The sequence below is a fragment of the Trematomus bernacchii genome, unplaced genomic scaffold, assembly GCF_902827165.1.
Source record: "Trematomus bernacchii unplaced genomic scaffold, fTreBer1.1, whole genome shotgun sequence".
NCBI classification, from domain to species: domain Eukaryota; kingdom Metazoa; phylum Chordata; class Actinopteri; order Perciformes; family Nototheniidae; genus Trematomus; species Trematomus bernacchii.
In genome coordinates, this window is record NW_022988097.1 from 9,346,073 (window position 1) to 9,418,161 (window position 72,089).

Genomic DNA, 72,089 nt, shown 5'->3' on the forward strand with positions numbered 1-72,089 from the left:
TCGGGGGTTTCTCAACGAGAGTTTGTTGATGCTATGATAGTGTGGGATTATGGGAGTTGTCTTCTTCAACACCGTCCTCAATGGCTCAGCTGAGCGTTCATCGTTCAGGAGGTTTTTATCCACAGTTGTCTTCCCCTCCTGAAACAAATGGACACGGTAATACAAACAAATAAACAGATTAAAGCAGTTTTTGTGTTTTTCTGACATTGTTTGGCGGACACAGGAGGACTTGGTTCGCCTCCGTTAACTCAGCTTTTGTTTCTGACGTTTGATGAATAAAATACTTCATCAGGTTAAGGCCCCGCTCACACGGGAACGTTTGCGTTTATGCACAGTATGCGTATTCAAAAAAGTCTTCGGTTCACATGCATTTGTTTCATTTAACGTGTCTGTTCAAACGAGGCCGCTGGAAACGCTGTAGTACATATGCTGGGACTGTAAGTGGCGCTGTAACTTCCGCCAAAATACACCAAAAGCCGCGAAGAAGAGCAACCCGAGCAGCCCCGCTGCAATGTTGCCATGGCTACCCTTCTGTTTAAGCCCCGAAACTGAAACAGAAACTGAAAGAAACCGAATCTGTGGATATTGCATCCCGACCAAGAAGCACGTCTCCGTGGAGAGGACGGCTCAGAAAGAGAGAGATATTCTCTACAAACACCGGGTGAGATCCTCCTTTGTCAATATAATGGATCAATGCATGAAATCTGACTCTGTTTATTTTGTTTAAGGAGTATATTGGGCGTTAACAATTCTGGTTTGCCTTTTATAATATTATTTCATTCAAGAACCCCTTGTGCGTTTAATTAACACAGCTATTTTTGATAGTTGCTACAGCAGTGAGCAGGAGAGGTGGGGAGAGGTGGGGCTATCGCTATTTTTCCAGGAAATATTCGTATAGAGGTGATTACACGGACTCGGTTGACCCCCCAGAGCGTTTCGTTTGCAAATCTATCCACCTTGGGACCCGTTATTGTTTGTGGGGTCAGTTTCTATCGGCCTCGTGTAAATAATAGGGCTATACGCACGCTATGCAGATACAAGCAGTTTTCTCCTCGTGTAAACGGCGCCTAATATATAAAGTTAAAAACCATCAAGATGTAATTAGTTTATTGTAGAATGTGGCTTCAAACTGCATACAAAGTAAATGTAGGAGAGCTTCTGGTAGACAACCACAATGCTGACAGTTGGGCATAAGGGATGTGTCACCATTACAGACGAGCAGATGAAACAAGGCTTTCGAAACTTTGGGGAATTGGAAGGTAAGTATACCCAAGTAAAACAACTCCTGCATTTGAATGCAGACATGTTACATACAATTCATTCAAAACAACATAAAAATACTTCTTCTCCAAAATCAGACACAACACGATTTACAAACTTTAGAAACATACGAACAGCAGGAGTTAATACAGTAAACAAAGAGTATATCTCAGAAATATATAATCACAAAAAGCACAATTAATGCAACGTCCAAACGCCGGTCCATCACAGCTGGAAGCGTTACAGGCCTAAATCCTCTTTATAAATGTACGCCACAGATGTGGAGTAAGTTTATCGAACCTTTCACTATTCTGTGTATTAGTACTGGTAATGATTTAGCAGGATTACTATTGTGTATGAGTAATGAGTCATATGCTGTTGTTTTCTTTATTGTAACATTGTAATATTGAGTTCACATGTTCATAATAATGACAAAGTCAATCTAAGTATATTCCCCTGTCTTTACAGGGAAATAAATGTCAATACCTTCGATTAAATGTGTCATTATCTTAAGTCCTGTATCAATAACCAAAGATTCAAACAAAGGCTCAGCAGTACAGACTACTGTGTCAGTGTACTACTTTCTCAGAATACCCCAAATCAACATTGTTTAGTGACTTTGGTTGATTTATGTGCTTTTTATTATTATTCGATACAATGAAGAGCCATTCAGTTGAGTTTTAGTCAGTTGCAGTTATAGCTGCAGTAAGAAGAAAACGTGTTATGCTACAAAAGTACATCTGAACTTGCAATTCATAAAACATTGTTGAATAGAGTTGATGTCAAGGTGCTGTAAGGAACTGCACGGAATGGCCTGAGCACATGCTGACAGATCAAATGTTTTACACTATAAAATAAAGTGAGGTTTACCACACTGAGCAGCTGAAAGGGTAATCGGAACTGAATGTGAAAAACGGGCAGATTCTCAGCAACACAGTTTAAATAAATCTACAGGAGGTGACTGGCATTGAAGCTCATGGAAAATTAAAGGCTGCAAGGAGTTGAGAGCAGAATGTAAATGCGGAAATCTCAGGCTTTGATGCTCACCAGGTCTGACAGTCGGTGTGAAATCTCCAATAAGATTATGACAGTTGTAACCGGCATGCATCCATCTTTGTATTAGCAACACTGCGTCTGACCAAACGGTCTTGGGGCCATTTGGTGTAATTTGTCCGCTGTGTTTGAGATGGGGTGAGCTTGATTCAAAAAGGTTCACACTCATTCATGTGAATCGGGCTAAAAGTCTTAAAGACACATGAATGATAGGTCGAGACCAGAACAAACACAAGGTGGGAACTATTTGATCCAGTTTGATAGTTTTCTCCTCATACAATCATTTGTTGGATTTTTGTGGGACAATATAATGTACGCACCTGGCCAGTGGTGGAAAGTAGTAGCCTACATTTACTCAAGCCCTATAAAATATGTGGGTTACAGGCAGAGTCTTCATTTTGCTGTCTAAATATGTGGCAATTAAACAGTGATTTGATACAATTCAAATCCATTTCCGATCCGACAACTCAAGTTACTTTAGTGTGCTTCACAGATTTAGAATTTAATAATCAACTTTTAAACTATGAGATATTAGAATATATTAAACCACCTAGCAGTAGAATACATTAATCAAAAATAAGCTTCACCTTTACCAGCTGATAAATTAAAGTAAACACATTAAAGGTAGGGTAGGTAAGAATGGAGAAACCAGCTCGAGTGCGCTAGAATTTGAAAGTACGCAGCCGAAAAAAATCTGCCCCTTCCTTCAGACTTCCTTACAGAGCCCCTCCTCCAACACACACAAACGCGCACATGACCAATGAGGGCACGAGATAAGTTTGTGCACGAGATGGAAGGCTGACAGGCAGGTAGGCCATCCAGTTATTTTAGCCGGGCCGGCTAAAATAATTGGTCGTGCTTTTTACAGCGCCATGGCTTCCACAGATTAATTTTTAATGTATTTATTGTCAAAGCATTTAATGTATTCATTGCTATCGGGATGTTAAGAGCATTCCATGGAATATAACAAAAAGTGTTTCTGAAGAGAATTACCTACCCCACCTTTAATGCATCAATAAATATAACATAATAATTTAATATAATGTATTCTATTCTGAAATTAGCCATTCAGCATAATGTCTCCTTTACTTTCGGTAAGGATACTTTTGGCACATTTTAAATGCAGGAATTTTACATAGGAAATTAGTAATTCTAAACTGTTGTTTTACTAGCTTTCCTTAAAGGGACAGTGTAGGATTTAGCAGCATCTATTATTAGGGTTGCAGATTGTAGCCATCTGAAAAACCCTCCTTCCACCCTTCTCTTTACAAGATTACAGTAACGAGCCCCGAGTGCAAAACTGTGTTAATGCTGGTATCTTCAGGACATCCTCTCACTCAGAGGCCTTAACACTCATTTAGGAGCAACGAAACACAGTCTCAAGACATGGTGATGAAACATGGTGGAGTAAGTAGAAGAGTACCCACTCTTTAGATATGAAGGTCATTAAAGAGGACTAGTAAGTACTTTTTTTTTAATGTCAAAACAAGTTCTAGACATGATCTTTCTTTTGGGCTTTTAAAATCAATCACTTGGATAGAAAAACTCCAAAAGCAAAAGTTATTTGTCTCATAATTCGCTATAATTTGAGTGATTCTTCAGAAAGGTTGTAACAAAAGACAGGCAGTAGTGATAATGATGCCATCCAGGCACAGACCCTAGAGCTGCTGTTCAGACAGTGAATAATAGAACAACTCCTGTGGGACTCCTCGACAGCAGACACAGTCATTTTTACTGGGACATGGGGACATTTTCACAGCTAGCAGAGTTACCTTTGAATATGTTCACTGATTCAGTAACTTATTCAATGTCACCTCACCTATGCCATATAATGACATGTCCAATTCAGGTCAAACAATTGTGCAAGTGATAACAAGATGACCCATGATAGAGAACAGATATGCTGAGTGAGAGGAAGCAAGCCAAATTCTAGGTTTTCAGTTACTGATGGCAATGTTTTATAAATATTTTATTGAGTCAGTATTCACCGCATCGTTTTTTTTGCTAGCAAGCATCTGTCAACATCACCCAGAAAACTAGGAGTGACGAATGATGCAGCAAAGTTATTGGCACCCAGCAGCAAATCTGAAGTGCACAATACACCATTGTTAAATAAACCATTATAATCTGACTATATATCTGACCTTGAATTGAACATTTGAAACGTCTGCCCTCTGGTTTCCACCTCAGAGTTACATTCAAAACGTACAAATATAAACTGTCTTTCATACATTGGTAATTTACTGCCTACTTAAAGTGTGGGTTGAATCAGTATGTTCTCCTTTCTCTCTTTCTTTCTTCTTTTTGTCATTTTCAGTTATATGGTCACTTCTATACTTCTTGTGTTCACCTTTAACTCTTGTGTATTCCATCTTAGAAGATATTATTGTGACTTTGTTGTCCAAAATCAGAGGATAATAAAACTGTATGGTTGATATTATTTCAAAGGATTTTCTCTTTAGGTATTCCCTGTAGAGCCATACAGGTCTTAGCCTCAATCTCTTATGTGCTTGCATGTAACATCTCACGCAAAATACCAAATGTGTTAGGAAAGATGGCGCCTAGCACAGAGTACACATTTCTTCCAAATAAGTGGAGTCATAAAGTCTTATTAATATAAATGATTGCATAGCTACCTTCAAAGGAGAAAAGCATTTAACCTTGCATGATCCGAAGCTAAAAGGATTCACTTGTTTGTATTGCTCTGAAAAGAAAGAAGACCTTTTTGCCTGTAAGTGTAAACCAGATTTAAAATTCATAATAGATTCATAAATTCTGTATCTGCAGCAAGAATTATATTGCACATGTGTGGCCTGGCTTATCCAGGCAGTGCTCAGAGGTTGCATCATCAGCAGCCAATTGTTCATGTGCATGTTAATACCACTGTGTTTATTGACTTAAAAAGGATCAGCCGTGTGTGCGCAAGTGCACACATGTGTGAATATTCATTCTCATTTTGACCAGGAGCATTGATATAGTACGCAGGGATTACGCACATAAATTTACACTCCCACACAAAACGGTGGAAATAACTACATCTTCTCTGAGGCATCGATGCATATTTATCAAGGCGTATACTATACGCCCTTGGCCACATACTAGTTTCATTGTAGTGGGATGGGAGAGCTGACTGTCTGGTGCAGAGGGATGGCCCTAAGTCTCAGCCCGCTCTGCCTCTTATCATGATAAAAAAAAGCACGGCAGACTTCAGCAACAGGCCATGGAGGGGTCAGTGGGGATTTGACGTGTGTGGCTGAACCCCTCTTCTCACCTATGCACTCTGAACAGCTTCCATGGGACCACAGACGCAGCTCTTTTTCTTCTTTAGAAGATCTTCAAATTAAATCCATTATTGAATCACCATGCAAGATACTAAGATGTAGTCATGCATGGACAGAACTAGTGTGTGTTAAAAAGGAGATATCCTATCCGCATCAGCAACATCTTTGAAAATCTCCCCTTCAGTAGAAGGTTGTGGTTTGCATTAGAAGCTGAATCTCCTGCTGTGGTCCATATTTAGGACGTTATTAAAGGCCTTTGTGTGGCTGTCTTCCTTTGCGCCTACAGAATGCTGGTAAACAGGGAGATCGCGTCCTCATTACCTCCGAGGACATGCAGACAAACAGCTCACAACAGCACTAATCACATGCACGCCATACAGAACAATTAAGGGTCATTGGATGGAACACATTTAGTGGTGCAGTTTTTCAACATAAATAGCCAGGAAGAAAACACCCCCCTGTGTACGTCCATCTCGAATTGCTCAGTAACTTCAATACTTTTAATGTTATGTCCTTGACCGTATCAAACATACAAACACAAAGCTTTGCCTCAGCAAAGAAGAAAAGGAACAGAGAACATCCTGCTCTGTGTAATATCCGAGGCTCTGTCACAGAACCCGAGCATATCATAGTGTGTAATGTTTACTGAATAATGAGCAAATAACCTGGGAGGGGAAGCTGAACATTGTTGGGAGTCGCTAATGAATAGTCTCATAATCTCTTATAGGTTAGATTAGAAGGACGTCATTAACATCAACTCATCTGCCTGGACATCTGACGCATGAAAGGAAGCCCCATCCAACCAGTAATCGTCCAGTTGCTTTTAAGCAGAGCTCTATCAAAGTCTACTTTCATCTATAATGTGTGACTTCCTCCAGAGGTGGTGGAGGCGCATCAACGGCTAACGTCTATCACGTTATGTGAATGTTTTTGTTTTTGTCAGTTTCAATTATAATCTTGCTGAAAGGCAACATAGAAAGTGTTGTCTAATGCGTTTGGTCCCAGAGGATCCAGATCTGCAGGGCTTCTAGAGGGAAGGCACTCATTATGTCCACTCGACAATGAACAAAAGGAGAGAGACGAGAGATCACGTTGCATTCATAGATTTCATTACAACATTTTAAAATGGTGTGTCTTGGAAAGCAATATCGTTTCTAAACCTAAAATATGGGATTTACTTTCAGATAACTGATTTGTGAGTAAGAATAAATTGATGTATGGTATATGTATTTTTTTTAATACTGTATACATTTGCAATAAAATGTACATATATGGTGTATATGTAAACATACTCTCAGTCCAATATTGCATACATTTCCCCATAAAGTTTTTCCCAACCGTAGTCTTGTGACCCCTTTAAAAGAAAGCATCCATAACTCCTAGTCGAAGTTCAAATTCCCCTACACCGAAACATTTTTCTTCTAATGTTTATGACCCCTAAAATGTCTGAAGTGGATTATACTGGTGTGTATCGTGAAGAGCTGTCACTAGAAAGGTGTTTTCACATTACTCCAGACTTCCCTGAAATCTGACATTGAAAGTTATCCCTGTCAAACTACATTTAGTAAGTCAAGAATGTCATCATAGCCAAACAATGAATAATACACAAACACCAACCGGGATACAGTTTCAACACAACACAAACAAACAACAACCCTGAAACCCCTACTTGTCAGTATAGAGACAAAATGTTAGCATTATCAAAGGTCGAGTAGAAAACCAGATCCTGGAGCTTCCTCTATAAGCCATACAATCCCGCAAGATGTTATTATGTTTGAAGAACAGGAACACTGTCCGCTACTGCCATATACAAGCTACAGTAACAAGCTCAAAAGCTCAAAAGCTAACAAACAACACAAACAAATAATAGATTATAACTTCACTTACCTTTCTGATTCTTCTGCTAGTCCCAGGTTTTGCTGCACAATATATGTTAAACATGTTTGGCTCGATTTCTCCAATGTTTTTTATTGAAGAGAAACTAACTTAAACGCATTGTGGGCGGGGCATAGACAGTCTTCCCGCCTTTTATACCAGAAACACATGTTCAAATGTTTTAGATTAATTATAGCAGAGTAGCCTATTTTCAAAATCCTTTAAAACGTGCTTGAAGGAGGACTTTAACATGGCTGCTATGAACTTTACACAATTCAAGCAAATAATGATTTGATAAAAACATTTGTTTTGTTGTTCATCATTTGTATTTGAAGAAATTATATGGCTACTAAAAAAAATAATATCGTAAGATAAAATATGAATAAATAAAACGGATAAGGAAATAATGGGGGATAATTAGTTATGCTGTGAATTGTATACTGTACCTCACCTATTTTTACAATCATTTATCGAAGATATGAACTTGATTTCTATTGCTCATGTTTCTCATTTCCATCACATAGTCTGTTATTCACAAGATACTTACTGTACAAGCGTTTTTAATTCAAGGGAAATGCCAAAATAATTTGACAGTTCTCATATGGATTTTCTCAGAGGCAACCTATACACATTATTACATTACCAACAAATATAACTGTGGTCATCCATCTGCTCACAGCAATCTATTCAGCAACTTAAATGTATATTTGTTCGTTGAAATTAGGATGTCTTAAAGTGTCAAATTCCAAAGATAGTTTCTTTGAAAATGTTTGCAGTCCTGAATCAGGGTCAGAAATCCTTTATTAATCCCACCACACCTTTATTAACTTGTTTGTTTAATCCATAACCAAATTATTCCTTACACAAGTAAAAAGGAAAAATTAGATCTTTGTGTAGCAGACATTTTTATTTAATTCTTTCTCATTAATAATATTGTGACTCCTCTAGTTATAATCTCTTAGAGGGGTCCCAACCCAATCTCAAAAACACATACCAGACAAATAAATAGATGTACATCTTGTGCTATATATTCATCATGACAACAAAATGGAGACCTCGTTATTTAGACAAAAGTCAACATTTATTATCTTTATCCTTTCTGCAGTGTACACACAAAGTCAACATAGTCCAGAATGCTATGAAACAGGTTTCACATTGTGTGTTTAGTATAATAATCCTTTCATTCAGAGATATAAGATGCCAAGGTTCCAAACAAAATGTGTGTATCACTGCCAAACCCGCCCTCAGAAAATGAGGACATACTTTTACCTTCAGTTTTTAAATATTAAGATTTACATGTAACCTTCAGAAAGAAGTCTCCTTATTCTAGTGATACAATCCAAAAAGCTGTCTCAGCAGTTAAAACTCTTTGAATTACGCGTCATTACAAGAGGCCCGTCATACAAGTCTATATTTTATGACAGGGAACTGTTCCCAGAGGAACCTTTCAAGTTGTTTCCTCTTAATGTGTCTCCAATTGTGGTGAAAATTGTTCATGATTTATTATAGTTACTTCTTGTCATTCTTTGTGTTATACTTACATGAATGTGACAGTGTAATTTCACACTGGAGCAATTTTGCATGTTCCAAACATCAACATAATGTTGTTAGTCGAATCAAGAAGACCTGATTATCTGCCTAATTTAATATTTTGTGAACATGCATTCAAAAACATATTGGATAATGTGTGTTATGACCGAATCCAATAGAAATACCTATTACAAACCAACACATATTGTAAAACAATCCTTCGGTCAGTTTTTTTAAACCCCAAATAACCTGTATTACATGCAGATCCTTAATATAAAAAAAATACATCTAAAACTGTAATCAATACAAATGTTGTGTCAATATCAAGGCATATGCAAGTCATTACGTGTACTCTCATCTGTTTCCAGTGCAATGGAAAATGTCAATAAACCTGATGTCAAAAATAGGAGGAGAGGGGGCAACCATGTTGACTAACAGATGTCTTACGCACACGTTTGTGATATACAAGGTCTCTTATGCTTGGCTTCAGCTGAGACAACTGGCATTGAAGCTCTATCTCTGGACACCAGCCAGTGCTAAACACACTTGCTCCCTGTTCTGCTGCTCCTCCTTCACTTTGGCGAGCAGAGCCCTTTATTCATACGAGGAGGAGGAGGAGGGATTGTCACATGGGTGGGGGCTTGGCTTGAGTGGGTATTGGGGATGTACCCCTACTCTGCTCCCTCCCAAATGCTCCACAGCCCAGGCAGGGATTCCAGTGTAGGCCATCTGCGAGGGATGTAGAGACGAGGAGGGCAGCCTCTCTCAACAGGAGCAGTTCCCACAGCCCTTAACACTGTTGACGATCTCCTCCTGCAGTTTTTTCCTCTCCTCCTCCTTCTGGGACAGGCGTTCAGCCGGGGGCTCGGACGAGCTCTTGTCCTTGTTGAGGATTTTGCTGTTCTGTGTGTTCCACAGTACTGAGTACAAGCTGCCGGGGATGTTGAGGAGGGCTTGGTGGTTGCCTCGCTCTGCCACTTTACCCTGGCGGAGAAAGAACGGAAAAAACAAACATGAAACCTAAACCTGCCAATGCAAGTTGTGCAGCACACATGAAGTGAAAATGAAGAGACCATGAACACAGAGTCCTATAGTTAGCATCTCGTCATGACCACACAACACTGACCACACTCTCAGCGGAGAGTCAGCTCCCCCCTAGAATCCCTGCCGCCTCCCCAACAACTGTTGCAATTCCTCTCGCAAAAACACGACTCACAGACACAGGCTCATCGGCACGCAACAAACACACATCCCTCCCACACAGTCAAACACAAATGAAGGCACCCCCTTCCCCCACCTCCCATGAGCATGCAGAGGTGTTGGCATCATCTTTAGTGCACCCAAGATGAGCACGTGACTGCTTCCGCTCGTTATTTTAATGAGCACCCCAGGCAGTCCTCTGCTGGTGACACCAGCAAACGGCATGGCGACATCACAAGCAAACATGCCTCCTCGCCACGACCCTCTGATCCCTGCCATCTGACTCTGGAAACATGGACCCACACATGCTCACTCGCTGCAGTTCAAAGAAATCTTTTCTCATTTTATCCTATCTGACTCTAGCACTCGTGGAAAATGTCACTTCATCTGTGTTACATTTCATATTAACTCTTACTTTTCAGATAATAACTGACATCCCTCTGTGTCTCAAGCCCAACCCGCTGAGTAAAGCTGCTTTTTTTTGTATTGCCTGGATATTGCTCTGATGCATAATACAGTGACAATAATGCAACAAAAGATTTTAAAACATGCTCTTCATCTCCAAGGCACCTTCAGCCTGAACAAAACATGTTTTAGTCAAACCATTTGAATGGCACTCTCCAATAAAATAATGTTTAGTCCTGGACGAGGCCTCATCAGTGTCTGGGAAGCTGGCCCATACATTATTAGTCACCGAGACAAACAAGACACGCCATCTGACCAAAACAGCCAGTTGAGTCTGACTGCTTTAATGAGCCCTTATGGAGAAAATAATACATTCACTTCTACCAACAGGCTCCTGTTGTTGTGGAAGTTAATGAGAAAAGCTAAACAAAGCATGTCTTCATCACGTACATGGTAGAAAGGTAACTCAAATTAAATGAGTGTCAAAAACAGAGGCTGCTTGCTGAACTGGTGTTGCTGGCAGATCCAGTGCTGAAGGTCACGCAGAGTGCAGGTCATCTTCCTTCCCTTCAATGCAAACCAGTCTAATTGGACGGGCAATTAACCAAGCGCATGTTTTTATTCAGAAACTCTGAACCATCATATTATTTGCTTTTTATAAACCCTGACATTACAATAGGAAATGTTAATGAAGGAAAGTATGAGATCAAATAAAAATTAAGTGGAAGAGTTCTTACCTCATTGAGCACTATAATCTCGTCTGCGTCTACTATTGTGGAGAGCCTGTGGGCGATAAACACTGATGTCCTGTCCTTCACCATCCCCTTCATCGAAGTCAAGATGTTCTGGAAGCAAAAAAATACAAATAAATCACGTTGTTAAAATGTACAGACGTGTCCTCTAATCCAAAAGAAAATTGTTCCACAGATATGCAATAAGGGTGACTTGCAAACATAATGAGGAAAAGAAGGGCACGAACGACAGGATATATATGAAATGTACTCCAAAAGATTGAAAAAGAAAGTAAAAATCAACAGAATGTTGCTGAGCAACATCCACCTTCATATGCTTTTTTATCCAATGTTTACATATGATAATTTTAAAAGGCCGTCGTGATAAGAAGAAACTGAAAATCTCAATTAAAAACCACGTCGTATGCCCTGTTTTCTTTCCAGAAGTTCAGAGAGGGCATGCTGAACTTTCTCATTAAATGTAACATTTACAAAGACTGTGGGGTTTAAGCTGAGCTGGAGATTAAGCAGGAGAAAACAGTGGCAGGTGGCAGGGGAGAACATGGGGGTGGTGAGTGTGCGTGTGTAGAGGGGGGAGGGGTGTGTGTGTCACAGCAGGTATGTGATGCAGGAGTGAGCCTAGTACCTACAGGAGTGACTGAAAAGGATGTTTGTTCTGCCAAACGTGCATGCAGCCACTGTGAGGAGTCAACCTGTACGTGCAGCAGCCAACGGGCATTTGAGGTATGTGAGGTATCCATGTGTGTGTGTGTCAGTGCGTTTGTGATGATGCACTGGCAGGCTCACCTCTTCTGTAATAGAGTCGAGGGACGATGTTGCCTCGTCATACAGCAGGATGGGGGGATTCTTCAGTATCGCACGGGCAATGGCGACACGTTGCTTCTCCCCTCCTGAAACAGAAGCACCGTCATAAATAGGAGCAAACCAGGCTACAGCCAATAGATGAGATGTGTGAGGATACAGCAGGTCTCTCTCTGGCCCCTCTCATCAGATAATTACCTCAAACAGAGGGCTGGTAAAAGCGAATTTCATTTAATTGTGAAGAAAAGTCAGCAGGACGCAAAGATTTCTCCCACTGTGTCTGACTCGGCCTTTATTACATATGAGCTGTGTGAGGCCTCTTGACAGCAAGCGGCGTTCAGCAGTTATAAATATTGCTGGCAGTGGAGAACAGCACTGAAGGAAGTTAGGAGCCTCACAGCCCAGACTGCCCCCCCCCACCCACCTCTCTCTTTTTCCTGAGACAAACTCATTGGCAGCTGTCACGTACCGCAGCAGTTAAAATTAATGAGAAGTTAGTCATGTCTTTATTTTGTCCGTTCTCTCACTCACTCAGTCACTCCACATAAAGAAATCTGTGCTGCCAGTAATTGCATCTTGAATGTTGAGTGAAAGTGCTCACACACTGTGTGTGTTAACGTGGGCTAAATGAGTTGCAGAGTGATGCTAGGAGCCAAATACTACACAGTCGTGTGCTATCCCTGCAGATCAAATAAGGCAACGTGCCATTAAACAAGTTCTCACACTACACAGAAGAGGACAACAAAATAACAATTGCTCAGCTAATGAATGTCATAAATAAGGTCAAATTGAAGGTTTAATTAACACCTTGTTTTACAAAACAACGGATCATAATCAAAGTCTTACAAGTAAATTCAACTGCAATAGTTTAATATGAATCTAGAGCTGTGCCATTTGAAATATTGCTCACACTATTTTGCAGTCTCTCAGTCTCATTTATTTATATCAGAGCAAACAAGATGGCAACTGCATTCTTGTATATTCTTGCCAGCGAATGGCAGTGAATAAGAATGTGTGTGAAAGGTTTATGCTCCTCTAATTTGCCTTATTTCTTCCAGTAAATGTATATAAATTACCATTTGTTTTAAATGTTGAGCTGTACAAAACTAACACAATCAAACATCCAAACATTTAAGACTCAATAATATGTAATGCAGTTAGTATTTCAGCTACAACAGCCAAAAAAACAGTAAGATATGGTCAGATAGTACTGTAGAGCTCGCATTACGACAAGAGAAACAAAATATTCAAACCATTTTGTGATAACACTCAACCTAAAATCAAACCTCATATCCCTATCATCTATCGAGTTATCTTATATTTGAGCTGAAATTGATAGTTGATTCATTTGCAACAATTTTGATTAAAAAAAAGAGTCCATTATAAAACAAACAAATCTTCCCAAATGTGAGGATTTGCTGCTTTTCTCTGATTAGTGTTTTTAAAAAAAGAAATTGTTCTATAGACTTAAAGATAAATAACACAATTAATAAGTAGGAAAAAAATAATCAGTTGCCTTTATATTTAAAATAATGTCTCCATGCAGGGACAAACACACAGCTCTTTTCCTGGCTTCTACAGAAGGGACCATATTTAAACAGGAGTCATGATGGTGCAGCAGACCTGACAGCTTGAGACCCCGCTCTCCCACTTGGGTTTCGTAGCCATGGGGCATCCTGAGGATGGCGTCATGGATGCCTGCTAGTCGCGCAACTTGGTAGACCTCCTCTGGTGTGGCGTTGATGTTGCCATACTGCAGGTTGTAGAAGATGGTGTTGTGGAACAGAACAGCATCCTGACAACAACACGGTTAGAGAACAAAATATGAGGCTTCAGAGAAAAAATGTATTGCAGCAGAGGCAGAAACAGAGGACTGAATATACAAAAACAAGGGTAAGAGGGAGAAAGAGAACCAAGGCAAATGACAAAAATACTGTTTATGTACCATCTGTTCAGATCTGCCTCTGAGCTCACTGCAGTAAAAAACTAAATTCAGTTTATTTCTGATGCTGTTGTGTACCGTCAACGTTACTTTGTTCTATGCTGCCCCCTTGTTGTATAGAATTAGCAATAATATCTTAACATATTACATTTACACCAACATTGTTTGAAAAAAAATAAGACTTGTATTTGTTTGTTTTTGTTGATTTCATTGTGTTGGAGTGTCTCTGACCTGAGGTACGACCCCCAAAGACCTCCTCAGGCTGTCAAGGCCGACGTCTCGGATATTCTGCCCCCCGATGTAGATGTTCCCCTGCTGGGGCTCAAAGAAGCGGAACAACAGCCGCACAATGGTGCTCTTCCTGCAAACAGACGTGGAACAAATAGTCAGCATCATTCTGTCTGTGAGCTGCCCCCCCCCCCCCACAGTGTGCTGATGATATCTGATGATAACACTGTCTGCACAAATCACATCTGTGAGTATGGCACAGTGACGTTCCCTTTGGGGACAAAAAAGAACATCTAATCTAATGGAATAACACAAATCCAATGACACAACTGGCTAAAGGTTTAACAGTGACCTACCCTGACCCGCTGCCACCAACGATAGCCACTTTCTTCCCAGCAGGCACTTCGAAGGACACTCCGTTTAAGACTTTCTGGCCCTCCAGGTATTCGAAGTAGACATCTTCGAAGCGAATGGTGGCCTCCTGCGGTGTGATGCTTAAAAGCGGGGCGAGATCCTTCTCCTAGAGAAAAGCATCAGAGGGTTGAGAGAGACGAAACTGAGAGAGAGGAGACGGAAACAGAACAGCCCCTGGCAGACGAGGCCCGGCATGATGCAACGTTACTCCAACACCTTGTAAAGAAGTATAACGCTGGAGCACATAGCCAACATGGACTGCATAAAGCACACACATTCACAGCAAATTCCAGAGGTCGTTTCTACTGAATCTTCAGACGCCGCCCTTCATGGTGACTGAAAACGTTCGGTACATACTGAGCCGAGCCATAGCGCTGAGATGCAGCCAAGGTCAGCAGTGAATGCAGCGCTGTCCTCGCTCTGAGAGTAAAAGCCTGCTCTGCTTCTTCACTATCTAACAACAACATAATCACCCACTATCGACCTCAGACAATTAATACAAATAACTCATAGTCCATTAGTATAAACAAATGATAATTTCACACACCCCCAACATGGGAAAAAAGCCAAAAGGATTTATTTTTTATTTTGTGGAGCAGTTTCAAGTAAGGGGGTGTTTTAAATGATTTTACATCTACATAATAAGCCAATGTGTTCCACGGGGGGAAAAAGCATTCAGACAGTAATGGCCTGCTGGGCAGTGCCATTCCACAGGGAATCACAATGGAGAGGAGTATTACTGATGGGTGAAAAGGAACTGGACAGATTCATTTCTCCTACTATACAGTAATTACAGGCTGGAGACAGAAATGGCATTCATATTGTTAGAGGCAGCAGCCGCACATTTGCACTTAAATGTGCTCTTCTGATGCAAGATGGGCTGTTGTGTAAAAAACAACAACAACAACAACAACTGATAGGTATGATGACATTGATTAACATGTCAGTTTTTGGCATATTTTAAGTTAATGAACAGAATATTGTCTTGAATATATGGCTGTCTTTTTGTAAATGTTGATAATGGTTAAATAGTGACAGCAACACCATATAAATGGCATTACATGTGTTTGGCACTAACACTGGATTGATCAGCATTATTTTTGATAATCATTCAAGAAATAAAATGCCAAATTTGTTGGTTTCAGCTTCTAAAACATTTTTATGGATTTGTTGTTTTACCTTGGCATATAGGATACTACGTTATAAAACAAGCAATTACAACTTGGTTATCAGCCCTACAGGCCAATAGAACAATTGCAAGGGGATGCTGAAGAGCACAAACTTAATGGCACGAGTCCATGTTTAGTTAACAAAATGTAATGAAACAGGCCAAACGGAACCAGAGTAAGCTGTAACAAAAAACAGCTGATACATAAACATACCACAACCCTACAGCCTTATCACTGATCAGCAGATGCACTACACAACAACAACAACACCACCACCACCACTCTCATATATATATATTTACAGCATTTTCTAGTCAGGGATTATTTTTGCTCAGATCATAGATCCCTATGGAACTATCTACAGAAATAAAACAAGCTTACTTAAGTGTTCAGTTATTTCAATAACATCCCTGAAATCAATGATTGAGACAAACAAGGGTTTGAAAACCGAAAAAGGGTTAACCCTAACTAGTTCATCATCTGAAAAAATACCCAAAAAACAATCCTGCGGCAATAACTTCCCAACTGTCGAGCTGTACGAGCAGCAGATGAGGAAGCACCTGAGTCACATCAAGCATGTAATTAATATGTTTGACTAAAACCTATCTGTCAGCACATGCGGCAAAATAAGTCCTGTGTTCAAATCTTTCTCCACTTTTCTTTTTTTACCACCATGATGTGCTGCTACTGGAGAAAAAGATCTCAGTAAAATCGAGTTTTCACATTTTAAATGTAACTCCGTATGAACCTTTTATTGTCTCCAAGTCTACTGGTCCCTCTTGGTAGACTCAGGCAAAATGTAAAAAAAACATTTTTTTTTTGTAATTTACTGCTACAATGAGTGCATGTCATACCGACAAGTTACCTTGATCTTGGTGTCGATGCTGAGCAGGGTGAAGAGAGTGTTCATGTCGATCAGGGCCTGCCTGGTCTCTCTGTACACCGTGCCCAGGAAGTTGAGGGGGAGGGAGAGCTGGAAGAGCAGCCCGTTCACCATCACCAGGTCTCCCACTGTCATCGAACCTACACCACAGCCACACAGCAACTTACAGATGTGCACATCATTCTCTACTGTATGATGCATGTATCTTGGGAGACACAATCTAAACAACAAAACATTTCCTCTTTCAAGTTGTGAAAGCAGCAGAAGCATGCTACAGTCGGAATCCATCTCCACCCGCTGTGATTTCATTTTCTGCATCAAGGCTGTTATATTTCCTGTTCATGCCACTTTTTCATGCTTGCTGTGCTTTGTTCTCATTTAGTTTCTATTATCCAGTTCAGTCAGGTTTTTACTTGCCGTATTTCGTCCAACCACATGATTTACTTATACATTTTTTTCAAGCTTTCTTATTTCCAAATGCAGAATGGTCTTTTTCTAATCGTGCTATGGACTCAGAACATGGGCATGAAGAAGTAAATTCAGGCCAGGTGATGAATTTATGCCTTTGCTTACACTACACATGTTGTTCATGGTTTATACACACACACAGAGACAGAGAGACACTCACCTGATGCAATGCCCTTGCTGGCCAGCACCATGATGGTGGTGAGGCCGACGCTAAAGATGATACTCTGGCCAAAGTTGAGCATGGCGAGTGTGTAAGTGGTTTTTAAAGAGGATGACTCGTAGATCTTCAGGTACGAGTCGTACTTTTCAGCTTCATATTTCTCGTTGTTGAAGTACTGCAGCCGAGTTGAGAAACATGCAGAGAGGGAGGGGAGAAGGGGGCACAGGGCAAGGAGACGGCAAAAAGGATTCACACAAGAAAGGAAAGTTGGGAGAGGGAGAGAGGGAGAGACACAAAATATGGTTAAGGTTAAAGTTTAAGGAAGCATGTAGAGCAGTGTCGGGCAGATAGACACTTAAGCGCAGCCTGCCTCAAGGCTGCATTTGTTCTCTGTGACCGCTCTGGGCGTAGTCTGGGTCTCAGTCGGCCTCTAAAACTATTTTTCATCTCTCTGCATCTTCGTCTCATCCCCACAGAGAATGTAGAGGGCGGTAAAACAGAATCCAGAGCCTGCTTAGCAAAGCAGCTTTGGCAGAAGATAGTGATTATGGCCAAATAACAGTTTGGAAAATATTAGGCAATTATAATTGTAAGGGAACATCGCTTGCAAGTTAAACAAGAATCGCTGCAGAGTATTCATCATTGGCATCGTCAGCCTCTGTATTTACATCTGTTGCAGCTCACACAGACAACAACAAAGCACACACAGCTCTTCAGTGTTGCACCACACAAGCAGCACTCATTTTCACTAAGACATACAGCCATCATTTAAAGTAAAATAAAAGCCCTATGAATCAGCCAGAACAAACACCTCTTATTTTCAGCGCATAAAACGACGCCATGATCATAAGAACGACCCTCCTCAACTCTGCTGCCAATTACCTAATATTGCTGTTTGTTTAGTTTGCACTATTGTTCCTCTGCTCTGGTTAAGTGGGCGATTTGCTTCTCTAGCTAACGGCAGTGGTGCTGTGCTGATACCGACTTGCCACTGATTTGCATATAGGGAAATGCAAGGAGAGAGAGAGAGAGAGAGAAAGAAAGAGAGAGAAAGTAGCACAAGGAGGACAAACCGAAGCAGTGCAAGGCACCGCGTTCAGGTTCTCATCCAGCCCTTTGTGAAAGTGGAACGGATTTCTGAGTGGGCGGAGATCTAATTACATATGCACACTCACAGCTCAGAGTGATGCTAAATCCGGCCGCATTGGCACAGATGACACAAAATAACACAGAACAAAACGCTAAGAAAAAACAGGACGCAAAAATAATACAGCAAAGAAAATAACATGGGTACAAAAAATATATTTAGTATAGCCCAACAAAGCACCCAGAACCGGATGGTAATACGTGTTTGTATGCGTCCTGTGCACAATGATGTTACCTAGAAAGATGAGGATCCAGGATAACCGAGATACTGAGAAAAGTATAACACAATGTTTACAACCACACCACTTCTCATCAGTCAGATATCGGAGGGAACACTCACCAATAAACTAACCTGGCTCTCAGCAGACATTTCTATTCAAAACAAAGCCTGTGGCAGCAGACACTTCCCGTCAAAACTATAACAGAGACACGGGTCATTGACTAAACCAGGAAAATATTTCTGACTGTCCGGTGATAAATGTCTCATTATTTGTAGCAACTCGAGTGACATTTACAAATGCAGTGGATATTTTAACACTTCAAGAAATGAGGAGCAGGACAGATAACAACAGCACAGACAAAGGAACAGAATCGCTAAAAAGGTGAAGTTCTACTTGATTAGGAGATATACAGACAATAAACAAACAATTGTGATAATAGACATTTTTCATCCAATATGCCAAATATTCTCTAGTTTTATCCTCTATTGTGGTGATTTGCAGCGTTTCTCTCTTCTTCTTTTTTTGTCAACTGAATATAATAAGGTTTTTGGACTGTAGGTCGGGCAAAACAAGAGATTTAAAAAGGAACCATTTTGCGCTTTAAGTACTTGTGATCAAAGTTAATCAAGAAGATAATTGGTATATAATACATACATATAATAAAGACCATTATGTGCAGCCCGAGGTAATGATATAATGACTTTTATGATAATCATCCCTTCAATATCGATGTTAAAAAGTATATATATTTAGTTCATAGTGCCAATTTTTACTTTGTAACTAATTACCAAAATGTTCAATGTACATCTATGTGAAAGAAACTGAAGTAAAGTAAATGCAGTGTCATCACTTTTGGCATAATAACTGCCAACCATAGTCTCTCTACATGACAATTTCATTGCACTACAGTTATACAAAGATGATGATTAGGGAAGCCAGGGGACCTTTTTTAAATGCCTTCCACACTCGGTAAACCCATCTGCTATTGGTACAGCTTATCTGCAGCATATGTAGGTGTGTATGTATACAGTATGTGTTTATGTTACATGTATGTATATGCATATGTATTAAATGAACATATGTATTCATTTAACAACATTTCTGGTGAATACACGTGCGTATGAGGCTCACTGGCAGTGAATGTAGGGGATTACTTTAGTCGTTATTATTGTTTGTTTGTGTTTTCCATTGTTCTTTATTTTTCTCTTCATACAAACCATTGTCTCATTTGTATATGCACATACTTTGCTTTTCATTGCTTAGTGACAAACCCTGGTCATGCAATGTTGAAACTTAATTCAAATGTTTTTGATCTGAGAAAGATGATATATATTTTTTGGTTTTTCTTATTTGTTGGCTTGCTCCATTGGCTATGATCTGCACCTCAGTTCTAAAAGGTGGACAATGTAAATAAGGTTAGGAATTTACATATGCAATAATTTTACCAACTATGAAATTCATCTTGTCCAGACAATATGAAGGAGAATATTTATACTCAATCTGGTTGTCTATTGATCATGACAAGAATCATATAACAGTAAATGAACATTTTAAATCTTAAAAAACAGGTTCTAGGTTTGCACTTCTTACTTGATTCTAGGGACTGACAGACTAAATGAAACTGACTTTTAACACAGACTTTTATGATCAGGAGATTTTGTGGGAGAATGGGAGACTGAGAGTTAGAGAGAGCTATTTCTTGATTAAAAAGAATATTCTGACATTGGCCGTCATTCCAGTGAAACGCTATTATGGAGTAAATGTTAGTTCACGTCAATGTCCCTGGATTAAATGAACAGAAGAATGAGTAGAATAGAGGAGATAAAAGGGAAGGATGGATGAAGGGAGGGGGGTGGGGATGAGTGTGAGCTGGTAGTAGACCGTATGATAGGCTAGGTGTTTGTGTGTATATGTGTGGTTGAGCGGGGGGTCGGATCTCACCTTAACAGTCTCATAGTTAAGGAGAGAGTCAATAGCTGCGTTGCCGGCTTCATTGTCGGCTTTGTTCATTTCTATCCGGAAACGAGTCCTGTGTGCAGAGACATGAGCAACATTTACGTAGGCGTTTTTTCTTAAGCACAAATTTCAGCCTAGGAGTGAATATTGTTACAGTCAGCACAAAAACACACAAAAATATAAAGTGAAACTTTCTTGAGCAATAACAGACACCAGCAATAAGAAAATATAGACATACAGACATCGGATAATAAAAAACATCTGCTTTGTTACCTCCACTGAGTGAAGAGAATGGTGTAGAGGCTGTATGCTGATAAGGTACCCAAGGACACTGCTGCAAAGTGTCCACCACACTTCCAATACTGCAGAAGAGAAAAAGCACACACACAAAACAAATCATCCTTTACATGCTGTGACTCAAAAGCTTTATGATAAAAAGTCACGGGGCCACATCAGACCTCCGGACACCGACGTTGGCGTCACAAGGCATTTTGAGAACGTACTGTTTTTGACCATCCACTATGAAATTGAGTGTTACAAATGGAGGGGAAACTACAAGAACTAATCGTGCTAATGCTTTAGCTATTTGGGCAATGGAGTCTGCCCTCATTACAGGGAAGCCGACATTATAGTCCAGAGTGGAATAATACCACAGAGCTATAGACGAGCCGTTCTTTCAGTGGTGGCCAAGGAGGGGGGCATCTGGTTCAGGGCATACTCCACAGGAGGACATTAAGCTGCTACAAAGCTTTGGCATTCATCATTGACGCTAATGGGCTCTGTGTTGCCACCAAAAGTTCATGGGGATTCATATTCCATTTAGAATGTAAACGAGACAATATTACGCAAATTAATTTCCGGACAATCTGCCGTGAAGAGTGTCAAGGTGATGGAAGGTCTGGTGCATTAAGGGATGAAACAGTAACAGCAACAAGATATTAAAAAACAGCATAGTAGGCAATGTATCTTGAGGCCTACTACATCTCTGCCTTGCCTTGCCTTGCCTAGCCTAGAGTAGCAACTGGAGAGCCAAGGCCAATGGTGCATTCATATTGTAAGTCGTGCTTCAGACCTCGTGTGTTCATGAGCTTATAGTCGTCATGTGGAAACAACATGAAGGCTACAGAGAAGGTGTTGGATTGTATTGCTTAGAGCGTTCAAACAACACTTTGATATACATTTCTTAGATGTTGTTCCAATTTAAAGGTTGTTCAGGTGAAGTTGAGCATACATTTTTCTGAATATTCCGACACCACATGAATGCCACACAACAACAAACCTTGTTGGGGAAACTTTTTTTTCTGTAATCCTGCTGACGGACAAACAGAGACCAAATGTTCACCTTCTTGGCTGAGGTAATAATGATGAGGCTTATAATCAGGGGTGCACATAACTTTTTGAGTGAGTTACTCAGATGAGTACCAGGAGACAGCGTTTGGTACTCACCCCACATGAAGCGTGGTGTTAATAAGTGCAGTCTTCCTCACTGTCCTCCTCAGTGTCTCCTTCACTGTCCTCTATTTACACTTCTTGCATGCTAGATGATGAAGATGATGAAGATGCACCTCCCTGTCTCTTTGTAAGCCTCCAATTTGCTTTCTCCAAAACTTGTTGCCAAAACTGTGAAGTCCTTGCATTTCCTGAGGCCAAGTTGAAGGATCAAATACTAAGAAATTATCACATGACTTGAAGTCATATCTGATTTCAGAGGTGGGAAGTAACAAAGTACACTTATTCAAGTACTGTACTTAGGTACAATTTAAGATACTTGTAGTTTACTTGAGTATTTCTATTTTATGCTACTTAATATAATAATATAATAATATAGGGAGGGATGAAACCCTCTTTAATGGTCACACATGCAGAGCACACAGCACACACAGTGAAATTTGGCCTCTGCTTTTAACCCATCCTAGTACAAGGAGTCTAGTACTAGGAGCAGTGGGCAGCTATTGTACAGCGCCCGGGGAGCAATGGGAGTGGGGGGGAAGGGGGGTGTCCGGTGCCTTGCTCAAGGGCACCACGGCAGGGCAGGAGGTGAACTGGGACCTCTCCAAGTAGAAGTCCACACTCCATATTTAGGTCTGGTCGGGGACTTGAACCAGCGACCCTACGGCTCCCAGTCCAAGCCCCTACTGACTGAGCCACTGCCGGATTCTTTGTACTTCTACTCCACTACAGTTCAGAGGTAAATCATGTACTTTTCTTCCACTACATTTATTTAATACCTTTAGTTACTTTACAGATGTGGATGAATGATGTGAAAATATAATCAAGTGTTAAATCAGACTTTAGTTCCACCTGGAGTAAATCCACAAGCTACCCTGCAGTATACAAAGTCATTCAAACTAATTTTTAAACACTTTAATGATCAATAATTATAAAACATATCATATACATTATTATGAAATGGACCAATCTGCAAAATGACTACTTTTACTGTCGCTACTTTAACTAGATTTTGATGATAATACTTTTCTAATTTTACTTGAGTAACACTTCTTCCACCTCTGTCTGATTTCAAACTCTTCCATTAACAGCCTGAGTAAGTTTGCAGCTGTGTGTTTTACTCCACTTTGTTGTAAATAAAACTGCAGCAGCTTGACCACAGAGCGTGAACGTTGTGATCAGCTGATTTTGCGCAGTTCTCCAGTGTGTGCGCGGGGCACAGAATGTGCACAGGGGAGTCTCCCACCGCAGCCAGTTGACGTAGTTTTGGTACAATTCTGTTGTACACACCGACGTTAACAGCAGCTCCGTCTGTGCACACGGCGACCAACTCTGTCGTCCAGTGATCTAAGCCTCTGCCTCCTGTGAAGCTTCACAGGTCCGTCGGTTATGTCCTGCGCGGCACGGCCAGCACCCAGTTCAATCAGTCATAGAAAGTCTGAAGATTTTAGCAGGGAGCGAAACGGCAAAGTGGCTGCTTAATGTCTTTGTTTTTTTTGGACATGTCTAATAATTTACTCCACTGAGTATTGACAAGAAACATGTGTAGGCGAAATATGTGTTTTGTTTTGATGACCTATCAGGTACGCAAAGGCGCGTTGTGACACAAGTGACGTTACGCATTTCAGATTGTTGCCGCGCATGCGTACCTGCGTACCAGTTATGTGCACCCCTGCTTATAATAACAGTTATTGGTATCTGTGTGTGTAGATGTCACCGTGAGACTCACCAAAATGGCGCTGACGAGGCCCATCTCAAAGACTGTTGGTCCTAGATTGAAGACGATGGCACTGAGGACAAATGAGATGCCCCGTGTGCCGCGGTCGATGGCCTTGGACAGCGCTCCTGTCTGGCGGCTGAGATGGAAACCCAGGTCCAGATTGTGCAGGTGGAGGAAGACATTTTTGGCGATGCGTCGGATGGAGTTCTGGGCCACCTTGCCGAACACAGTGTTCCTCAACTCGTTGAAGAAGGCTGCACCAGCCCGTGATGTGCCATCTGGGATAGTAGAGGAGACGGAGAGTTTAGCACACCTGCTGTGAAAAGCACCAAGGACTGTTATGTAGCTCTAAAGTGATAGGAGGCAGCAAAACAAGAATATGACCCCTGACTTTCCTGTCTTGTAAGATGTAATACAGTATTGAGACAGTTGAGGCTAGCGAGGGTAAAGGCTTGTCAAATGCTCTAAAGGGAAAGCTTGTATGAGGTGGCAGGGCAGGTCTGTAAAGCACTGCAGGGCTATAGCAGCAGCCTCTGTAATTACAGAGCAGGATGCTGTCTGAAGCCTCACTACCGTGGCAGGCCAGCACACTGCACACCGAGAGGGAGGGGGGAGGATGTGAGTGTACACAAGTGTGTGTGTGTGTGTGTGTGTGTGTGTGTGTGTGTGTGTGTGTAGAATACGAGAAGAGGGGGTGGAGGTTTTAATAAGAGTGTCACAGAAAGATGTGACTCTGAGTTGAGTCCATGAACAGGCTCACCACTGTCTAGACTTGTGTCTGGCGGATCTGTATGATGAGCGTGGATGCAAGCAAGCTTTTTCAGTGTTGCCTATTTTAGGATTAATTTAAGGAAGCTACCTGAGGTACAGCAAAAAGCAGAGCCGTCATGTTAGCATTTCAGTCCAATAAAAACACCAATCTAATTCCAAGAAAGTCACTTATTCTAATCCCTTACACTTCTCACAAACTGTTACACAAGCAGATGGCTAGCATGACTGTCCCAAATTAATGGTCTGTGTTTGAACGGCACGAGGCCTTCCTGTGGCGATCGCACCGACTTGTGTGAACACACGACGTGTCTGCTAAGACCAAAGTCAGGGTAATAATCGCTCTGTCTGCCGTTCTTCATGGGGCCGTAATGTGGCGTTAAATAGGAATGCTCATCTAATGAACGTGTCCGCATCTGACAAGGCAGGATGAGCACTGTGCAACCTTTTCAGTCGAATTACAACCGTCGCAGTAGGCTCCAAGTGCCGGGACCTGAGTGTTGCAAAGGGGGACCAAAAAATCATTTTCTTTAAGAGCATCCCCTTCATTCTTCCTCGTCATCTTAATTCATCCTGTCTGGAGTCCTGTTCATGTGCTCCAATTATTCGACAGGCAGCATTAGTGTGCAACACCTAAGTGGGCTCATTAAAATAAGTGGCTACAGGGCGGAGTGTACATTGCATCCAAGCTGATCTCACTCAAGGCCAGTGTGAATTTCAGCGGGTGTCAGGTTCACAATATTTGTTTTTTTTTGTTTTTTGTATGCATCAGGAGCTCAGAGAAAACGTATACTCCAAGACACATTCACGCTACATTTCACCCCTGACCCGTCTTGTATTCAGAGGTGCCTAGTGGACAGAGACAAAAGAATAGTGCTCTGAAGGGATGAAGTAAAAGAAACAGCCTTGTCCTTTGCAAAACACAAACAAATATCCAACCACTTTAAAAAATGACATTAGCAATTTCAACCCCACTGCTTTAGAAATGCATTGAGCTCTGTTTGCCTTGGGAGCACGCAGATATCATAGTGCACAGTCGTCAGCGCTCACAAGAGGGCCGCGTGGATGACAGAAGTGAACTCAGGCGCAGAACGGAGCACATAATGTAAATAATCTGAGGGAGAGGCGGGGGCCGCGGATCGGCATTGATATGAATGTTTTGGGAAAGGTCAGCCTGCAGATAATAGGCAGTCCCACAGTCCCCTCTGATGAGTGCGGCACCTGCCAGTGAAATACAAGCCTGGGACTCACAGCCAATCAGCATGGCCGTTGCCATGGTAGCCACAGTGCTTGGCGCGTCATTCAGGTTCAGCGCGTGTCCCGACATCTGGTTAAGCTCGTCCACTGCATACTTAAACATGAAGGGCACGGTCACATTGGTCATCTGGGGAAGCAGAGAGGGAGGGAGGGAACATTCAGAGAGGAGGAGAATAAAGAGAGGGGAAGTAGTTTCAAATAGCCCATTACACAGACATATGCTCAATATTTTTCTATCTCTAGTCCTCTGTATGCATGTACAGCTTTGGATAAAATTAAGACACTCAAATGTGTTCTTAAATCTCAAACTCTATATGTATGGCAGCCATTCCATTCCAAGGTCTGTTGAATTCCAACAAAGAGAAATGTTGTCAGTAGTTTATAGAATAATAATAAAGTTTTTTTTTTTTTTTTTTTTAAAAGGATAATTTTATACCCACATACCTTTGAATAAAAAACAACAGAAACTGATAATGCTGCAGTGGTCTATTCATTGTTTGTATGTATAAGATAAGATTTTGAAAATCAAATAGTAATTTAAGTAATTTTTCATGAAGAAAAAACTGAAAATCTCACATTTGGAAATTCTCTGCTTTTATTGTTTTATATCTATTGATATTAAACTGAATATCTTTGAGTTTTAGACTTGCACTTTGAGAATCCGCGATAGACATTTTACCCTATTATCTGACATTTTATAGATGAATTGATAGATTCATCTCTAGAGAAAAGAATTGGCACATTATTAATATTGAACATTATCATTGTTTGCAGCCATTCTGTGCACCCGGCGTGGGTAGAAAGACGGATTTCCACTATTGCTAGGCAGTAAATCCATCCAGGTGCATTCACGGATGTATATGAATGGCTGTATGCAGGGTGTAGCATGCTGTGCTGGTGCTGATGAGGTAGCTGGCGCTTCCTGCTAATGGAATTGAAATGGTTATTATGGCTAATTAAAAGCACAGGGACAGCTGTGTGACTCAGGCGAAGGCGGTCCGCTGCGCATTAGGACAGCCAGAGAACACAGCAGCACACAGCAGAGTATTTTCATTTGAAACCTATTTCTTTTGAATCTGTCAACCTCTTCACAAGGGAAGGCTTTTTTTGTTCCTATTCTGCACGTTATCATTTTTGCCATTATAGCAATTACATAAAAACATATATATAAGTATAAAAACTATAAATATAGTGTCAAAAACTAACCAATGTCGACCCTGCGGATGTAAAAGGACACCTAACAATGCACCATTACTGCAAAAGCTACATCCCCAGGGTCTCCATTTATACACTTATAATGGGTTATTATGGGAATCAGACATAGAAGTCCTTTGACCCCCTCAAGGAAAAACAATATCTTTGCTACCAAGACAACAGAACATGCCATAGAAATAGCCCGGGCCTATTATCATGGGGCCAAAACATGTCCTCAATTTCAGCACTAACACATGATACGGAGTGCCGTGCACTTTTAAACCATTAACGACCAACAGGAGATTAAATCAAATGCAGGTCGATCTGTACCTAGCGATATGTCATCTCATATTAAATATATAGTGTCAAGTAGTGGAGAAAAGCTTCAGGTTACGGAAGAATTAGCCTAAGCTTTCAGTATGACACACCGGCACACAGACAGAGAGGGCTTCATTTGAGGCCAACGAAAACAAGAGCTACTATATAATAGAATTTGAAATGAAAATGTCACTGATACTGCGGAGTGCAGAGGTGTGCTGCACTGTAACCACATAATTATTCAGTTGATTTAAAAATTGTCTCCACACTGCTGGGGGTTTCAGTTCAAACAGACAAACGGCAGAAATCGAGGCTAACTCCAGCCAAGCAGGGAAATAGGAGGAGAAGATTGGATTGCACGTGTGTGTTCTCTGCCCCCTTAGCACACACACTTATTAGACATGCTGAGAGGCAGCAGTACATGCTTATTTAGGTAGCTGTGAATGTGTGATTGTTTTCCAGGGTGTAAATTAGAGACCATCAACAAAGAAAGAGGAAATACATTGTGCACTGATTGCTGCAGTGCATGCAATTTATTATTTAAAAGTTATTTTAAAAGCATACTGTATCTAGTAATAAATGGGTTCTGAACACCGTGTAACAACCTGTGTTAGTAAGGAGACATTTCTGATTACAAATTAGACCAATGCTTTGCTGTGTTTTGCCAACAGTCTGTATTGAAATGGTATTACACATTGACTTGTGACAGTCTTACACTTCGACAGAAACATCTTTTAAATGCAATTTAACCTTTTTAAGAGAAACAAGCTGACGTAAGCAGTTTGTGAAGCTATGATAAAGGGTGATGGTTCATCCTTAAGGACTCAGCAACGAGTACAGCAGTTAAGAAACCAGAAATCACAACAAACAAATGATATGTGCGAGCCTTCTGGTTTTTCTTAAGAGAAACACTGGCTAGTCTTTTATAGAATTTCCTAGAATAATACAATATGCCTTTTATGAGCCGTGATCACAAATCCTCCCCTACCTGAATAAATTGTCCGTTGACATTTATTGACATGAGATATGATACCGATAGACATTTGGGCATTTGAGTGTTTCAAAGGTCATGCTTAGAAATAGGATAAAGGTGCTGAAAATAGAAGTAAACTTTAACGCAAATGCTGGAAGACCAGATAACTGAATGTATTTCTGATGTGACTTGTTAAACCTCAAATGTACCATCTACTATCATTTGTCAATGAGAAGATAAATGTTGGAAACATTGTATAAACTGGAGAAAAAATGCAAGTGTTTTTTGTCGTTGTTTGCTTTTCCCCCTCAAGGGTTAGTTTTCCTCAACAATGAATACTGTAGGTCATGACATGAACATTATTTTCCTATCAATCCTGTGTCGAGCAGCAATGGCAAACTACAACGACAGACGAATAATAAATCCAGACATGATGTTTGCCTGAGCTAGAGTGATGCTGCAGCCTTCTCTTAGAACGAGTCAGTGATGGAGAAATGTGTTATGCCGATAAAGAATTCTTTGTTGAACGCAGGCATTCTTTTCTTGATGAAACGTCAAGAAAAAAATGCGCTTAAAAAGAGCTTAAAAGATGGAACTCTTATACTCAATAATTGACTTTTAACTGATGTCAGCAACCACCTTGAAATTGTCCCTTCTCTCTTTCATTGCAATGTACCGTTCCACTATGAAAAGGAAGGCCTGCTTCAGTCTATTTTTGAAAGGTGTGATTGTCTTTGCTCGCTTATTTTTTCATAATCCTTTTATATCTGTGATCCGAACATGATCTGAGGTACGGTATTTGAGGTTTTCTTCTTGCCTTAGCTCTTTTATTATTTAAATAGTCTTAATCAAACAATGTACTTCAAACATTAATTAAGTATCTACTTTTTTTATGACTTGATGAAAGTTTTTGCCATTTTTCTAATTTAAACATTCAGCACAGTATTGAAAAACAATAACTAATATAATATAAATTAATAATGCTTATAATAGTTTTAGATATAAAGAGAAAATAAGGAAAATATAAATGTTTCCATTTCAAGATATAATCTTTCTATAGTCTTTTTACAGAAATATTTTTCATATAAGGCCCTTTTTTCAGTTTCTACCAACCGCTCCTGACAGGAGAAAGCTACTGGCTTTTCCCAACACCTCAATAACGTCTGTCTATCAACCATTATGGCATTTTGGATCATTTCGTCAAAGATAATGGATCACCCAGCACATTGGGGAGAGAATTCACAGCCCTTACTAGTGATGTCCTTTACAAATGTAGACCTGTTCCATATGGCTATAGAGAGTGAAGTAATGTACCCTCTGAATTATGACATTTGCAGCAGCCTGCTTTGTTGTAAGGCCTAACCAATGTAATCCAAAGAGTATTAAATTAATGAGTCTTACTTTTATGTGTTTGCTGTATTTTAAGAAAGAGAGGAGAACATTGAAGTCTGACCTGTGAAAAGCTTGTGATAAAGTATATCTTGTAAAACCATATTGCTTCAGTCTATAGGCTTTACGTTATGGTGTGAGAAATAAACAAAGCTGAAGGAAGAAGTAAGACTCAGTGTGACTTAATGTAAAAAAGAACTTGAGCCTCTTCCTTAATGTTAAGAGGCTGACGTTTACATAGAAATATCATTAGTTGTAAGGGATTCATAACAACATTGCTCATCGCCGATCAAATAGATCAAATTCGCTTTATTTTTAAGATATATCTGTTGTAATTTATTGTCGTTTATTGTGATTGTAGTAATGTGTTTTTATTACATGTACAGCACTTTGGCTCGACCAAAAATCGCTTTTAAATGTGCTATATAAATAAAACCTGATTTGATTTGATTTGATTTGATTTGATAAAGAATAAGTAGGATAGTAATCATCCCCCTTTAATACTCATGAAACTGCCTGTTAACTTACCTTGGCTCCAGCGAGCAGGCAGAGAGAGATGGCAACACGGGCCCGCAGGTCCGGTCTATTCTTTGGCCACACATAAGACATCATTGCAGACAGGATCTTGGCTGAATTCACTTCCTTCAGCTGTGGACAAAACAAAACAAAAAAACACTTAGATCAGAATACCTGAATTACCCTTACAGTATGTCCTGGGAGATAGCAATTGTATTTTAGTAACAGTAATAGTTTTCTACCCAACACTGATCCCCAATATTGGCAACTAACTTGCATTTGATTTCCAGCGTGACAATCATAATAACCTCAAGATGGCTCTCTGGGCAGACACATGGAACATCAAATGTCAATGGGTGTCTCTTGGGAGTTTTAGGAGCAGCAACAACAGCAGTGTCTCCAGGTGGACCTGGGGGTCCAGCCTGACACTACAAGTCCCAGGAGACACCTGGGCTGTCATTCCAGCTGAGTTTTGAGAGCCCACTGGTGCCAACATGGCTGTTTACACACGCTCCACCACACACCTGCCACTGGGACTCTACGCAGGCCAAAAAATATGCAGTAATTCCTCTAATCCACTCAATATGGTGGCACCATGTTACCACACTGCTGTATGGCAAAGCCTCCAAGTAAATTACAGAGAAATTGTGCCCAACACCTGCCTTTAATCAAATGCAATGAAGCAGTAGGTGACATTGCAAAGAGAGGATTAACATTAACAGTTGAAGGCACAACTGAGGTCCCTGTACCACATGTGGAGACGAGTTAATGTATAATAAAAGCCTCTTAGTCTACCTTTATTACAGTTGTTATAAATGTGTATTGTTTTAAATTCACTTGTGTTTTTGTTTGATGTGCAAACACAACATTGGTCATTAAGAATAGCAACGCAAAAGTTTGAATGCTCAAAGAAGGTAATGTACTCACCACATTTTTGGGATCTGCATTTAGCTTTCCTCCTGCACTTCCGTGCCAACATGATCTTTTGTCGGTTATCTGCAAATGCTGTGAAAACATGCGTTGTTAGTCTGCTTTTGATTTGGATAAAAAACATGATTCACAGTAATTAATCAAACGCACACTTACTTTTACTGCCTCCAAAATCTGACGACTGTTCGCCCCCCTGTTTGTACTCCATGTTGCTGTCCGTAGGTGGGGGGTGGAACTCAGCTGAAACATATGAGAAACACATGAGTCTTATTTGACTGATGTTTCTAATTTCTGCTGATACATTTGTATGGGGGTTTAAATTCTCTGAAACACAATAAGGAACACCAGAACAAATGCAACACAAAGAGGTTATTAATAAAACAAAATATATAGACAAAAAAACACATTCAATTCCGATACGACATACACTAATCGATGCCTTTGCCTTTCCGTCAAAGATGATAAAGATGTGATATTCAGAAATAGTTTTTGAGCCTGTGTAACTCAATTTAAACACAGTCACCATTTAAGAGGGAAGAAAACAACTAACACGCCTACAGAGGCAGAGAGTTGGATAATGCAAGATTTAAAGTGGGTGGTTTAAAATTGGCTTACTGAACATACACTCAACCTGTGTTAGACCTTTATTCATACAAAGACATATCTTTATTGGTCGAAAGAAAAGAACCAATATAAGATGGATGGATCTCCTGGAGGGACACCTCATCAATCCTCTCATTTATGACGATATGTCATACTATTAAAAGTTAAAAACACACAACTTATCCCAGAAAAGCATAATTTGTTATGTGGTCATTCTACATATTTATTAACTTATATCAATTTCACACAAATTATTTCATACATTAATTGTAAATGAGTTTACTTTTTGTAAACTATAAGCTGACTAGCTGACTAGCGTGATAACTTCTAAGGAAACCTATATTATCTAGATAAAATACTCTCACTCGTCACCAAGCTAGAACTCATGCAATGTGTAAATTAAGATAATATAAGAATGACTTTATTTATCCCAATTTGGTAAATGTTTTCGTCACAGCAGCATGTAAATAAGGCATTGCACATAATGTGAAAATTAAAAAGAGAAGAAAATAAACAAACATAAACATAAAATAGAAACATCTGAAAATAGAAAATAAACCAGAACTAAAAAGTAAAATATATACATATTGACAGTGAAAGATACATATCTGAAGACTATATGTCAAGATATACACTATGAAGGGCCAACTTACAGCTAACAACATTTAAAAAGTAGGATATTATTAACATTGAGTGTGCAAGAAATACAAAAAATTATTAAATATAAGTGTACAATGTAAAGTATAAAGACACTATATACAAATGGATGAAAACACCTAGTGAAACAATGCAACACAATTCAACAGCCTTGCTAAAACTACCTCCTTTTAAAATACTATAAAGATTACCATTTTGAGTTTCAAGAAAGACTAAACATGAAAACCTTACAGGTAGTAAATATGGCTGGGGTGGTATGTTGCATTAGTTTGAGCAAGTTCTACACAAAAAAAAGTGGCAGCTGGGTTGCTGAAAACTAAAGTTCTGATACAATTAATAACAGACTGTTAACATATGATGACACAGTTATCACATCAGCTACAAACAGACAGTCTTATCTAACATGTACTGACTCTTATAACACGTGACTGAGTCCACTGACAGCCTCATTAGCTTGGTAAACGTTGATATGTTTAAGCAGATAGTGGGAGTTATGATACACAATTGGTATTGGGTTAAATGTAAGGGACAAAGTGCATACCTTACTGTAACGTTAACCATTCACTAAAGCTAATGTTAACACAGATAGTAACAAGTAAGTTAGCCAGCTAGCTAGCTGTTAGCATCTTGTTGACTATACAATCGTAAATGACATCGACATTTCTTGTAAATAAACTGTCTAAATTATCTATTTTAACTTCCTTTAAACTAAGTTAGAAACACTTTCCATCGCTGCCCTTGCGTGGTGACTGTCAACCAAAAACAGTGTCCTCTCCAGCCACCTGACCCCCCTTTACTCACCAGATATGTGCTTTGGCGTTTATGGTCCGTCACCGTTTCCCTGTGACTTTTATTCCAAATGTGATATGAGCTTGTCTGTCGAAGGAGAAGCGCTAACTGCTGTCTTTGAAAGTAAAAGCCGCATTTCAGTGTTACCAACATCGGCGCCATGTTGCTGCCGAAGGAGGAAGGCGGTCAGTCAACACGCCGGATACGTCATCTCCGGTTTCCACCAACCCTGTCAGTGTGCTAGCGGACAAGCAGCTTTAGTTCACTCTACGTTACATTTTGAGGACTTATCTGCCGCTACTTTAATGTTGACACGACGGGATTGAGTATCTAAAGGTTGGTGAATGTGCTGCTAAAGGTCAGTATATGCGGTAGCTGCGTGACTCGGCTAGTTTTACTTCAAAACAGCAGCTTAAGCTAAAGGAAGAACACGTTGTCTTCTTTGTCACGCACACAGCGGTTAAACTGGGTCACTCGGTCAAGAATCGGTATTTAACTTTATCACATTTTAGGAAAGGAAACCCCTTGATCTCGCACTCAGGATGCCCTGCCACAATCAACAGCTGAACAATGTCAACAGTGGTCAGGAGCACCCAATGAAGCAAGTGCGATTTGCAAACAACAGCAGTAGCAGCAGCAGCAGTGTGCTGCCTACCTCTGAAGCCTCTGATGGCAGCATACAGACTGACAGCAGCCAGGAAACTGTGGGACCTCAGCTCAAACTGCTCCCTCTCAATGACCAGATCCGGGAGTTACAGACCATAATCAGAGACAAGTGAGTCCCTACTCCTATCTTAACCAAAGTACAGACCACAGCAAATCTGTTGTGGTAAAAAGTATCAAAATAGTTATTATGCTACACTTTTTTGTATTGCCATTTGTCCTACTTTAAATGCAGCCCTGAAGTGCTTTACAAACAAGGGAAATACAAATAATGGACATGACATAGTTAAAATAAGATTGGAAATTGGATTTGAAAAATATAAGTGACATAAGTTGCAAAATAAACTCACACAATAATAATGATACACATTGCGTTTAAAAAAGGATCAATATTTGTAGCATGCACATATAAGTCATAAAAAGTGCAGCTGAATCAAACTTCCATTAACACATCAACACCAACTATGATAGGATGATTTTTGGAAAAAATAGATAAATCAAGGTTCAAGGCTTTTATTGTCATTCGTACATAACTACATTGTTATGTCGATGAAAATCTTAGGTCACAGGCTCCACCAACAGTGCAACACAATAAAACTGAACAATAAAAAAAATAGAATAACAGTAGTGCCATAAGAGTCTATATACAAGTGATACATAATTTGTAAGTTGCAAACAGGTGAATGTTATGGATGTTCTTGTTAATGTATTATATTATGAATAAACCTCAAGACAGGGTGGAAAAATGATCCCAATAACTTCCACACAGTGAGGTTAAGTATTTATTTTGGACGAGCTCAGTGAGATAGGATCAGTACAAATGCATACATGTATGTATCATAAGAGGAGGGATAAAGTAGGTTTGATGCATTTATAGTAAAAAAACTACATTGAGTACTTAGTTTGTAACTAAGTATTTATATTTACATTTTCAGGACAACCAGCAGAGGAGACTTTGTGTTTTGTGCTGATCGACTGGTAAGCTTGGGACTTAATACACCATATTTAATGTGTATAAGCTGCAAGCTCTGAGCTTTTTCTTCTTCAAATAACAGATCAGACTAGTAGTTGAAGAGGGTTTGAATCAGCTCCCCTACTCGGAGTGCACTGTGACCACGCCAACAGGTGAGGGTCTCTTTCTCTCATAACAAAGTTAACGTCTAGGTTTCAAGTTCAGACACAGAATCTGAGCTCCGACACTTCTATTAATCCATGTAAAAGCTCACCAATTATAATTATAACAATTCAAAAAATAAGTTGGCTCACTTCCTGTGTTTTACCTCTAGCCTGTGTGACTACCAGGCTTATTCAGATCGGCTACATTTGTGAATGTTCCCACTTCATTTTCCCCCTCAGGGTACAAGTATGAAGGTGTCAAGTTTGAAAGAGGCAACTGTGGAGTCAGCATAATGAGGAGTGGTAAGTTACACCTGTCGTATCACACCCACCAAAATTACAGCCCCTCCTTTGTAGGGGCATTTATCATGTCTTCCATGCATATGTGATTTGTGCCGACTTGCTGTATATCCAGTCCTGCACGTATTCATCCGGTCATGGGAAGTGTGTGCTCAGGATCATTTGATTTGTATAAGTTATTTTCTCAACATGAAACTGATTGATCATTTTAATACAATAGAATAATATTACAGGTCCATGCTGTACTTTGCAGAACATGTTCTCTGAAGGAATCACTGTCACCGACTCACTTCCTCTCTCTCTCAGATTTAATGAGACTGTCAAAAGCCAAACCTATATTATCCTTTTATGAAAGTAATTCTAGGGCAGAAATATATAAAATATAAGGGTTGGACAATTATTTTAGTTAAATCTTTCAGGCAACACACATTAGCAGTGTATGACGCAGATCGAAACACATGCACCTATTGTTTTCTATCTAGTCTACACAGCGCTGGCATCTTGACACGTCAACATTCATACTTAATTACGTATCAGAATACAGGATGTCCTATTTTTTTTTTTAACATTATTCCAGAAAAATAGGAACTTACGGCTACTGTACTTTTTTGTTCTTTATAGGCAGCACGCATTGATGTAAATAATGTTTTAAAGGTGCATTTTTGTAGAGACATAAGCACACAGTGTAGTTTGTGAGACATACACAATTTAGACACATTTTTGATTTTCATCAGTGTTGTTCATTTTGCCTACTTGACAATCGCACTTGCAGAGCCGAGATGAACGGAGTGAAATCTGCACTACTGTAAGTATTGTGATTTCATACAGTATTATGAAAAGAGGGCCTTCAAAATTGAGTTGGACTTGGGTTATACACATCACATATTGTGAAATGAATGCTGGCCCACTGGCTCTAAATCAATAAATTCATCAAAATGAACAACATCCTCTGAGCAAGATGCATTATGTGTCTCCCCACAGGTGAGGCCATGGAGCAGGGTCTCCGGGACTGCTGCCGCTCCATCCGCATTGGCAAGATCCTCATCCAGAGTGATGAGGAGACACAGAAAGCCAAGGTCTTCTATGCCAAGTTCCCCCCTGATGTGTACAGAAGAAAAGTGCTGCTCATGTACCCTATCCTTAGTAAGTAACACAGGGCTGAGCGCAGTTAATCTCACTGATGATGACTCCCGTTAACCGCCCTCAGCAGCACATAAATGTCAAGAGATGTCCATTTTTGTGCAAATGTAAAAACGGTTTCATGTATTTATTCATTTTGAGAAATCTCCCTTGAGTTGACCTTCACCGGCAAGTCTCTGCATTTCCACATCATACCAGCCCATTCACACTGTTCTGATAATTATAGCTCTTACGGGGGAAATTATACACTGCCCGGGAGATAGCCACCAAGCTGCTGAATAGCATAATGAGCCAACAAAAATAGGATCTTAATAGCCCTGGTTTCCCAATGTCAGAAAGCAGCATTTTTATGCTAAAATGATGGCCACTAATCCAGGTTGAATGTATGTTTTATTATGTCAGAACATATGGTTACACTGATGCAGATAACAGGGTCAGGAATGAAATGCTGCATAGTGCTCAGACTCAGTACCTAGAGAGGAGATGCTAACATAATGCAGCAGTTACTTGCCAACAGCCAGATTCTAACCCTTACACAAGGAAACATTGTTTACTGTATATTTTGACGTTTTTAATTGTGTTTATTCATTGTATGTACAAGTGCTGTACTTGGGAGAAGCCCCCTAGTTTTGTTCATGTCCTTCTTTTTATGTTATCATGTGGCATTATGATACAGATACAATGTACAGTTGATTGATCGAGCATGTTTCAATTTAAGAGAGTCTTTTGTATTTAATACCAAGTTATTTTTATATTTGTCAATTTCAAAATACAGGACAAAACCCCTCCCCTGCTGGTGATTATAAAATAACAAGTGCACACAAAAATAGCAATAACATTACATTGTGTTAGCTTCAATTTACACATTGTTTCTGAAACTAAAATGACATTGTAAACATTTGAATATCCGCCGCCGTTAAACCCTACATTTTCTGTGTCTGCAGGTACCGGCAACACTGTGATCGAGGCGGTGAGAGTGCTGATCGAGCACGGAGTCCAGCCCAGACATATTATCCTCCTCAGCCTTTTCTCCACGCCTCACGGTATGCTACCACTGCCAGTTCACTGCAACTGCAGCTTACCACCAATTTACTTTTGTTTACCCACCAGATCACACAGTTTTTCCTCCATCCTTCTCTCCTGCTGCATCATTATACTGCTGGTAACCACAATGCAGTTTGGTGGCACTGCTGATCTGACGCAGCCGTATGAGTGAGCAGAGCAGCAGATCTTTTTTAAATTAGACCACAAATAGGTCTAGCGGTAGTTCTCCCAAATTACTACTTGCCTGATTATAATGGCATTTACAGTAATGTGGATATTTGTCGTTTTCAGGACATTTTGTTATGTTTAACCCTTGTGAGCTTTGGTTCTACATAAGGCCAAAATATACACACAAAGAAAGAAGTGCATGTTAACATAACATATTAGCCAATCCTACTGTTAATATACTGAGAGGGTAATGTAGCATGCCCAAGGAATTGGCGCAATGACCTTTAGAATTATTTATTTTTATACTCAAATAGATATGATTCCCTAGTCGAATATGTTTTCAGACTAACTGCAAATGTGCTTTTGGGAGTCTTATTCAATGTTTAGGAGCTGCTGAAAAATAGGCAACCTTTTTTTGTTTTATGAGAGACCTGTTGTGTGAACCATACTGCTAGCTGTGGCTCAGGGTAAAATGTTTTTTGGCAATTCTCTTTGTTCGTTATGACATTTACAGCATTTTAATATCAATTTAAATACATTTGGCAATGCTGTGCAGCATTTGAGGAAATCACAAAAGTCAGGATTAGTCCTCTGGCTACAAATAAATGGTAAATGCATGTATGCTTGTCCTCCCCTCCGTCTCCCCCTTTCAACACCGTCACTCTAAAATAAAAGCTACTCTGGCCCATAAAACCTTAAAAAACAAAAAGATTATAAGTTTGACCTTTGCTGTTAGTTTCTCAGGTTTGTCTTGTATTAATGTAATACATTTGACTTTTTTTTCTTAGGAGCCAAATCTATAATCCAGGAGTTCCCTGATATCACCATCTTGACCACGGAGGTCCACCCGGTGGCTCCGACACATTTTGGCCAGAGGTACTTTGGCACTGACTGAACCGGAGACAACATGAGGAACATGACCTACAAATAGTTTTGAGTATATTTTGTCTTGTTTATTTAAATGTTTCTCATGTTCTCCTTGTTGTGCCAAATAATGCTGCTCTATCTCCAAAGTTCCTAAACTGATACAAAATGATCAATCTGAGCGATTGTATTTATTTCTTGCTGTGTATCCTCATGCTAAAGAAAGAGAACATCAGTGAACTGTATAAAGAGTTCAGCTTGGATCATTTTATTTTGCATGTTACAACAACCGATGCAAAATAAAGAATTTATATTTGTTAAAAGACAAATGAAACAGTTTCAGTACTTTCAATGGTTTAGAGGTGTTGAAATAAGGAAGTGCCACAATCACATACTATACAAAATAAAAAATAAAGGGACCACACTGCATCTGCTCTAGCAGTATTGAACTCTGTCTGCAAACTGCGTATCATTTGTCATCTTATAAATGCCACGTATCCTATTTGATAAAAGCAAATTGCTTCAATAGTTTATTTGAAGAGTCACTTGATGGAGCAAAATATACAGACACTGCCTGCAGCAGTAATGAATCAGTAAACTCAATACACAGGAAGAAAAACCGAAGATTATAACAATAAATAGACACGAGACGACATGAAACACTCAACATCCACATCTTTCCTAGAGTTTATACATGCTTTCAGACAATGAGTTGTACCTCATATAATGTATGTTATATTGTGAATTTCTCAGATATGAGCAGCATTTTATTTGGCTTTCCCAACATAGTAGTAAAACAGATATGATGAAGCAAGTTAAAGTGTCAAGATCAAACAGTATCAAGGTTTGATAAAGGCCAAACTTTTGAATTGTACTAAAACGGACGTACTCACTAACAGAAGTTTTTTTAACTAAGTTTGCTGGCTAAATATAAATACACAATAAATACCATAAACCAACAGTTTCCACCAGGAGGATCTGTTCCATTACTATTAAAATTTCAAAATACATTAACGCATGTAGAAAACCATTTGGAACATCACATTGCAGAAGATCGCGTTCCTCTACCAACCAGTGGATGAGGACCAGTCGTTATATATATATGTACACTTATCTGCATGTTTCAAGAGATCAAAAGTCCAAGCAGACATAGAACCTATAAATTATGTTGTACCCATGATGAAAGTTAATTTCACTTTCCTATAACTTCCACACAGAAGTGTTACTGCACTAGGGAAGGCTGGTATGGTAGAAAGATTGTGATTGTTTTTAAATAAAAAGTCTATCACAGTTTGTTTTGTATGCTCATCCCCGGCATTGGACTCAAACCCATCACTCGATTTCTTTAGAGCAATGTATCCAACATAATGTAAGCAATGATACACGATACACTTTAGAATTTTGAACATATTACGTTTGCCATAATACATATTGAGCTGTAACAGTGAATTAACACTTCAAATATACGGTAGTTTAGTTTTTAATACCCTTACCAGTCTGATCAGACATCAATAATGGCATATTTATCAAATAATATTAATGCTGAGATTCTCTACTTAAGCACAATATGAGTTTTCTCGTAAATAGGTGCCTGAAACGTTGGCACAGTCTATTCACAAGCAGGGAGCTGAATACATTCTTAGAAGAAAAGGAGTCCGAAAAACACAAAAATGAATATATTAATAAGGCGGAGGTTAAGTCAGGTAATATAATACTCTTATTTGCATAAAAAAAAAAGTAAGATATCATGTTAATATTCTGCAAAGCTCAAACTGGTAGAGGCCAGACAACTGAATCACTACAAGAGACCTCTGCAGCATCATAGGTGTTAAGTTAGAGCCCCCCACCCACCCAGCACAGACACTGTAAACCCACGACCCAACAATAACACAGGCATGTAAAGCAGTACAGAAGCTCCCCAATTAACACTTATTTATAATCCCACAGAGGCCATTGCTTTGTGATGAACAACCAGAGGGAAATATATATATATATATATATACGACCCATGGTAATAAATACAGCCGTCTTTTTGTATACAAGGTAATATTTGACAAGTTTTGGTCTGAACCAAACTGATCCTGCTGTACTGCTGAGAGGAGAGGTGAAACTACTGGTTGTCCATTGAGTTCCTCTGTTCATCAATATGTAAAACACATGGGGACAAGTGGCAATAACAATGCAAATGCAGCTTTTAATCCACACGTTTGGCCTCCTTCAGGATTTTTTCAGTGTCTGAAGGTCCACATGATATGGAATGCGTTTGCCACAGTGTGTGTGATATGAATCTACGTCCTCTGTACCAGTGTATTTTGTCCTTACTTTACATTACTATTCCTCCATCTCTATGGTAACAGAAGGGTCATGGTCCTCAACTAGAATGAAAGAAGAAGAAAAAAGAAGAGATTTCAGCGTGGATACACTAGTCAACATGGCCTGTGACCACCAGGTGGGGCAGAACAGTTTGGTTGGAATGCAAACTGCTGTGCAGGGGAATATTTGGGCCTCCAAGTTTGAGCACAAACATATTTGTTTCTGGTTTGTTTAACAATCACATCTCCAAGGTGACAAAGTGTGTGTTATTTACCATTTATGGTAGGTACTGGAAGGTGACTTTATACAGAAATACTTAGTTTTTAGTCGTGTGCCCATTACTGTGACTGGAAATCTGAGTTTTGGCCATTACAGGGACTAACTATTTAGACTTATGTAGAAACATTTGAAAACCATTTTTGATGCATAACTTGTTATATTTGCACATTTACTAAAGCTTGACACACTAAAATTATATAAAACATCGGTACACGCAATGAATGCAAAAAGTGACTGATATCAATTTTAGGATTTTAAAATGCAGTTTGTATTCTGGGAATTGGAAAGATAATGTGGAAATATGATATGACAAAGTTAAAGTGACTCACCCAGGCTTCCCTCAGAGCCATCATCAGACTCCTCCCACAGGTCCTCATTAGCTAATAAGGGGTTGTGGGACTCAGAACTCCGATTCTTCAAGGGGAAGTAGTGGCCGTTCCCTTGGCTGACGTTTACAGTGTGCAAAAGAAAAGAGAAGTTAGTTAGGAGCCGTGGCCATCACTCCATTAACTGATCCAATCCTTCATAGAAAATGTAAGAAAATTAAATGCTGCTACATGTAAAAACAACTTTGATTCTGCGGACTGACTCTCCACAGAATCCCAAGTGGTTTTTACAACTAATTCATATTATCCCTCCTATAAACTATCCAAATATATAATTGATTATTTCAACTAAAGTTACCTGTATGTTGTTTGATATTATTGTTCGCTATAACTATATTTTATTTTACTGCACATTTCTTTCATAGCCCAAATTCAAAACATTTATAGAAAAGCGTCTTAAGTAAACTAATTATGCATCCTAACTTGTTTCCTCATGCCAACAAACTCACCCAGTGAAAACCGGGATGAACCACAGCCTTCGATCCTCTCCAAACACTTGCTGCAGGTTTCTACGTATGCCAACATTAAAGCCATTTCTGTCTGGTCCACTGACAAAAACTGGAGCTGTGAAAGCCTCTAAGAAAAGGAAAAAGAATCAGAAAGTGGTTTAAATTCTCCATTATCCAAATATCTATTTTAACAAAGCTCCTACATTTATGAGATGGTGAGAGCAGCTTCATGAGAAGGATCTAAAGGGGTTCCATTCTCCAATAAATATGTTAATCCTCACCTAAAGTGGATCGGTTCTTGGAGACCAACCAACAGTGGTAGCCAAAGAGGAACATGAGACTGACGAAGAACATGAGCGCCACAAACATGAGGAAGAGGACATGGAACTTTGCAGGTCCATTTGGCAAGTCCCCCTGGAAGAGAGAAACAGGAGAACGAGAAACTTGAGAAAATGGGCTTAAAAAAGTTTGACTCAATACACTTGGTTATCTGTTCTTGTGGAATTGCAGTAGTGCTGACTGTGTGCAACACAAATATGTAATATGACTCCATTATGATCACCAGTGATAATTTAGATTTATGACACTCACCACCCAGAATTTAAGGAAATACTGAAAGACTGTAGCTGCAATGAATACACAATACACCATGGAGTAGGCCAGGAAAAGCAGGAAAAACTTGTAGTTGGCAAAGCCCACACAGTTGTTCACCCTAAAATAAAAATAAATGATGCTGTCAGAGCAAACAATGCTACATACATTCCTCAAAAATAGGGAAATACAGGCAAAAGTTACTTACCAGGGACAGTGATGGTCCATCTTCAATACACATCTTTGAAAGAAAAATATTGTTTTAATGCATATCATTTTGACAGCATTGCAGCTTAAGCAATTAGTACCTTAAATACAATTTCCGAAATCATAAAGATCATACTTTTGATGCAACCTTCTTTACCAGTTTTCTGTTGTTTTACTGATGCCTTTTGGTAAGCATTTGATCTACAGTAATTGATCATCAGGATATTTTCTCTGAGAGATTGTGTGCCAACAAAGCAACACCTTCTAATTACCACCACAGTCCACGGCCAACAAATATAATCTTGCCTCTTGTAATCTCTCTAGTTGAATGAATTGAGGAGGAAAGAGTGACTTACGTTTCACAAACCGAGCAGTGGTGACAGCGGTCAGGCTTCAGAACCTGGCAGCGGTCGCAGAACCTGATAGCTAGAGACAACAGGATGGCCAGTTGAATGAAGGACATTTGAGCTGAGCGTACCCTTCACTTGCTTCCTGTAGTCTACAACTTAGTCTTAGCAATCAGCACTAATGAAAGAGATGCATTGGCTGATTACTTTGGATGGGGCCTAATTTCCCTAGACTACTTATTTTCAACGCACACAAGATTATGTGCGAGCTGACTGTGCCTAAAATACCTGCCTTGTGAATCCTGTTTTGACATACGGCACAGAAGGGGTTAATATCATATGAAATTATATTACTGCAGAAGAAAAAATGTGAATTAAATGAAAGCACAAGTTACCTCCAGAATGAGCTCGACTGAAGATGGGCAGTTTCTTTGCAATCTCAACCAGGATTTGTTTCTGAGCATCTGGTCTCTCTTCAAATTCGTATCTTTGCTTGTCCGAGTATGACAGCTGAAACTAAAGCCACAAACATGCATCATTATCACATTTATATTACAGACTTGATAAATGGTCAAATAAATCCTAGCTGGATGTTCATCCTGGCAGCTTTAACTGGTCAGGATACCTTTTTGCATGGTGAGGCAGGAGGGGTAAAAATGGACTTCCAGTAGGTCCAGGAGAACATCACAAAGCAAACATGAAATACCAGTAGATAGGCCACTGCAAACACAAACAAGTCACAACAATGTACAAAACAATACAATAAACGTAATGTATTTTATAGCAGCGCACATTGATTGTAGCACAAACATGTGTACGTAACTCACCTTTCTCCAGTGTGTTGGTTAGTGTAACTGTAAAAACAAGAACATGGCATGAGAAAACAGAAGCTGGGTGCCAGAGATTAGCAACAATTTTGCCTGACATTGCCCCTAATAGTTTACAATTCAAAATAGGAACAGGATTTACCGGCTAACTCGACTAGCCCGACTGACAGGCAGCTAGGAGACGCAGCAACAGCCAGTTTTAACACTAACCTCTTGGTGGCAATAAGAAATAAGAAATTAAATTAAGTATTCACGTTATGTTTTATAGCTACATATAACCTTAAGGCACACACCGTAAACCACTTCCGCCTATTTTGCTAGCTCCTGCTCTGGCTTTTAATTTTGTCAACACTGCTGTGCGACAATCTGCGATGTACACAATGAAATACTAAGAAACACAACAAACGGACTGTCATACTTACAAAGACATAGCTCAAATACGTAGGCGTAGTATGACCACAACATCACTGCGGCTATTATAAGGACAGGTATCCAGGAGAAAACCCTTTGACAACATCTCAAGCCTCTGGAGAGAGCCATGTTCGACTAGTCTCTCTCCCGATCTGCGCTTGACTACCATCCCTGGGAATCATCCATCAGTGAGATCTGCGAGCGATTCACCGCACTCCGGGAGCTAGACCTGAATCCTCTCATCTGATTATCGAGACTTGCATAATGATTTTGACAGTAATACAACTTTTACTGTTATATCTTTATGTAACCCTGGTACTTCATTTCAAGAAAGGTGCACTGATTTCCCTACCGGAAAACGATATGCAAAAGAAAAAAGACAAAATAAAAAACAAAACTTTAACTTCAATGTTTTACCAACATCAGTCCTGATCGTCAGTAGCCTACCTGCATTCTGGTCCATCAATCAGTTTACATTTTGTCGTAGACATTAAATAGTTTGACTCAACCTTAATTACAGGTGGACGTTTATTTTACTCCATGGCACTGGCATGCAGACTTTACATATAGTCCCAAATGTATAAAGATTTACGTTTGCTATATGAGATCTGGTATTACTTTCTCCAACCAGGAAAGCAAGATCTTACATGTAAAATCCTATGGATTATTTCTTGAATGTGTGCCTAGTCTTCCAGTGAAGTTGTAAGTACAGCGGCATTACATTACATTCATTTGGCAGACAATTTTTCTCAACAAGGCAGTTTAAGTTTTATTCCCACGCATACATGGTGTACATTGGGAGCAATGTGGGTATCAGTGTCTTGCTCAGGAGTACTTTGCCATGTGGCCGGCATGGGTTTGAACTAACACCTCAACAAATATTGGACAACCTGCTCCACAGCCAAAGCTTCAGCCACTCAACTTGACATGAGTCCTGTATGGTCCAGCACATTGGAGCATTAACAAACTCACCATTTATCAGATAGTGTAAAGCAGAGGGCTGACAGAAAACGAGGGGATAGAGACTTGACGACAAGCAATAACTAGCTTTAACAGAACCTTTTCAAATAAGCGCTCTTGTTTATTCTGTGTGCCTAATTTGTAAGTCACACACACACACACACACACACACACACACACACACACACACACACACACACACACACACACACACACACACACACACACACACACACACACACACACACACACACACACACACACACACACACCACACACACACACACACACACACACACACACACACACACACACACACACACACACACACACACACACACACACACACACACACACACACACACAATTGTTTGCCCTCCCAAGAGCAAAATTGGATTAACATTCTTTGAGTAAAAGTCATTGCAGTGCTGTTTTATTTTTAAGTTAAAGATTGATGTTCACCTTCTACAATAAAAGACTCTGTGAATTACATCATCATAGCTGATTTCTTATTTTATGTTAAAGTGATAATACTGCATTTCATTATTTCCACCTGTAACTTCCAAAATGTACAGACTTAGTTACATTTTTAGATCTGACTGGGTTTAATTATAATGATTTATTTGTCGCATTGAAACAAACAGTAACATGATGAATTTAAAGGAACATTTAAAGAAAAAGCCTTTTTTTGATGTTGAAAAAGGAGCTGTTGTGACACAAGAAAAATGTCCAACTTGAGTATAATCATCATATATGGACTGTGTGAGCAGTATCATATAATGCAGTAGTGCAGATCAGCTTGTAAAAGGTGTGTATTGTGGGTAGCGGCTGCCGTCCCACTGGTTGCCTTAGTGTGAGCCTCTTTGCTCAGAACGTTCTGGAAGTTGTGATGGATTCTGTAGGTGTTCTCAGAGGAGGTAAAAAGGATTGTGTGTTACTGTCTGCAGGGTGTCAGGTTCCCCCCCCCCCATGACTCCCCTATCTTATAGCCCCCTCCCCTAAACACTGAAGCTAATAATGGTAAAGGCACGATTGATTACATGTACTGTTAAAGAGAAAAAAAGTTGTTTGCTCAGTGCCATTTGAGGTTTATAACAAGATGCTCCCTCCAGATAGTGACATATGCCAGTTCTCTCACTCTGTTAGACATTTGCCAACAACGTCTTACTCTGGCTGAGCTGTGAATTATTTCACTGGAATTAGCTGGAATTCCCGTGTTAGGTTGTCCTGTCTCATGGGTTTGTTATGGTCTGTAATGTCAAACTATCACCGACTACCCAATTATATCACACTACTTTTAATTCAATAAGGATTATAGTGGCAAACTAAGAAAAACTTTGAACAAAACACATTACAAAGCATCTACGTGCACTATTTAATATCTTGGTTAATGTCTGTGTTCAATTAAAATGAACTTTAACACATTTTGGGGTAAAACAGCATCAACAGCCCATGCACTTTGCAGCAGTCACCAATGGGAGGCACTGTGAGACCAATAATTTGCATCCTTGCAGCCACATCATCCTAGCAGTTACAACACACCTTTTAAAATTGCCTTTCGGAGAATCTTAAATGTGAACATTAATAGGTTAAAGTCAAGTGTTAGGTTAATGTGAACTCATTAGCAGTGTTCATCCCACTATGCAAGTTTTTAAATCTGAAAGCAAATCAAAAGCAGATGGAGATTGTTTGAACATCAAGGTGTCCAATTAGACCGGTAATTAGACTGGTTACAACACAGACTGGTGTTTTTATCGTTCACAGTTGTCTTTGTAAGACAAAAAAAGAACTAATCATATGCCGGGAAGACCAACATGGCTGATGTCATTATAAGCACTGATGTCTGTTTATAATGAGAGTGCATCTTATATTTAATATATACCATTAACTCCTTGGCCAGCCCTTGAGAAAGGTACTGCTTCCTTTTGTTCTGAACATTTATAACATGTGGTCATCCTCTGACGTGGCCGTCTGACACAATGCGTAACAACCGCTGTAATAGTCTCCCCATTACTGTATGCCGTGAAACTGGTCATGAGACCCCAGAGTCACAGAAGCATTTAAGCGTGGACTCTCACAGCCCAACAGGAGAGTTGATCACAGACGTCGTAGAGAGGCTTTGCGTGCTTCACAGTACCACCTGCTCTCCCCCCTTTACGTAATGCAGACTCCCTCTGCAGTGCCTTCTGGGATAGGGGTGTGAGGTGAGCTGCACCCAACACTGACCTCCTCTCTTCCATCACACATGTTCCTGCTTCTTATTCTCCAGGCCTGCTCCTTTCCCTGACATCTTCTCCCACTTCAACACATCGTCTGTCGCTGGCTCTCCATCCAATTCCTGCTCTCTTTGACCCCCCCAGCCCCCCTCTGTCTTCCCCTCTCTACAGGCAACAGTGTCGGCAGCGGAGTGATGACAGCTCCCCTCTCATTCAACCGCTCACTGGAGGCAGGGAGCGGCCATCCATCCATCAGCACGGCAGCAAACCCCTCCACTACAAAGCCATTGTGACTAGCAAAATAGTAACGGCTTTTTTAATCAAAACATTTACTCCCGTGTAAAAGTAAAACACAAACGACTAATATCAGCAGTTTGAGGCAGACTCCTGGTCTCAGAGGTGTGTGTGAGGTGCATTCCATGCCGCCCTGGTGGTAGTCTACATAAACAGACAGTAGGGGCTGGAGGAGAGCCCGTTTGAGGAGAAGTCATGCGTGGCGGCAGAAAAGTGCCAAAGGACCCAGGTTCACTATGTGCCACCATGCAGGCGTGTCAACCGGCGAGAGGAGCACAATGGCAGATGCAATCCGGTGTTATTTGAGTTTGCTCTTGAGCTGCTGCTCGCTGTTATGCCTTGAAGATGAAGTGGCACTTAGAGTGTGCATTTCATTTGACCCCTGAGACTCTCATGTCATGCAGTTGTGCACGGCTGGTTCAGGGAATGCTGATGATGCTAAGCACTTGGGAGGGTGATTCATTTGGGAGGTGTGTGTGTGAGGGAGAGGAATAGAGGTATTATTTGTTTTGCAGACTGTAAGTGTGTCTCCATTTTTTTTTTTTTGCAACACCGCAAAACTTTGATTTCCATTTCATTCCCTGCATGCCTCAGTGTCTGGACGGTAGAATTCATAATGTGTGTATCCGTTTGAAGTCAATATGGTGCACAAATTGGAAAGTCTGCATTCATCTTAACATATATTGTCATTGGTGTGCGTCCAGGTGATCAAAGAGTCGCTGTTCAGCGGTTGCCCACATTTAGACAAAAGGTATGTGTGCAAAAATCAGAAATGAGCACAGGAATAATTAGAGAGACAGACCAGTACAAGAAAACACAGCTATGACTTCACAGAACATGGTCACACACGTCTTTTGCAATTTAACTTAACACAACACAGAAAAAGACTTAATGCATTAGACCATTAACCTATTAACACCAATGCGTTTCACTGACATCTAGAAACTTGTTTTGGTGCAATATTCATGTATGAATAAGTCATGTTGGAATCAGGGAGAATAATGCATGCCTTTTTATGCTTTTTTCTTTTTTAATACGTCATACAGCCAAATGTTCTGACTGAGGCAGACTGCAGAGCCTCAAGGTCTGGTTCTCACCCCACTGATGGACACGGCAGAGCACAGACGTCTGGAAAGCTGTTGGGTTAGTGTGACATCAGCAAACGGCACTCAGCGGAGCAGGAGAAGCCCTTAAACAAGACTATATTTCTGCCTGGACTCTGCTCATATTCACACTTAACAGCAGAACAAACAATGACAGGGCGGGGAGGAATTGCAGACACCTCACCCAGCATGTGTGAAAATAAATCTGCTCAAGGGTGGAGACCTGTGTGTCTTCAACAATCATGGAAATTTCAATGGCCAATGCTGTACGCGTTTTAATAAAGGCATTTTGTTACGCTGTCTGCTTGTCACGCACACATGGGTGATTTCTGTATCACATGCTGCCTTGACAACCTACGTGGAGCTCTTTTCTTTCCCTGTTGCTGACAGGATCTAAACTGAAAACGTACTTCATCAGGATCATTGTTCTTGATCCGCACTTGTCGTCAAACAGATTAATTGCATTTTGCCAAGTGATAAAATAATACATTGTGTCTAACCACATGATAATATTTGGAGTGGAACATCAAAGGGCGATTGTAGCAGCTTTGTCGCTTCAAGGGCCCTTTTGAAAGCTAAAATACTGCCTGTGGTCTGTCTAAACTTAACCTCCTCTTCGTTGCTGAAAATAACTCATGGAAAATCTGATCTGGAGATAACCCTTTTTTTCCTCGGAGATAGTGAGAACAAAAGGCAACGCTTTCACTTAGACTACATTTCATCACCTCAGAATGACTTTCCATAAATACGATTGGTTGTATCAATATGTGTTATTTTGCTGAGTGAAAAGGAAGTGGTTGTTAAGTGCCATTGGTGAGATACAAACAGAGGCTGGGGAAAGGAAAGAGTGCAGCAACTGGACACAGAGGGCAGCTGGAAAGTCTATCATCTCACAGGTTTAGAAGCTTGTTTGCCTTGTATTGTACGCCAGCCTCCAGTGTCCCTCAAGGACGCTAATCTTTCCATGAAACACAGACACAGTCACAACATACACAAAACCACACACAAGGAAATGTTTCACTGATGATGAGTACAAACCGCCCCACCCCCCTTTGGTTGTTTTGCTGCAGGATATGAATTTCTTATATCAAACTCAGCGGAGACGGAGCAGGCAGTGAGAACAGCAATAACTGGAATATTTGGACATCCCTTTTTTCCCATACTGCCTCAGAAAACAGATTACTCACTGATGATGGTGCAGCGGGGAATAGACGGAGTTAGACAGGGGAGGCCTCATTGGGTTCTGATGATCCAGTCCTTATGATGCAACCATTTCAGGTTCACATGGGATCAATTCGGTCTTCTTCCACCATGGGTGCTGCCTGTGACCCATCCCCATGAAAACACTCATATGTGCCTATACACACACAGAGAATAGCAGCTATATATCAGTCAGTCATGATTAATGAATTGGAACTATTTAAGCATACAAACACTTTAAGAATTATGTTTTCAGATTCAGAATAATGTTTTACCCATTACATTTACATATAAGGGACATTTGTCTTTGGCAAATAAGATTAAAATAGCACTCACTATACCCAGTAAAACGTACAATTCATACACACAAAAATATTGAAATTGCATCATAAAGTGGCAGTCTTAATAAAAGTGGTTTGTTATTCCACTTACTTGGGTCCATTAAAACATCAGTTGTATTAAAAATCATTGACTATACATTAAAATAAGGTGATGGTGTCGGTGGCAGAATGTCCAAAAAAGGAGCAGGTTTTAGAAATGATAAAGAAAAATGCATGTGGCAATTATCAAAAATGTTCTTTGTTGTACCTGTCCTTCCTTTGATGGTCGTCACTGCGTCAGTATATTGCAGAGCTCACCCTCACCTGAGGACATGGCCCCGGAGTTGTGAGGTTAAGTCAAGTGTCAGCACTCTGGCACCAGATGTGCACAACTCTATAAGAGCCAGGTCCGCAAATAACCGAGCTCTGACAGAGCAGTAATGTGGCATACAGAACATCTAGGTGACAACAGCTCATCTGTCTCCTGCTATGGTAGTTTACGGTAATTTACGAGCACCCTGTTTGAACCGTACACAAATGAATGCTTTCCAACATTACATGCTCATAAATATTCTGAAGAATGCCTCGAGAAAAAGAGGTAACCCCACCAGTGACAATAATTTACATTTCAAAGGTTGCAAAAACACTTTAATGGTTTGGTTTTTTTTTCTTTTCCCGTCTGAAAATGTGAGTTTTGGGGTTGACTGTTTTCCCAGGTCTGCATGGAAAGCGTCTGGAGTTATCATCGCAGAGGAGATTCCAGAGCAGGTACTTAAGGGAATCTGTTTCCATGCTCCAATGTAACACACAGAGGAGGAGAGGCAGACGGAGAGAGTGCAATAAATAGAACAGAGAAAGGTGAATGTGGGAGGAGATGGAGAAAAAGATGGCTGGGGAGTAATGAGGGCAAGGAGCAGCAGACAGGAGGGTAAACAAAGCATAGGTAGAAGAGATTAAGGAGATGCGTGAATGTGGGGGGTGCTGACAAAGAAAGATCCAGCTATAAGGAGCTAATAGAAAGTATATGGGGGTTGAAAGTGGCTTATTGAGTTAGGATCCAGTCAGCGTTAGCACTGGGAGAAAAGGTAACCAAAGGTGGCCTAGAGTTGTAAACCACAAAAGCTCAACATTTTTTGATGCTCGGGGTTACCAAAACAAATGGGGTGACTGTTTTGTCATATTTTGCCAGGAATGTAACAGATGCAGTCTGGAGCCGCAGGGGGCTGGTTGGTAGTCATAGCACATGTTGTTGAACTTGTCTGCACCCCCAAGAAACCTGGACAGGCCGCTGTATCTGATACATACCTTTGAAATGCAGGCAGACAGGCAGACAGGCAGATAGACAGACAGCGAACAGACAGACAGACGGAGAAGCAGCTGAATAAATCAACTCAAATCAGTGCATATGCCAGCAGGAACACTTCATTAGCTGACAGTGCTTATAAAAATAGAAAAATAATACATAAACCATGTGTCTTGCAAGTTATTGCAAGAAATTTCCTCTCAATTTCTACAACTCCAGATCACGCCTGAAGTTCCAGTGGTGATGATTGAAATGAATACCAACAAAAACCTCTTCGTTGCCATTATAAACGGCAAGTTGTTGTTTCATTTTGAGCAGTTTCTGGATTTTGAGACTTTTTCCCCATGGAAACAAAGAGTGCATTCTGGTAGATTCAGGTAGGTTTTGTATAAAAAATATAGAGGTGGTGAAATTGGAAGACAGAAAGTCTACAGCCATGCTAGTGGCTCTGGCACAGCAGTGGTTTGAGTTTAATGTCAACATGCTCACAGTGACATTTATTTAATTCTGATGCTTAGCAGGCTTAATGTTTACAATGTTCGACATTGTGTTCTATAGCAAGCTCACATTAGCTTATTAGCACTACACACAATGCACATTTGAGGGAATACTTGTTGCTGGTATTTGCTCATAAATAAATGTTTTTTTACAAATTGAGGTTTTCACCTGTTGATGGTGCTAAATGAAAAGTTGCAGAATTACCAGAGTTAATACAATTCATCCTATGAGGAACATGAATGTCTGTACCAGATATTATTGCAATCCAAACTTTTCTAATAAATATTAAGAGAAATAACCAAAAACTCCACATTTCAGGACCAGAGTGGACTGAATGAGCTGCAATTTACACAAGTGATTATGTTATAAAACATAACCGTTACCAGGACAGAGGATTCTAAATGAAGACCTTCCATCACTTTGATTAACAATGCCACTGGAAATGTATAAATTAATGAGTGAGTCAGATCATCCAATACTTGCCAGTACGTGCTAAGAGCTTTTTTTGTCAACAACCTCTTTTATCAGTAGGGGAAAGCTGGTTTCATAGAAGGTCTTTCCACTGATGTATTTTAAACGCTCCATCTTTCCATTGGCAGTGTCATGTAAACCCTGGCAGCTGACTTTGTCTCCCCTGCATTGGATCCAGTGTTACAGTCTCACTGCTGTCAGGAGCCACCGGCCAGACCGACAGCTGCCTGGAAAGAGATTCTCCTGGGTCCAAACAGAACCGTAGTCGGGGTCCCTTGGGGCTCAGCGAGAGTGTAAATCCTCATCCAGTCCGTGAAGTTCCCACTGTACACACTGGACGACACCTACAGTGAGCCCAACGCATACTATGGCATGTCATTCAAGAGACTATTATGAATTTGACAACATAAGTAATCACTGTCGAAAAAAGTGCGAGCACAAATACTTGTTAATGTGCGTGAATGATTCATTGGTGGGTAACATGACTTAACAAGTCGAAATATGTTTCTGTTGGATAGTCATGTAAGGTTAATATTATGAGCAACTGTTCAACGTCTGGCCTGAATTGAAATCAGGCTTAAAATAATTACACTTCTGGTGTTTTCCTTCAGCTAACCTTCAGCAGATTTTTGGTTACATCAGTTATAGTTTTGGAGATTCACCCTGATGTAGAATATATGCATTTGTGCTCAATTTAAGTCGAATAATTGTACTATATTGTAAAATCCCACAGCCTCAGATACATGCATTGTATATATAGCACTGTTACCATCTCCATGACTACAAATTCAACTCACCCGCATGTCATCAGGTGGCTGGTAATGGACAGGTCTTGTAGTGGTGATGTCACTACCTCCACACAAAGGGGAGCTCCTTTATTAAATAGCGTGTGGAAGAGACTTCTCATTTGCAAAAGAGCTCTGTGTTGAGTTGGGGATTACAGAGGAATTAGAGTGCCAGTGTCACCTCCAAATAGTCCCTCCATCCTTTAAAGTCACATAAAAAGTTAAATCTAGGCACTTGGGCAGCAACAAGGACTTTGTTACATTGTACTTTCCATTCGGATTCAATAGCCAAGAAAAATATGGCATTAGCAGGAGCGCTACATCAAAGTCAGGGGTTGCAAAGGGAGGAGAGGAAAAGAGAAAGCGACTGAGAGGGAGGAGGGGTTTGGTTCTGCTCCTGTGTACCCCACTACTTCTTCCCACCCTCTGGCGAGTAACAGGCACACACTGCACCAGCGCTGAAGCCATGAGCTGGGACGGCAGCCTAACTATTTAGCCCTCGCAGCCATACAACCTTCACTCTTGACACTTCCCCCTGCAGTCCCTCAACACATTAGCATAACAAACTTTCCACTTGAGGTAGTTTTCTCATAGTTCTTTTTGGTTAAGCATGCTCATTGAGGAATGTCTGTTTTCTGGTAGATGAACGGCCACTGATGTACTGGTGTGTGTGTGTGTGTGTGTATGTGTATGTGTATGTGTATGTGTATGTGTATGTGTATGTGTATGTGTGTGTGTGTGTGTGTGTGTGTGTGTGTGTGTGTGTGTGTGTGTGTGTGTTACTGGAGGCCAGGCTGGCTTACTGGTCTGCCGGGTTCTCATAAAGTCCCGACCAGCTTGTGAAGGGCCTTTCATGTTCCACGCTGGCTCAGAGCAGTGCTGGATCTTTCATGTTCATGAGTTTTGCTTTTTTCACACTCTTGCCCATGCTCTTATACAAGACCTGGTACTTATTTATTGGAATCATATATCATAAATCATTACTTTCAATGTGAGAGCAGTAAAAGGATATTAAAGCTGCTATAATCAATATTTTCATATTTACAATGGATCATATGACTTTTTGTATGTGAAAGCGGTTGCTCGTAGTCATGAAACGCCAGAGAATCTATGGTTCCCCTCGGCTATAGAGAACTTCTTAGCATCTCTGAGTTCATTCCATTGGTTTTCTGCTTCTCAACCTCACTGTTTAGGTTAACTTTTATCGATGTAGTAGCATTATTGCCAACCCGAGGTAGGTCCACATTTCTAGAACGATCAACAGACAGACCAAGTAAGCATCTGGACAAACCAAACACGTGCATTTTTAAATCACCTGAAGCCCCCCATGGATCTCTACACGCTTGGATACACAGTTGGTTGCCATCTGCAACATCAGCCCTTGATACCACTAAATCCTACACAGTGGACTTTGTGCAACTCAAGGTCCTGACTCAAAGCCATAACTTATAATGACCCGGTTAAACAACAAACAGCAACTCTCACAGCTGTCCAGACAGCCTTGTTTAAAGGAGGATGATTATGTCTGTTTTGATATTGTCTGCCCTTCAAAGAAAGAACTTATGCTGTGTCTAAAGCCTATGAAGACACATATCTCCTCCTGATACATACTACGGATATAAAATTGCATTTATGCCCCTTTGTTATTCAAATCTTTATTTTTGCGGTTGCACCTGCAAGTGTGTGTTGTAATATCCCCTGTAACCTTGACGGATAGAGATGAGGCTGTTTTGTTTTTTGGTTGATGACAACTGCGAACTCTGCTGCACGCTCTGCTTTGAACTTTAGTGTCTGGTCTCTGTGAAGGCAGCCGGGGTCACAGCAATGGCCAAATAATCCCCATCCCTGTGCTAATGTCTGTGTTCGGCCTCTAATAGAAAACAGACACCATTAATAGCAGATTCCTGTCTGTGATTAATGATATTGATTCAGTTTTCCAAGCCTGTGTTTTTCTCCTTCTCTCCTTCTGAAATGTTTCATCAGTGTTGCCATGGCCAATTAGTCTGATTGCTCTGCGCTGGCATCAAAGACCGGCTGGGAGAGAGGGCCTGATGGTCCCGAGTGTTTGACATGCAAAAGAACAACTGAAAAACAAGCCTGATGTCTCTCATTAGAACCTTTCTCATGTAATCAAACAAGACTTAAGAAAAAAGGTCAGCTATGTCAGCTATGCTTTTACGTCTGCTTGCATAAATGGTTACAAGGACTAAGATCTGCAATAAATAGCCAACAGAGGGTTGAAATTAGGAGAAGATGCTGAGGGATGAGGTTTCCTCACGAATCTCCTTTTATTACGTAAATCAAATGAACTATGGCCAATTATGAGAAATCATCACCTGGCTGGAGAGATTACATTTTTTTTTTATGGAAATCTTTTCATAATTAAATCCCAGATGCAGCGCCAATAAGAACCAAGAAAAGACTGACCAACAGGAAAAGACTGACCAACAAACCACTAAGAAAAAGATACTGGCTGGACCGGCCTTGTAAATCTGATACATGTAAACCTTCTCTTACGTGCATACGTTTCGTGTTAAATAAAGTTGAAAATGTGTATTTTACATAAATGTCATTAAAGAAATATTTAGAAAGCTGAGAAAGACAACACAATTTGATGACTGATAATATCCCAAAGATTTTACACTTTTCTGTGCAGCGAATACAATACCTCAACTAACTGGCCGAAAGTAGGAACCACTGGTGCTTCTATTTCCTAATCTATTAAATAAAATATAGAGGAAAATAAGAAATGGGTTCATATACTCCCCAATATGTTATTACAACAATAAACCTTCACTTTATAACATCCAGTCAAATACTAGGAAGACAAAATGCTGCATACATTTTCACATGAAGTTGTAGAGTATAGAGTTACCAAAACTGATCTCCTCTGACATGATTATATTTGTCAGATTTTACGGAAAAATGCTCACCGTAGCCTGTTGTGCTATGAAGGCACATTTGTCTTCTTTTGATCACTTCTCCTCGCTTATATTTTGTTTACTGCTCTCTGCTGCTTCCCATTACTTGACACTGTTTCACAGAGACTCTCATCAGAGATTTTGCTTCTGTAATGTGCAACCAATTACTCTGAATTACCTTAGCACACAAGCTGCAGCACATGGCTCAGGAGCTGTTTCTATTGGCTGTGTTGAACGAGACTGAAGAGCATGTTTAGTGTGTGAACACAGACAGACAGGGGAGGCTGGGACTGTACAAAGGAAAGTTACTGTAAATGTTCAAGGATTATTCGGGCGTTAGGGCAGTCAGTAAGTAAAGATTTCAAATTAGTTTTGAAAGAAAGTCAAATCAGTTCCAAATATATAATAGCTGTGAGTAATTGTGTGTGTCATCTAGCTAATAACCCCCAAATACTGGAGATGACCAAATCTGCTGCTCCTTGTTACAATGATCTGTGCTTTACAGGAAGAAGCAGAGAGAACTTTAATGGAGTTGAAATTTGTGCAACATGTGATACACATATAACATACAAGAAACAGGAGCGGGGGCGGGGTGAAAGGGTGGAAGTGGACACTTCCCGAAGGCAAAATGGAGCACCGTCATGGTACAGAGGCTCCCTGTGAACACTACCTGCATCCTGAGGGTCGAATGTTTGTTGCACACTGTGAGCCCAAGCTGCTAACGAGGGTTTATCGATTCAGTAATGACATTCCCGTCCACCCTATCTCCACAGGGTGCCCCACCCTAACTCAATCCAGATGAGCTCCATCATGTCATACTTGGAGGTGAACCAATCTTACATGACAGAAGTGGGTGGGTATTTCTGTACTTCTGATAAAAATGGGGAGAGTTGGAAAAACATTTCTAAGGGGACACTCTATTAAAGAAAAGGCATGAGGCCTTTTCCACAGCTGTTTTGCACATTGGCCTGAGTCAAGCGGCGTGGCTGGTAATGGAGTGATAGGCAGTGTGGAGGCTTGTTCCACTGAGGGCCATTTTACACTGTTCAGGGTGTTGAAGCAGTACACTAGCAGGACCGCACACACTCACAGCTTTTCTGTTTGTCTCTCACAAAAACTATGATACTGTCATGACACACACAAAATCAGAAAACAACTGATACACAAGCACATGCTAGTTACTTAAACATTTATCAGTGAAGAGTACTTCAACACCCTCTGAACAAAATGTGTTTTTGCCTCCTGTGGTTTAACTTAGCTATGTACAGGTGAACAGACTTCAGACCACAACCAATCACATCCAGTAGATATGCTAGTTAGAGGTTAGACACAGGGTGACATGATACCAGAAAATGTATGGTCAATACCAGTGAAATGTAATGATTGAAATGAACTGTGAAACATTAAGAAAAAACAATATGTTCCATGTACTTCAACATACACTCTAATATTCTAATAATATCTGAAACTGCTGTGAAAACATCTCCTTACAACAGCTGTTTTTAATCCAAGTTTTTCGCCAAAAACTACATTTCACAAGACTGGATTGTACACATGATATTTTTAAATATATAATAATGTTTAATGAAGAGGGCATGAATGCACCATAATGCTACTCAATGGAACATTCGTTTACCAACTAGCTAACAGCTAACTAGCTCTCCTGCTGCTGATTTCAACCCGGATTTGTTGTGTACCGTCGATGTAGTCATACTGTATGATTTTGAAACCACCTGTAATATTTTTCTTGAACATTATCACTTGCTGATAAAGTCACAGTAAGTGTTTAATGAAAGTTCAAAAAGTAGCCGATAAGCATAGCTTAGCTTAGTTTGCGTTAACAAAATTAACACTGTTACATGTTGTCTTGCTCTCTGTTGTTAATTAAATTATTTTGAGGACTTCTGCTTTAAGTCCAGTCTTAAATAACCTTTTTTGATCATAAATCAGGGAGATGATATTATCAACCTAAAAACAGAGTCTAAAATAACAATACAAGAGAGTCACAATAGTAATGAATTTGTGACTGACAATGAGTCGTAGCGTTGTAACGTTGTAGCTCCAGTCCATACAGTCACAAAACCGCAGTCAGGCTAACAGTTCAGCCTGACACACCTCAGACAGCTTGATGGGCTGCATGGTCTCGCTCTGTCCACCGGTTCCCACAATTTAACTGCCTGGCGTGCGAGAAAACTCATTACACAAATGTACACTTCAAAGTTCATTTGGATTCCTGAGCTTCACGCGCACTGATTGCATCACTCCTACATTAGAGTCATGAGCAATACTAAAACAGGCTGTAAAAATTACAATGTGACTGTAATGTTTAATGCAGTTTTTAGTGTTTGCTGTGAGGAGTAAGACTTAATGTTTCCCTTCACTACAGCCAAACTTAATTTCAGTCCATGCTCCAGTGATCACTTTGCATTTACACTCTGCAGCACTTCTTTGCAAACGCAGACAGACATCTAAAATCATCGGTGACACATGTGATAATGTAAGCTCTAGCAACACTTGTAGAAAAAGGACAACATCATTGTTTGGCAAATGCTACACAACCCCTGAAAGCCAACACGTTAAAGAATCACAATCAAATTGTTCTTCATACAACAACTGCAGTTTCTGGAGTTTTGACCCTTTGAGAACAAAAACAGGGTAGCACTTTCTAAAAAACCTTTTGGTGTTACCAGGTTGTAAAAAAATCCTCATTGAGCTTGACGCTTGTTTTTTCTGTTTCGGTATCCCTAAATTCATTAAGAAAACACCTTAAATAGAATTAGTACATTAAAGGTGGGGTAGGTAATTTTGGAGAAACCAGCTCGAGTGCGCTAGAATTTGAAAATACACAACCGGAGAAAATCTGCCACTTCCTTACAGAGCCCCTCCTCCAACACACACGAACGTGCACATGACCAATGAGGGCACGAGATAAGTTTGTGCACAGATGGAAGGCTGACAGGCAGGTAGGCCATCCAGTTATTTTAGCTGGGCCGGCTAAAATGATTGGTCGTGCTTTTTACAGTACTACGGCTTCCACAGATGACATTTTTGTATGGATTTTTTGTCAAAGCACTTAAGATATTCATTGCTATCGGGATGTTAAGAGCATTCCATGGAATATAACAAAAAGTGTATCTCGAGCCGGTTTCTCAAACTTACCTACCCCACCTTTAACTAAATAGGCTGACAAATGTATTTGATGCATACATTTTGGTGTTCAAAGGGTCCACTACAGGGGATAGCCTGACGACGATAAGCCTGTAGGGGAAACAGCCAACATTACCGGGAAAGATGTTTGCCAATGGGTTCCAAAATTACATTTCAGGCAATACGTTCTGCCTCTTTTGCTCTCCACATAGACTTTTTAGATGCATTTAACCAAAGCCCTCTCAAATGTGATTGATCAAAACTAATCGGACAACAAACGGAGCCAGAAGGACTTCAAAAATCTTGTCCCGTTGCCAACAGTTAGTAAACCTTTTATTTATTTTTTTAAAGAGTACCTTATTAAAACGGGGTGCCGAAATTCAGCCTTGTTTAAAAATGGCAACTCTCAGTCAAACTCTGATATTTCTAAAATCATCTATGTAGTCACCTTAAAATGAAGGATTTGTACAACTGGCTATTTCATTGGACTTCATTGTGCCTGTGGGAGCGGTTAAAGTCAATTTATATATCAAACAATAAACAGCTTCACATAGGCATTTTAAAATAAACGCTATTGGCCTTCACCGGTCCAGCACATAAAACACCTAAACAGTAGTTTTCATAAAGCACTCTGACTTCTCCTGCGTCAAAATAACTGACAATTATCTGCGGAGGTCAAGGTCCAAGGGTTCACTTCCAGTTTGCTCTGCTGCCAAACACTAAGACTCTATTAGTTCACACCTTGTAGTGCAATGAAACATGCTTGTGCTAGTTTTACGGGTTTTGGCCAATGGTGCTCTGTGTCCACACTGACCAGTAAAAGTCTCAGAGTGCACAGTGGAAAGACAAGGTAGTTGGCCCCTGTGTGCAATCAGACAAAGACAGGCGGGATGGGAGAGATACAGGCTCTCACAGCTCACAATAATGTCACACAGCGGAGAAATGAATCCATGGAAAAGACACATAATCCTCATTACAAAGGGTTTGGCGTGTCCTTTTATGACACATGTGACTGTCGAACAATTATGTATTCTCTAATCCCATCATCCAGTCAGAAGCCAGCCTTCTGGAGGCTTAACCTTTGCGGTAATAATGGAATCTCCCGATCAAAACAGGAACATGTCAGGTTCCTCTCTCTCGCTCCTGCTCACACTCGCTCCCCTTATTACGTTACATCAAGCAGCAGTCTGGCAAATTAGCACATGCATAGACCAGTATGTGGGGAACAATTCACGTGTCTATGTGAGTGCTCTACAACAGGATAATAGCGCTTTTTTTTTTTAAGTGCTTTGAGCACCAGGAAAAGCGCTTTATAAATGTAATGTATTATAATTATTATTATTATTATTATTATTAATAGTCGGGAAACAGCTTCCTATTTGATGTTGACTTGTTCAGCTCTCTGCTTTTTAATATTTGTTTGGTTACTATGGCCACAGATAAAACATATCTTGTCATGAGGGGAGTGTGTTTTTTTTTATTTTAAGGTGGAGTGAAGAGGACAGGAAGAAGTGGGGAGGTTGGCAACAATGGTGGAAAGAAGACACAGTCGCTGATGAGTCTCTGCACAAGATGACTAAGTGTACATGCAGGTATAAAGGCGAGTATTTTCTGAGAGGATGGGGTTCACTCAGTGACCCCTTGCAGGGCTCCTCCAGCAGCTTGTCAGGGTTGGCGGCTCCTTCCTTGGGACCTCTGGCTCTCTTATCCAAATTGCAGTCAAGCTTAAAAAATAAAGAGCCCCTGAGACCCATTCGCCTGAGCAGGCAAACCCCGCACCGACAATGCGTCACAAACTCCACATTGACACTTTCATGGAGGATTCTTTATTCTCTTTTTTCATCTCTCCCTCTTTTATATATATATATTTTACCAGTGCTTTGACCTTTGGAGAATTTTTTTTTACAATTGTTTCCTGCCTCATTCCCTGTTTTCTTCTTCTACATTTTCTCCCCATTACAGTTGTTTTGTTTTTGTGTTTCTCCCTCTTGATTTCTATGGTGACAGTGCACTTCCCAGGAATAATGGAGGCTGGGGGATTAGGAGGCGTGAAGGCGGATGGATGGCTTTCTCATAAATAGGTAGGAAACTCCTGGAGCTGGGTGGATGGGATCAGCAGATGTGTGACATGAGCTCAGGCTCTAATTGGAGACGTTTCTATCACTCAAAGGGAACCAGGAAACATTCACAGAGAAACCCTCTCTACAGAACTTCATATCATCTCATCTGAACTGAGAGGCCACTCTGAAACGCCACTTAATCCCTGCTATAACCAAACATGAGGAATACACGTATCGCACGCACATCTGCAGGCACACACACAAATGCAAAAACATACACTAAGCTCATACAGGTGATGACATCATCAGATGCCTCTTGCAGGCTTCATCGCAGCGAGCCTCCATGCTGACAGGATCTCATCCAGTGCGGCTCCAAATGGCATGGGAGGCACACACACACCGCAAAAGCCTCAAGTCAAAACACATCAAAACACTCAGCACACACACACAGGCAGCAGAACGGGAGGTCGAACAGAAACAAGCTCAGTGTGTTCACAGTCTGATTTGACTTGTTTGGAAGATAACTTTGGGCCAGTGGCGGGATGTTCTGCTGTGGCATTCAGCAATTCTAACACGGTGTAATGAGGGAGTTGAATTTCGACAAGTGGTTTCATCAAAGGAAATGCCAACCACTGTGGTACAGCACTCTTGGCCTTTAGAGAGTGAAAGAGAGAGTGTAGTTGCTACGTGTGTGTGTGTATGGAAGCCTAAAACATCCAGTGGCTGCTGCGCTCCATACTTCCCTGACCGCGGTAACCACAGGCGAGCCACAGCTAAGCCTCCAAAGCCAATTAAAATGTTATGAAGTGGAGTTCCCTTTATTTATTTATTTATTCCTCCTGGCGGGGAATAGCCAGACACTTACTGTAACTGCACAAAACTGGCTGCGAGCGTCAGGCCGCCTCCTCCTGCTGCTGCCTGTGGGAAACGTGTGAGTGGAGGTCCCTTTGCGGCTTTGCGGGGCAGACCAAACCTCCAGGTTTTGAACAAGCCTTTTGACAGACTGACAGCAAAAAGTGGAGAAGGCGTACGAGCCTGGCTGCCCTGATGCAGACATCAGAAGGCTCTACAGGAAAGGCCCCGCCGCTGCACCTGAGGCCGACCTACGTGCTGCATACCAAAAATATTGCGCATTGACGCATGGTGCAATGACCACGTAACCCTGCACAGTCACAGCTAAAGCTTGTACGCAGCTGTATGTATATATGTGTGTGTGTGTGTGTGTGTGTGTGTGTGTGTGTGTGTGTGTGTGTGTGTGTGTGTGTGTGTGTGTGTGTGTGTGTGTGTGTGTGTGTGTGTGTGTGTGTGTGTGCAGAAGGGGATCGCCTCCCTTAAAAAAACATCCTGCAGGTCCAGCTGAACACACACCAGGGTCCCCAGCAGCCCTAAGCGCTGCACACTGGGCTGAATGGCAAACACCCCACCAACACACACTTCTTCAGGCCTCACACACATCCCCACCCTTGTCCCCCCAACTTCCCCACGGGAACCACAACCATGCTTTTCCCAGGCTTTGCTCATATCGTGTGTCACAGGTGTTTAAGTAGAGAAACAGCGGTGAGGCTTCGTAAATTCTCCCGCTGCCAGTCGCAGGCGTGAGGGAACACGCTTGATATCGCCTTGACAACATGTTTATTTCTTTGCCTCGACAGAATGCCTCTCCCCAGAGTTCGCTGCATAAGTCCGTGTACAACACTAACAGCCTGCAGATGACAAGGCATCACCTGAAGTAATACCCAACTCCTGGTGTAATCCACCTGGCCTCGCTCTGCAGCACGAGTCTGTCTCTGCTGCTGCGTGTGTGCGTGTGTGTGTATGTGTGTGTTTCACCTGAATTGCAACAGGACTATTTACAGCTCATTATGTCAGATGTCTTGTCAGGGAAAAAACTGCAGTGAAATTACTCCTTTGTCTCTATTCTTTCTCTCTCACACACACTCACACACTCTCTCTCTTTCAGGGCACCTCCACCTCCCGACTGAGGAATGTTTTTCTCACTCACCCATCAACACAGGAGGAAATTGTTTGTGCACGCGCCTGTATGTGCAGTCTCGAGGGAGACAGCTTTTAGAATACCTGAGAGTGGGAAGACAATATCTCACGTTTTAGCAGATTGAGAAGACAAAGTAAACAGAGAGTAACATGACAAGCTGTTCCTAGATCAGGCGGAAAGTTCCACGACACACGCATCGTTTTCCATCGGCGACTCTAGATTGCTATCAGATTTTTCAGTCATTACCGTTCTACCTTGATATGGAAGATGCATGGCATGGAAAACCTTTTTTCTGCGTGTAATTGCTGAAAAAACAGTTCACATCACGTTATGTTGTCTGGTAACCACTAGAGGCCGTAGTTTGCTCTGAAGTCAAATCTGTCAAAACAAAAACCACACGCCCAAGGACGAGGTTATGAGGGGGATGCTCTGAAAGGAATGAAGGAATTCAGATTGCATGTTCTGAAAGAAAAAATACAGCTTGAGCAATACGCTCTGGCCTCGGCTGGGTGAAGAATGACGATGTTAATGGTGCTCTTGTGGGATGATGGATGTGTGAAGAGTTGTGTTTCTCCAGGGTCCAAGAGGTGTGCTTCCACACTCACTAAACGTCCCCAGCCCTTTGATATCATGTCTTCCCTGCAGCGTGTTCAACCCTGGCAAGAACAGTAACACTTATCCTCCCCTCTGAAAGGAGAGGGAATACTTGTATTTGTCAAAATGCTGGAAACATAGAAGCCAGAGAAAGAATGATTGCCACAGATATGCAAGTTCATGGGCGTCACTTTGTTAGAAAAAGTGTTGGGGACACTTTTTACAGATTTAAAAAAACACTACTGCATTAAGACAAAACAAAACATACATATGCTTACAATACTTTTTGGACATCTACAGTAACTATGCTACGCTGCTGCAAAGCGGGAGCAACTATTGCTCTATTCAAGTATTACTGATATTAAACATGTCGCAGGTTCAAATTGCACCACTTGGGTTACCAGAAATGCACCCAAAAAGTGTGAACAGTCCTCGAGATTGTACATGTTCTCTTGTGCAAATAAACGTTTCTCGAGGTTTAAAATTCTTTGTGAAAGCTATATTTAAAACATTTTAACAAATTATCCCAATAGAAGGTGGTGGGGACAAACTTGGCCATTTCCAAAAGTGGTGGGGACATGTCCCCATAGTTCCCATTATAAATGTGTGCACGAGCAACCTTGTAGAAACACTTCTGCAACATCTAAAACCTGAGTGTATGACTGAACTTTATGAGCATATGTGTGTTTGTGAGTCAATAAAGATACCACTGATGAAAAACAGTCCTTAGGCAAAATGATGGATCATGCCTTAAAAATGATAGGAGTTCTTTTGGCTTTGGGAGGAATTAAAAGAGACTCATGTCCTCCAGAAGATAGCTAAGAGGAAATCCAACTAAGACATTAAGTAGTAAGAGGAGTTGAGAGGCTTCAAGTATTATTTACTCAAGCTTGTCCACTTTTGATTTAAAGTCCTTGAATGGAGGGAATATCAAACAGAAGTTAGGTTTTTTTTGCCGAATATAGGGTTAAACCATACCTTTAAATAAAGACAGGCAACACAGATATAACAGCTCGTATTATTCTCACAATTATCAGGGGGCACACTGCATCAGGGAAACAGGGGGTCGACGTAATTCACTTCTCAAACGTTTCATGCAGACCATGTCATATCGCAAAACCTCTTTGATCTCCAGTGGTAAAAGAGGAGGTTTTTTCCTTTGCTTGAAAAAATAAACAGTGGCATTCTTTCCAATCGGGTCTACTGTATGTGCAGGCACATATTTGTTTCCCCCTTTCCTTCTTTTTTTCCCCAATCCCAATCAATTCCTGTTGGAATTACTGCTTTATTCCATGGAAACTGCCTCACATGAGCAGGTGTTTCAGACTTGCGAGCTGATTGCCAGACTGAGCAGGCCAGGGTGCAGCTGACTGTTAGCACTAATATGAAGTGACAGGGCCTCTGAAGCCGGGGAAAGAATAGAGCATCGTTCTACTTTCCAGAGTTATCAGGTTAACCACAGGTTAAACACAAATCAGAGAAAACACTTAGATCAGGGATTAATTGTTTTTCTACTTGACAAGTTCAACTGCAACTGATTAAATGGCTCTGCATTTTATTGATGCTAAAAGAAATTCTATCAACGCAATTACACTAATTATCAATGTATAGCCTCAACCGTATCATATTGTTTATTTGATACAGATTCAACATTTGAATGGGGTTGAATCATTAGGAGATGAAAGTAGAACATTCTTGGTGGCTGAACTAATAAAGCTAAAATATATATTAGTGATAGTTCATCACTGAGTATTCTGTGCTGAAGATTGTATAATCTGTCAAGATAACACTTTTAATAGGGCGTAAATTAATGATGGATGCTGCATCTCCTTCATGTTTAATGTAACCTTTACTCTACCTCAAACACATTCATCTGTTTTAAGAGCGTTGCAAAACATTCACAAATCAACTCAGACATTTTTAACATCTTTCTTGTTATTCATATTTAGTTTTGACTTTTCTTTTTCTGCACTGATTTAAGATACATGAGAGAATAATATGATTTACCCTCCTCCCCAGTGCAGCAGGTGTTTTGAAAGCGGAGAGACACTCCATAAATCCAATGAAGAACATGTTCACAGGCAAACAAAATGTCATCAATCCGACCATCTACCAAGTTTTTCGATCAAAAACAGAAACCGGCAGGAATCTCACTCACATCTGTTTCTTGTGACGCCGACGGACAAAAGTCATGAAATCACTCACTAGAGAGGCGAAGAGGGATGGAGGGAGAGAAAGAAACAAGAGTCAAGGTGGTTTCAATTAGAGAGCTATAGATAACCCTTCATTTATTTGAGGCTTGGCCCCAAAGAACAAACGTTAAATTCACACCATTGGCTAATAGAGTCTTCCTTAATGAAAGCAGATACCTCCATCAGTCCTGGATATCATCAGCTGCTGGCTGTTTTTAGCCAAGTATCCAGCCATGCTGACAGGATGAAGGGTAAACACTGGGAAGGGCGCACGCAAGGCCCGAACCTGTACTCCCCGGCTGAACCTCTGACAGAAAATAACTGAACGACTGCCACGGCAGCCTGGACAAGGAACAGAGAGAGGGCCACATCTGTTAGGCTCATGACGGGCCGATCCACATCGCGTCTGTGCCCCTACGCAGGAGCCAAGACTAAAAGCAAAAGTCAGAGCCACCTTCAGACTTCTTCCACACCTCGCCCCCTCATCCCAGCACATCCAGATTAAATAATCCCCCAAAAACATGATATCTGCCAAAGAGGGCCATGCTTTTTTAACATCTTACTGACTGCTCACCCTGTCCGAACAATAGCACCTGATATTGTACCAGTCTGCTAAAAGACGACAGCACCACTCAGTTTAACTTTTTGTCAGAGTTTTAATATTCTAAGGCGGAGGATGTATGAGTGAAACCTCATGGGCCAGGTGCATCCGCAGAGCTGCCTCCGAGTTTCTGATTGAGACGCAAAGAGAGACAATAGACTGGCTTTGTGAGGACAATGAAAAAGCCATGTGTCCAAATGGGCATTTCCAGACCCCAGGGTCAGAGATGTAAAGTCTCATAATACAGTGATCACTTGGCAAAACCTAAACAAGCCTGTGATTTTAACATCACTGCTCTCCACCTTCCCTGGAAAATGACTTATGTCTGGACCTCTGGAATGTGTTTATAGACAGCCGTCCACCTGACAAAACCATCGCCGGATATATGAACTACTGTCACCAGTCACTTCAAAGGTTATGCTCATATCTTCCGAAGAAGCTGCCGCCGTGTGTGTTCTGTCTATCATCCTAATACTGGCGTCAACAGAAGGAAAGGTACTTATTGCCACCAGCCCCATTTCCTGTTTCCAACAACATATTAAATGCACCCTCTATCAGTACTTTATAATATTGCTACCTGACTGTCCATACATGTCTTTCTCCAAACAGGGATTGTCCAATCACATCTTAGCAACTGTATCCTGGCATGGCAGGTCGAGCTTTTTTGGATTTCTCCACATGCTGAAGCCAGGGGCAATTCCTGGATACTTGAAAGAGGTGGCACACGTTGGATAAAGAACCAGTCAGGGGCGGGGATCCATGGGAAATCAAAAATGTCTATCATAAATAAATGCATAGTTGAAGATGCGCAGGCTCACAAGACCTGGAATGGCCCCTGTAACCCAGAGCTTGGTGGGGGGACCAGACAGGGACAACAGATGTTCCCTTCGACACGGCCCTGGATGAAGATATCTGAGTGTTGTGTACAGAGCTCTAGAGTCCCATAGAAAGAAAATCTGTATATGAATGCACAAAATTCACAGATAACCATTGGGTTTCCTACAATTAGACTTCAGGCTCATGAACAGTGTACTGTATGCTAATAATAATAATAACTTGCGTTTAACTGGTTATGTTTTTCAGTTCTGGTTTGTTCATTAGCAGGATTAAGTCAAGTACTTGCCTGATTCATGGGAAAAGGAGGACCCCATTTCATTTTGGAGCAGATCCAAATCAAGGGGCATATACCAAATTATTTTACTTTTGTCAACATTGCGGGTTATTATATTTGGCCTTAGACTGCACTCTCTGAATACCATTCCAGTTGATTCATGTTTATAGTTTGTTTAATAATAAGGTTTGATTCCCTTGAACCTGTTCTGTTGTGGAAAAACAAGATCAGTAAAAGTAGCCATACATCCAATAGTAATAAAGGTTTTTAGGATGTTGTGTGATGTTTATGCACATTGAAATACTAAAGAATGAGTAAATACAAGTAAATGTTTCAATCAATAAGGTGCTTAATCTAAATTGATTTTCACTTTTCTCTCATTCACATTCGCTCTCGGACGGCAGTTTGTAAGAAACACATCCCTCTGAAGGTCTATTTCTGTCCCTCTCTTTATATACAAAACTGCCTGCAAGTCCTCTGTGAAATGCAGCTGTTGCCTTTACTAGAGCTGAGAGACTGTGATAATTAATAACCTCACTTGTGCCTCACACGCAAAAGCCAATTAGAGCATGTTTAAAGTCATAATATGCACAATGCCATGACAAATTGTTCCATATTTCATCCATGATGTTGCTGTTTTGTCTGTGATGGCCAGCAGAGTCTCATATCCAATCTGGTGTGGCTGGCAGTGGGCTCGTGTACTCTGTGATATTGATTTGTTCTAGCTTTTTGGAAACTTTTTGGAAACAAATAAAGTCGATGATATCAGAGGATGATTTAAGCGAGATGTTGTCAGACCCCTGGAGACACAATGGAAAGTCAGAGTTAAGCTGCATTCACATGACAAGCGGCAAAGCGGCTCTGCGCTGACGTTGCCTTTATGTTTCTATAGAGAGAGTGGTGCCGCCCTGCTAGGCAGAAGCGCTACCCTCGCCGTCACAAAATGGTCGCAGGTTCAAGTTTTTTCAACTTTGACCTCATTTAAAGCTGACCTTCGGACATGCAACCAATCAGATGACAGCTGTATGTAGCAGAGCAAGCTAGCAGCGGAGGTAACTATAGACCCTAAAGCAGCTTTCACATGATAAGCGATTTGCTCTTTTCTAAACACAAGGTCGGGAGTAAAGACCTTTCAGTGAAAATAGCTAGTTTGTTTCGTTGCTATGGTTACCCACCCTGCCATGTGCTTCTTCTTAAGTGGCCATCTAGCTGATTGGTTGCACGCCATAAGGTCAGTGGCAATAAAGGTCAAAGTTCAAATAATATGAACTATAAGAGCAGTGCTCTGCGACAATTTCAAGCAGTGCACGAAGCCGTGGGTAGCGCCTCCTCCAGGTGACACTGTTCTCTCCATAGGAACACAACGGCAATACTAGCACAGAGCCATTTTACTGCAAATAATGTGAAGGCAGCTTAAATTGTAAAATCAGATGTGAATATGCGTTTTTGACCACAGAGAAGAGGAGAAGAGGCCAAGAGGGCAGAGCTGTTTAAAACAGGCATTCACTCATTAACAACCCTAAATATTGACTTAAATATTACTTCCCTATATCTGAGATGCAAACAGGTCAAACTACATTTGGTAAGTCAAAAATGTAAAAGCCAATCACTATCTTATAGCAAACACCAACACATGGAGACATGGAAACACACATGCAGGCAAAGAAACCTGCTCACTTGACAGTACAGAGAACAAGAGTTAGCATTAGCCAAAGTAAAAGTTTTGCCAGCAAAAATAAAGAGTATGAAGTTTTAGATGTAAACTGGACACTAAAGCGTATTTACACTGTCCTCCAAATTATCCGAGTAGATGGTATTAAATGTTTTTGCAACAAGATACCCTGTCAGCTACTGCCAGTTATTTATGCTAACTTAGAACATAAACAAACAAAAGATATGTAATACACTTACCCTTTAGAAACGTCTGCAAGTCGTCGATTTTGGTGCACTACAAGTTATCTGAGGCTCAGGGTCTGACTGAGGCTTCAACATGCGTTATGGCTGAATCCCCCCAATGTTTACATCGTCAGCCATCTTGATCTGACGCGCATTGCGCTAACCTGGCGCACCTGGTGGTGGGCGGAGCGCCAGGCCTATGTGATTTGCACAATTACATATTCATAGATCCAGAAACAAAACATTTTTCATTAATATCTATCACCAATTACACTTTCGTGATCTCTTTTTCCAATGTATTTGCACAGGGACCTTTTGAATTGTGCTGAAAGTTACTTTTAGGGATTGTATTTATAAATCATTTTTGTATGTTCTTATTCTCAGAAGCTCAGGTGTTGCTTTTTGTGTATGAATTGTCACCTGTGCAAAATAATACAAAACTTGTATACAGTTAAGCATGACTTGATCCCAAATTGCATAAACATTTGAACCCTCTTTAACTATCAACTAAACCAATGGCGCACTATAAAGGCACTGTACAACCTGCAGGTAAACCAAAGAGCCTTTGTTCAGCCACCCTGTGCCTGATAACATTTTTGCCTCTTAATCCGCTGCACATCGACTCAAACAAGGAAATAAAAAACTCCTATTTGATTCGGTAAATCCGTTTGGCACGTAAACAAGGCCTTCTCTCATTGTGTGATACCAAAGAGAGGCAGCGTCTCATCAAATTACCAAAGCTATTCATATCTACCTCCCCTCTACTGGAAAGATTTAGGTAGAAACCAATCCCATCTTTCCGCAACAATCTTTAGTCTCTCTTAATTGTCCAGTGTTTAACTACTAGATGAAATAGCTTCAGACGTACAGCCAGTGCATGACATTAGGCATTCCAAATGTAAACTAACTCCAATCAAAATAACCTCAAAATACAAACTTCCCTTTGACAGTCTTAAGACTTTTGTCTCCATCACTGTTGTTTTCTTTGTTGTCCTGTAAGCATTTTTGAGACCAGAGAGAGGGAGGCACAAAGTATAATCCTGGATTAAAACCCCCTGTTTATTGTGATACATGTTAATAATGGAAGTAGAAGAAAGACGCCCCTTTCAACTGTTCATGTATAGTACATATATGCATATCCCCAACACAAGATGCTTTTACAAATTACCAAATGTTATGCTGTTTCATCTTTTTTTTTTTAAAGAAAGAATGTGGGTTCAATATGTTTGACTTTAAAATTAAAGGTTGGCCTTCAAGAGTTAGCGAACTGCTCCCCTGAGTAGAAACACGATCAACCAATGTTGTCCAAAGAAAATGAATGAATTATTGCGGGTGTCATTTCTCATAACAAGTAAGAAGTCATAGGGAGAAATAGCCATGAACTAAGCATCATAGTCTCTTTGCAATAGCAACGAGAGAACATATTTGCAGTCTAACTGAGAAATGAATTACCCGGTTTGTTACAACAAGAAATAAAACATCTCAGAGGAAACAAAATGCTTGCAATGGCAGAATATTTTGAAGTGGATATCATTCTTCATTTGGAAACATCCTTGGCTTGTTCAGTGTGGACCACAGGGACGGAGCAGCCAGAAGTTTTTGGAAGACTTCGTTTTCTTTGTGAGTAGCTCCAAGCTGCTGTAAGGACATGGCTCGTGCATCCTGGTGTCCTCCAGCACTGACATGTTCTCTTTCTCTGATAAACTATTATCTCTCTATAGGCGACCTACAGCCAAGCACTGAAATATTGTCTTCTTGATGGTGTGGACTGACTGTGAATGGATATTTATAACTGGTAGAAAAAGCATCACCATAAGATGTTGTGTAATCAGTGCTTTGGCATTGTTATCCAATTGCTGCAACATAGCCAAAAGCACAAACATGTACAGTTCTTGTTAAGTCTCATGCAACCTAACAAACTCAATACAAAATGGCATTTGTGTGTGTTTGGCTGCAAACACCTAGATTGATTAAGCCTTTGTATGAGAGTCGAACAACAGGTGTCTTTGTGC

General features: G+C 40.6%; 3 protein-coding genes across 3 annotated transcripts; 1 reads left to right on the forward strand and 2 right to left on the reverse strand.

The window, feature by feature from the left end:
• Positions 1-8,528: 8,528 nt before the first annotated feature.
• On the reverse strand, positions 8,529-33,515 carry abcb7 (ATP-binding cassette, sub-family B (MDR/TAP), member 7). The gene is made up of 16 exons (XM_034121052.1): positions 33,320-33,515; positions 31,415-31,498; positions 31,256-31,333; positions 30,341-30,460; positions 25,933-26,065; positions 23,923-24,191; positions 21,018-21,106; positions 20,730-20,817; positions 17,422-17,596; positions 16,776-16,933; positions 14,684-14,847; positions 14,331-14,460; positions 13,781-13,952; positions 12,143-12,246; positions 11,342-11,449; positions 8,529-9,983 (listed from the first exon to the last, which is right to left on the reverse strand). The coding sequence occupies exons 1-16, from the start codon at positions 33,467-33,469 to the stop codon at positions 9,765-9,767; spliced, it is 2,241 nt and encodes a 746-aa protein (XP_033976943.1). The 5' UTR covers positions 33,470-33,515; the 3' UTR covers positions 8,529-9,764.
• Positions 33,516-33,522: 7 nt separating this feature from the next.
• uprt (uracil phosphoribosyltransferase (FUR1) homolog (S. cerevisiae)) lies at positions 33,523-39,051 on the forward strand. Its single transcript, XM_034121054.1, has 8 exons — positions 33,523-33,665; positions 33,820-34,082; positions 34,906-34,948; positions 35,026-35,095; positions 35,327-35,389; positions 36,368-36,529; positions 37,471-37,569; positions 38,527-39,051. Exons 2-8 carry the CDS (start codon positions 33,850-33,852, stop codon positions 38,631-38,633), a joined length of 777 nt encoding a protein of 258 aa, XP_033976945.1. The 5' UTR covers positions 33,523-33,665; positions 33,820-33,849; the 3' UTR covers positions 38,634-39,051.
• Positions 39,052-39,260: 209 nt separating this feature from the next.
• On the reverse strand, positions 39,261-44,580 carry zdhhc15b (zinc finger DHHC-type palmitoyltransferase 15b). The gene is made up of 11 exons (XM_034121053.1): positions 44,424-44,580; positions 44,002-44,028; positions 43,800-43,894; positions 43,570-43,690; positions 43,184-43,253; positions 42,829-42,861; positions 42,621-42,741; positions 42,311-42,443; positions 42,030-42,156; positions 41,524-41,639; positions 39,261-40,977 (listed from the first exon to the last, which is right to left on the reverse strand). The coding sequence occupies exons 1-11, from the start codon at positions 44,539-44,541 to the stop codon at positions 40,934-40,936; spliced, it is 1,005 nt and encodes a 334-aa protein (XP_033976944.1). The 5' UTR covers positions 44,542-44,580; the 3' UTR covers positions 39,261-40,933.
• Positions 44,581-72,089: the final 27,509 nt, after the last annotated feature.

Coding starts and splice junctions, on each gene's coding strand:
- abcb7 (XM_034121052.1), bottom strand. CDS start 33,469: ATGGCGCCGATGTTGGTAACACTGAAATGCGGCTTTTACTTTCAAAGA. Junction 14,461..14,683: donor GTTGGTGGCAGCGGGTCAGG/GTAGGTCACTGT, acceptor GTCTGTTTGCAG/GAAGAGCACCATTGTGCGGC. Junction 12,247..13,780: donor GCGGGGTCTCAAGCTGTCAG/GTCTGCTGCACC, acceptor CTTCTGTTTCAG/GAGGGGAGAAGCAACGTGTC.
- uprt (XM_034121054.1), top strand. CDS start 33,850: ATGCCCTGCCACAATCAACAGCTGAACAATGTCAACAGTGGTCAGGAG. Junction 34,949..35,025: donor TGTTTTGTGCTGATCGACTG/GTAAGCTTGGGA, acceptor TTCAAATAACAG/ATCAGACTAGTAGTTGAAGA. Junction 36,530..37,470: donor GCTCATGTACCCTATCCTTA/GTAAGTAACACA, acceptor CTGTGTCTGCAG/GTACCGGCAACACTGTGATC.
- zdhhc15b (XM_034121053.1), bottom strand. CDS start 44,541: ATGGCTCTCTCCAGAGGCTTGAGATGTTGTCAAAGGGTTTTCTCCTGG. Junction 43,895..44,001: donor AACCAACACACTGGAGAAAG/GTGAGTTACGTA, acceptor TTGTGTTTGCAG/TGGCCTATCTACTGGTATTT. Junction 42,862..43,183: donor CACTGCTCGGTTTGTGAAAC/GTAAGTCACTCT, acceptor TTTCTTTCAAAG/ATGTGTATTGAAGATGGACC.